The 72089-nt window shown below is 40.8% G+C and overlaps 2 protein-coding genes and 3 pseudogenes across 7 annotated transcripts; 3 read left to right on the forward strand and 2 right to left on the reverse strand.

Moving 5' to 3' along the window:
* Positions 1-8968: 8968 nt before the first annotated feature.
* On the reverse strand, positions 8969-10474 carry LOC148876205 (uncharacterized; annotated as a pseudogene).
* Positions 10475-11388: 914 nt separating this feature from the next.
* LOC148876206 (G-type lectin S-receptor-like serine/threonine-protein kinase LECRK3) lies at positions 11389-13035 on the forward strand (annotated as a pseudogene).
* Positions 13036-40436: 27401 nt separating this feature from the next.
* LOC148876207 (G-type lectin S-receptor-like serine/threonine-protein kinase LECRK2) lies at positions 40437-44693 on the forward strand (annotated as a pseudogene).
* Positions 44694-50992: 6299 nt separating this feature from the next.
* Positions 50993-54221, reverse strand: LOC148876208 (ATP-citrate synthase beta chain protein 1-like). Of its 6 annotated transcripts, XR_016106712.1 has the most exons (6): positions 53884-54218; positions 52230-52373; positions 51964-52044; positions 51705-51828; positions 51442-51545; positions 50993-51296 (listed from the first exon to the last, which is right to left on the reverse strand). XR_016106712.1 is itself a non-coding variant. In XM_088967928.1 (5 exons), exons 2-5 carry the CDS (start codon positions 52232-52234, stop codon positions 51255-51257), a joined length of 252 nt encoding a protein of 83 aa, XP_088824054.1. In that variant the 5' UTR covers positions 52235-52373; positions 53884-54218; the 3' UTR covers positions 51114-51254. The 6 variants fall into 6 exon arrangements, 1 of the variants encoding a protein (XP_088824054.1); XR_016106715.1 differs by lacking the exon at positions 51964-52044 and having other exon boundaries at positions 53884-54219; XM_088967928.1 differs by lacking the exon at positions 51442-51545 and having other exon boundaries at positions 51114-51296.
* An 11550-nt stretch (positions 54222-65771) lies between these two features.
* On the forward strand, positions 65772-68952 carry LOC148876209 (G-type lectin S-receptor-like serine/threonine-protein kinase LECRK1). The gene has a single exon (XM_088966329.1). The coding sequence runs from the start codon at positions 66297-66299 to the stop codon at positions 68679-68681; it is 2385 nt and encodes a 794-aa protein (XP_088822455.1). The 5' UTR covers positions 65772-66296; the 3' UTR covers positions 68682-68952.
* Positions 68953-72089: the final 3137 nt, after the last annotated feature.

Here is a 72089-nt window from a genome sequence, read left to right on the forward strand (position 1 = left end):
TCTCCCAACGAAGGTGTTCATGCCCAAGGAAGGATCCAAAGACTGCTCCCACTGAAGATGGCGCAGTGCAGGATGGAGCAGAATCAGCAGTGTTCTTCCCCAAGAACTCTGTCCTTCGCAAGAAACAGTAGGATGGAATGTGAGCACAGTTTCCTTTCAATCCTTTCTCAAAGAATTGATGTCAAGATCCAATCTTGACTTCTCCCACAGCTGGAGATCGAACTGGCAAACAGGGCGGCAAGAGCAGGGAGGCGGCAAGAGAGTATTCGCAGGGTGCAGAATTCTCTCTTCTTGATTTCAGCACTAAAGAGGATCTGATGTGTTTCTTGGTCTCTCTCAAGGCTGCCGCCCCCTCCTTCCTTTTGTTAACTTGAAAAGATCAGCTCCTAATCCCATTAGGAGGTGCTTATCCAAATCATATTTGGATCAGCCTTCTCTTCTAATGATAAGGATAAACCCTTATCTTATCTATAGATTAGATTAGCTTTATCCTAATCTTATTAGGAGGTTTCTAGATCTGAATCACATTCAGATCTGGACTCTCTGAGTGGATAGGACAAAGACCCTATCCTAACTGCTAATCCATCTCAGAATTCGCCCCTTTAATTAACTAAATTAATAGCCCAGTTCGAAATGGGCTTTAGGCCCATTAAGCTTATGTGCTCACTTAACCTTCCTAACTGCTGCCCAGTTGGGCTTTCTTGTATGGCGTGGGACCCAAGCATTGATCTACACATCAGCCACATGGGTTCGTCCCAGCCTTTGTTACAAGGCCTGGTCGAATACACTGTTAAAGACAGTGCACCCCCTGAAACCCATCAAATGGGCTCTATGGGCCCAACACTTACCCTAAGTGGTCCCTGGGCCAAGCCACCTTGTAACACCCAGGGACTGTGGGCAGATGCAAGATTAGCCCATCAGGTATTATCCTCAATGGTATTACACTTAACCTCTCAGCCCATAATGATCATACACTGCCCGACAAGAGAGGACCTCTCCCTCGGCTGCAAGGAACAGTGTTGCACTCTCCACTTATATGGATCCCGGGAATTAAAACCTTTTGCAAACATTTTAGAAACCATAATGTATATACTTTTATATCTCATATAAAATATACTTTGCAAAAACAAATTTCAACGGTTGAAATCGGCTGCCGACAGTCTTGGTTTCCAACAGTGAGAGTGCATCCCCGATCATTACCTTTGTTCGACAAAGGGGCTGATCCTGTCACTATGATCACCCACTCAGATGAATTCTCAGATTGTCCCAACATACCCAGGTTTTGACCCCCGCTAAGGATCTCACTGATTGGTACATCAAAGACAGCCCGATCCGACACCTAGTGCAATATCATAATCGAGTCTAGGGGTCGGGTGTAACTTTCCAGTTTTGCCCATCAATCTCCAAGGTCCAGGGCAATACTGGAAATCTGGTCCAGTTCAAAGATTCAATTAATCCCACACTGTATGTGCCTAAGGTCTCACCCCGGTAGCTGAGACAAGCCACCCCAACCGACTTGGTGGCACCACAGTGTCAGCCTTGTCAGGATAGGTCTCCCCAGACCGACCCACTGGCTGTGAACATTCTAAACTAACATGAGTCTCAATAAGTGTCCAGTTTAAGGGTATTACACAGAAACATACCAAGGGAACATGAATCAAATATGTACTTTTATTCATTTACAATAAACTCATAAAGTACATCAATTTTGATTGAAGTTAAGGGCATACAAAACTGTCTAACAATAGGCTTAATGGGATCCTATTAGATCAAAATATAATGACTCCTAGGTTATGGTTCCTAATATGTTAAGTCATTCAGCCACCCCCTATTTCTCCCCATCAGAAATAGAGAGTCAAGAAAACCTAAGGATGAAGGAAGGATTTAACTAAGGAAAACCACACTTGTCGATAGAGTCACTCATTCATTCCCAAGGTTTGACTACTGCGATGGATACAATTATTTATATCCAAACTTCCTTAATAACTACAACATGGTGTATCTTGGGTGCAACAAAATCTCTTGTTCTTTGTATGTTTTGTATTGATATATTCCAACAAGTGGTATCAGAGCAAAAATCATGTTGGGTTATTAGGATTATTTTCCTTTTCTGTCAAAAACAAAATTTATATTTAGATTGTATCTTGTTTGAGGTTGTACAATCGTTCGGCTGTGTGCATGCCGAACAGCCATGATGCAAGGCTGTTTTGACAAAAAAAAAGGGAAATGCAATAGCGACTCGATGCGTCTCCAGAACCAAAAAAAAAAAAAAAACTCATTGTAGCGACCCAATGCGACTTCAGAACCAAAAAAAAAAAGGGAAACACAATAGCGACTCGATGTGTCTCCAGAACCAATTTGGATCGTGATATACTTGTATGCGAGTGATTTACGTGCGGTAGTTTTGTATGGAAAATTGAATTGTTTTGGTTTTATCATGCATGCGATACTAAGTTTTTCTGCTTTTACTGGATGGATATAGTTTTTTTTTTTAAATTTAGTTGGTTGAAGCAACATGTTACCAAAGTAGCCTCTACTGTGTAAAATTAACTTGATTTGAAATATAAAGATTTTGTGTATTCATTATCTATGCGGACATTGATCGGCCCAAAGGAAGGTTGATGTTTGGCCAGGCAGTGAGCACACATGCGATGATAAATATTGATATTGTGAGGTTATTATCCATGTGAATAATAATCGGTCCAAAGAAAGGCTATTGTTTGACAGGATTTATTATCAATGTTTGATTGTTGCGTTGAGAGTACCATTTACAATTGATATTTCTGTTCAAACACTAAATGCCAAGTTGTGCCAGGTATCTTACTTTTGTAATTTGTATTATTGATTATATGTTGTTTTTGTTCTCTATTCAGTTTCAACAACTACAAATAATGTTTCTGCTCAAATCAGTGCCATTCCTATGCTGAATGGTACAAACTTTAAGGTCTGGAAAGAGAATGTAGAAATCGTTCTCGGCTGCATGGATTTAGACCTTGCGTTAAGGACGGAGCAACCCATTTCGGCTGAGGATAATTCCAATGAGGCCAAAGTTGAGAAATGGGATCACTATAATCGCATGAGTCGAATGATTATGAAACTTTCCATAACGGAAGTGTTTCAGGGCTCTATTTCTGAGAGCAATAATGCTAAGGAATCCCTTGTGGCAATACAACAGTATTTTGCCAAAAATGAGAAAGCGGAAACTAGCAACCTTTTGGCTACTCTAATTTTCATGAGGTACAAGGGAAAGGGAAATATAAGGGAGTACATACTAGAGATGTCAAACCTTGCTGGAAAGCTAAAGGCACTAAAGTTAGAGATAAATGATGATTTGCTCGTGCATTTAGCTCTCATTGCTCTTTCTGCACAATTCAGTCAATTTAAGGTGAGTTATAATACTCAGAAGGAAAAATTGACCCTTAATGAGCTCATTTCCCAATGTGCGCAAGAAGAATAAAGGATCCAGAGGGAAAAGACTGAAAGTGCTCACTTGACATCAACCTCTCAGAATAATAAAAAAAAGAGGGCTAAGGGTACTACCAATGGAACACCCTTATAGGAAAAGGTGAAAAAGCAAGGTGATAGACTCACTTGTTTTTTTGGCAAGAAGGTAGGACACATGAAAGAGAGTTCCAAATACGCTGCCTGGCGTGTAAAGAAGGGTACGTCTCTCACTTTAGTTTGTTATGAAGCTAATTTAGTTTTTGTACCTATAGACACTTGGTGGATAGATTCTGGTGCTACTACTCACATAAGTATGTCTATGCAGGGTTGCCTCTGGAGCCGACCGCCAACTGATGCTGAAAGATTCATCTATGTAGGCAATGGCAATGAAGTTCCTGTAGAAGTTGTAGGATACTTTAGATTACTTTTAAAAACTGGTTGTTATTTGAATTTAGTAGAGACTTTTGTAGCTCCGTCGTTTAAACGGAACTTAATTTCTATTTCCTATTTGGACAAATGTGGTTATTTTTGTGGTTTTGGAAATAATAAAGTTAGTATCTCTTTAAATTCAAATGTTATTGGTACCGATATTTTAATCGATCGTCTTTATATGTTGGAAACCATAGTTTTCCATGACGAAATCCTACATGCAAGTTCTAAAGGTGCAAATCGCAAATTAGCTAAGAATTCTGCTTCCTTATGGCATAAGTGTTTAGGTCACATCTCTAAACAGAGAATTCGGAGGCTTGTGTCGGATGAAATTCTTGATTCCCTCGATTTAACAGATTTCCAAGTCTGTATTGAGTGCATTAAGGGAAAGTTAAAGAACGTAAAGAAAACAGGTGCCAACAGGTGCACAAAAGTCTTAGAATTAATACATACGGATATCTGTGGGCCATTCCCTACACCAACGTGGAATGGTCAACAGTACTTCATTACGTTCATAGACGACTACTCAAGGTATGGGTACCTATATTTAATAAGTGAGAAGTCTCAATCCCTAGACATTTTCAAGTCTTATAAAGCCGAAGTCGAACTTCAACTTGGTAAGAAAATTAAAGCCGTCAAATCTGACCATGGCGGAGAATACTATGGCAGATACGATAGATCAGGAGAACAACGTCTAAGACTCTTTGCTAACTTCCTAAAGGAATGCGGTATCATCCCACAGTACACTATGCCAGGCACACCTAGCATGAATGGTGTTTTTGAAAGACGAAACAAGATGCTTAAGGACATGGTAAGAAGCATGATTAGTCATTCTTCTTTACCTGAATCACTTTCGGGAGTAGCATTAAAAACTATAGTGTATATCCTTAACAGAGTACTCAACAAAGCAGTAACTAAAACTTCATATGAATTGTGGACTGGAAAAAGGCCCAGTATAAGGCACCTACACATTTGGGGATGTCCAGGTGAAGCAAGGCCTTATAGGCCTAATAAAAGGAAATTGGACTCTAAGACAGTTAGCTGCTACTTTGTTGGATATGCAGAATGCTCTCGAGGATTTAAGTTTTTTGATCCCACTATTCGGTCATTCTTTGAGACAGGAAATGCCAGATTTATTGAGGATGTAGAGTTTGGGGGGGGGGGGAAGAATTGAGGAACGTCTTTTTTAACGAAACAGTTGTCTTGGAAGAAGAGAAATTCATTTCTCTTCCTGATATTATTATTGACAGTGATCAGACAATAATTCCTGACATTGTTCAAGAAGCAATCCCGGTTCAAGACAACAATGAAATTCTTCCCATAGAGCAAACTCAACAACCTAAAGAAGTGCCATTGAGGAGATCCAACAGACAAAGGAGAAGTGCGATTTCAAATGACTATATCGTGTTCCCCCTAAAACAAGAAGATTCGGTAGGCTTAATGGAAGATGATCCAATCACCCTTCACGAAGCCCTTCAAAGTTCTAATTCTCAATGTTGGATCAATGCCATGCAAGAAGAGATGAAATCCACGAAAGACAATGACATTTTGGATCTTGTCGAGTTGCCTAAAAGTTTGAAACCCATTGGTTGCAAATGGATATTTAAAACCAAAAGGGATTCAAAAGGTAATGTTGAAAGATATAAGGCTCATCTAGTCACCAAAGGATTCACTCAAAAGGAAGGCATTGATTACAAAGAGACATTTTCTCTGGTTTCTTCAAAGGACTCTTTTAGGACAATAATGGCACTTGTAGCTCATTTTGATTTAGAGCTACATCAGATGAATGTAAAGACAACGTTTCTCAATGGAGACATTGATGAAACGATTTATATGGTTCAGCCAGAAAATTTTGAATCCAAAGATTCAAAGTCTATGATCTATAAATTAAAGAAAACCATCTATGGTCTCAAAGAAGCTTTTCGTTAGTGGTATCACAAATTTCATCAAGTGATTACCTCATATGGTTTTGAGGTACATGTGGTTGATGATTGTGTATACCACGAGTTCAGTGGGAGCAAGTTTGTCTTCCTGGTGCTATATGTCGATGACATACTGCTGGCGAGTAACGATATAGGCTTGTTGCACGAAACCAAGAAATTTCTCACTAAGAATTTTGAGATGACAGATCTTGGGGACGCCTCTTTTGTGCTAGGCATACAAATATTACGAGATCGCCCTCGAGGTGTTATTGGATTGTCACTAAAAGGCTATATCGAAAAGGTGCCAATCAGATTTGGCATGAAATGTTATTCTCCGGGTGATATGCCTGTGGCTAAAGGAGACAAGTTCAGTCTCAGTCAGTGCCCCAAAACAAACCTTGAAATAAAGGAAATGCAAAATGTTCCCTATGCCTCGGCTGGAAGTCTGATGTATGTTCAAGTTTGTACCCGTCCCGATATAGCATTTATAGTGGGACTATTGGGCAGATATTTGAGTAACCCAGGACTGGATCATTGGAAAGCAACCAAACAGATCATGCGGTATTTATAGAGAAAAAATGACTTTATGTTAATCTATAGGAAAACAGACAATTTTGAGATCATTGGGTATTTTGATTCTGATTTTGTGGGATGCCAAGACAACAAATGATCCACTTCGGGCTATGTCTTCATGTTAGCTAGAGGAGCTATATCTTGGAAAAGTGCCAAACAGACGCTCATAGCTTCCTCAACCATGGCTGCAGAGTTCATAGCATGTTTTGAGGCATCCAATCATGGAATATGGGGGCGTAACTTTGTCACTGGGTTGCGTATAGTTAATGGCATTGAAAGGCCTTTGAAATTATTATGTGAAAATAAATCTGCAGTTTTGTATTCCAACAAACCAGAAGCTCTGTAAAGTCAAAACATATTGACATCAAGTTTCTATCTGTTAAGGAGAGAGTTCAAAGTGGTCAGATTTGTATAAAAGATATAGGGACAAACTCTATGATAGCAGATCCGTTGACCAAGGGATTGCCACATAAAGTCTTTCATGAGCACACTGCTCGTATGGGTATAGGCATGTTTTGTGATACCTTGATTTAGTGGGAGTTTTTCTTTTACTTTTGGATGTTCTATGGAGTAAGGCATGTTTTGCATGTCTACATTTATATATAATAAAGTTTTATGATTCTTTTCATCATCTACATCTCTGAATATATTTGTAAATTTGTGAATGATCTCTGTAAAAAATAAAGTAGAACCAATTGGAAATAGGCATGTTTTGAGATCACATTGCATGTAATTTCCATGCCACTCATCCATACTTGATCTATGTCTTTGAATGAATTGATATGGTGAGCATGAAAGGTTTAGTCACACATGTATGTGACAAAAGTCGTCATGATCTCATATCAATGCAGGAAATGGACCAGATTGAAATTAAGGAGAAGTCTAAAGAAAATAACATAAAAGGTGTACACATAAAGAATTTGTTCAATAAAATTCTTTCAGATTTCATCTGTAGCCCAAGTGGGAGATTGTTAAGTTTTAATCTCTATTATGCGGGCTTACATATTCAGTGAAACAATTGCATTGATGGCCTATTTTGAAGTGGGCTTAATTAAGTGATTCATTTATGCAAAGCCCATAGACTTTAATAAGAAGGTATGGGGTTTAATGAGTGGATACCACATTTTGACCCATATAGGCTTAATGGGATCCTATTAGGTCAAAATATAAAGACTCCTAGGTTATGGTTCCCAATATGTTAAATTGTTCAGCCACCCCCCATTTCTCCTCATCAGAAATAGAGAGTCAAGAAAACCTAATGAAGAAAGAGGGATTTAACTGAGGAAAACTACACCTGTTGACGCAGCGTGGAAGCAATGAGAAACCGGGCTGGCTATGCAAGCAACGGGCGATCGCTAGCTTCTAGCGAAGAACATCGAATTCTCTAGGAGAGAGAAAATGTGGCGAAAATAGGAAGAAGAGAACTTGAAGAAATTATGAAAATATGAAGTATGAATTGATTATGAAGTGTTTATTATTGAAAACAATAGCAATATTTATAATACATCTGAAAATTGTAAAGTAATTAGGAAAGAACAACTAAGATAGATATCAAGACATCTAATCTTGCTAGGATCGAACTCTTCTTGATCTTGATCTTTATCTTGATAGGATCGAACACTCTTGGGCTTGACCTCCACTGTTTGATCTCCCTGGGTGCATGAATTATCCTGCCTTCTTAGAATAACCTTGGATCTTGAACTTCCTTGAGTCTTGGATCTGGATGTATATTGAATTCTTGAGTTAACTTAGATTCTTGAATTCTTGATTTATCTTGAATTCTTGAATTCTTGATGGGTCTTGAATACTTGAATTATGGGATAATCTTGATTTCCTTGAATTATCCCTTCCCTTATCCTTATCCTCGGAGTTGTCGCCTATATGATGAGATGGGCCTCATTGATGAGATGGGCCTCCATCATTCTCCCCCACTTGGAAAATACTCGACCCCGAGTCGTGGCTAAGATATGCGAGGGTCGATTGTGGTAGGTAGCGATGAAGGTCAGCAAGTATTAAAGCATCGGGAAATTGTGTAGTAGCTTCCCTAAGAAATTGTTAACATAGATTGCAGACGCTCTCTTATCACATATACGGTAGGTTGACCAATATGGATGAAGTGTTTTGGCCGCTTGCTTAACATCAATTCCCTTCTTCGATTTTGTCATCCAATAAAGAGCTTGTTTCTGATATGGCCTTAGCTCACACATGAATGTTTTTGGCGTCGACCCCAAGTAATGATCTCGAATTTTCTGGAAGGTTCCTCTCCTTACAACATGGAGCTCAAACACTCCAATTGCATTCACCTTTCAGGAACTAACATATCCTGCACCAATGAAAGATCGATCCAAACAATCGCAACACTCATTCAGCACTTCATCGCTGGCTTCACTGCTCAACTCCCAGGAGATGACATAGTGTCAAGGGTCTGTGGACACATCCACATGGCTGGTGAAGTCAATCAGCTCAACCTTTGTCTTCTTCATTAACAGTTTCCCACCTACTTCAACTGCTAGCTGCAAATCTTTCTCTGTGTTCTTATCTATGTTGATGCTTAGTAGCAAATTCCTCCGGCATACAAATTGAAGCTCCAGGGTGGAGTTCTAGAATCCCATCACTTTAACCACATCCCCTAGCCTGTATTGGTATAGACCTACAAAGTTGGTGACGATGATCTCATACTCTTCCCCAATCTTCACTAGAGTCGGACCGATCGGTTTTGACTCAGCATAAGAGTAGGTAGCAGCGGTCTTATTCTGTTGCTGAATACACTGATGAATCTCATCATTTTTTGGACCTTTTGCATAGGTATATTTTGAGTGATAAGGTAGCTTTAGGATGAAAAGATCAATTGTCATTGCATTCAATAAGTGGCCACCTACATTTATTGTTGCCTTCCGCATCATTGCAACGATCATATGGGGGCTCTCCGGTATCCCATCCTCTAGGAACACATTCATCATGTGTGAATTATAGATGTTGATCCAGAATGCAAGCTTCTTCTAATGAGTAAGACCATCTGGGTTAATAGATGCAAGCTTCTCAAGAAGCAGCTTCAGTCTTTGGATTAGAAACAAAGAGTTTGTTCTTCGATTTGGATCAATTGAACTAGCTTCGATTACAAACAGGTGTTTGTATGGACCAATATCCTTCTTTTCGAATTTTGAACAAATACCATAAGGATCTCTGAACTCTGGTTCTTCATATGTTTCATTAGATGTTAAGGAAGACAACATATCGGGTTTCGTTCCCCTGTTCATCATCCTACTCATCCTCAGGAAAATGCTCGACAGGCACTTCAAAATTTCTTCTGAGATTTTGTTAGGACCGTTACTCTCTCCTTCTGGTGCTATTTCTTCAAGAACAACTGATGCGCTTTGTTCTTCTGTGTCTTGCTCTATTGCTCCACATTCTAGCTATAGTTTCAGAGGATCCAAACGCTTCTCTACTGATCCATTCTCAATGGGGGGCCTCTTCATTGGGGTTCTGATTTTTGTGTCTCTATCTTTTGGGGATTGCCTGTTGTTCTTTGACGAATTAGTGCAAGACCGATTCTCTTTTCCCTGTGCATCTTCTGAAAAAGCCGATGAAGGATGAGCTTTCTTCGAGGGTTGTTTCCCATTTGACGGCCGAATAGAATGATGCGCTGTTCGATCGGAAATGGGCTCAAAGGCCAACCGGGTCAAAGCCGATGAATTGCCAGGAATAGAAGGTAGAATCCTTGCGGTGGATGTCTGACGTAACCACGACTTGAACCTAAAAATCGATGTTGCACTATCAAGAGGAACGTGGTACAGACTATTACCGGGAATAACTGGAGCAATGCCGAGTTCTACTTCGTCGTCGCTATCATCATCAAGAACAGGATTCTGGGGTATAGGAGCGATGAGTGGTCTACTGTGGTTGTCTCCTCCGGTTGGGTATGGGTTATCCCGGTTTCTTGGAACATCCTTCCGTAACAAGGTTTGCAGTTGTCCAGCAATTTCTGCCAACTTTTGTTCGATGTTATGTGTGGCTGTGCACTGTTCTTCAATCGCTCTCCAAATAGCTTGTAACCTCTGATCTTCGTCATGGGGTGGGTTGCGACTACTACCGTCTTGGTTGGCCATTTGACTAGGTGAATTCCCTGCTCTGATACCACCTGACGTAGCATGGAAGTAATGAGAAACCAGGCTGGCTATGAAAGCACCGAGCGATCGCTAGCTTTTAGCGAAGAACACCGAATTCTCTAGGAGAGAGAAAAGGTGGCGAAAATGGGAAGAAGAGAACTTGGAGAAATTCTGAAAATGTGAAGTATGAATTGATTCTGAAGTGTTTATTACTGAAAACAATAACAACATTTATAATACATCTGGAAATTGTAAAGTAATTAGTAAAGAGCAACTAAGATAGATATCAAAACATCTAATCTTGCTAGGATCGAACTCTTCTTGATCTTGATCTTTATCTTGATGGGATCGAACACTCTGGGGCTTGATCTCCACCGTCTGATCTCCCTGGGTGCATGACTTATCCTGCCTTCTTGGAATTACCTTGGATCTTGAACTTCCTTGAGTCTTGGATCTGGATGTATCTTGAATTCTTGAATTAACTTGGATTCTTGAATTCTTGAATTCTTGATGGGTCTTGAATACTTGAATTATGGGATAATATTGATTTCCTTGAATTATCCCTTCCCTTATCCTTATCATAGGAGTTGTCGCCCATATGATGAGATGGGCCTCCATCACCTGTCCATAGAGTCACTCATTCATTCCCACGGTTCGACTGCTGCGATGGATACAGGTATTTATATCCAAACTTCCTTAATAACTACAGCATAATGTATCTTGGGTGCAACAAAATCTCTTGTTCTTTGTATGCTTTGTATTGATATATTCCAACATATCCGATTGGAGATGAAAGAGCGTCAACTTCATATTATGCTTCCGATACCTGCTGCCGTCAAGACAATGCAACGACGTTGAATTTTACCGATGATGGTAGCCTCTATTTGCAAAATATCACCACCGGTGCGAATATAATGACTCTGTACAGTGGTGGGTTTCGGTGTCACAACAACGGAATAGTTTCCTGCCGATGGACTATAGTTGTCGACGGGATCTTCCGGTTGTATGTTTTGAATCAGAGTGGCAATTGGTCGACACAGATGTGGCTACAGACTTTTAGCTGTCCTACAGACATGTGCGGTCTAAATGGGTATTGTGTCCTGAACGATCTTGATTATGCTTGCAAATTGTGTTCCTGGATTTGAGTTCATTGACCAGACCCAACCCATCTTGGGCCGTCAGAGAACTTTTAGCGCAGTAGATTGTAGAAACAGTAAACAACGGCTGGAATTCACAGTGAGTTCAATGGATAGCATCGATTGGGAAAACAACACATATAATAGCCCACGACAGAAGAAGATTGCGCAAATGCTTGCTTACATGACTGTTACTGCGAAGTTGTCCTGTTTAAAGATCAAATGTGCAGCAAGCAGAAGCTTCCCATGAGATATGGGAGAAAAAATGGAAACGGGAAAGACAGGAATCCGGCAAAAACTCTTGTCAAGGTGGTGGTTTCTGGGGGCCAAACGAGCGTAAATTCCACCGCAGACGCAGCAGGCAAGGAGCTCAAAAGGGATGCTTTATTTATCATTATTGGAGTTATTGGTTGTGCGTTTATGGTTATAGCATTCTTTGCAATTCTTATTCAAAGGAATCGCTTTTCGTCATACAAAAAGATGACAGATCAAAGAATTATCATAGAACTAAACGAGGACATCGCACTCCGGTCATTTACTTATGGTGAGCTCGAAGAAATCACGGAAGGTTTCAATCAAGAGTTGGGTAAAGGATCCTGCGGCACTGTGTTCAAAGGAGTTTTACCCAATGGTCAGGACGTTGCAGTCAAGAGATTGCATAAAGTGATAGATGAAGGAAAACGTGAGCTTCGAACTGAGATGAGAGTTATTGGTAGAACCCATCCGAGAAACCTAGTCCGATTGCTGTGTTACTGCAATGAAGGTCTTAATAGGCTTCTGGTTTACGATACATGAGCAATGGATCACTTGCAGACTTTCCGTTCAAATCTGAAACCCGACCAACTTGAGACGAAAGAGTGGGAATTGCTTTAAATACAGCCAAAGGGATCCTGTATCAACACGAAGAATGCGAGACTTAGATTATCCACTGCGACATAAAGCCACAAAGCATACTCATGGGCGACCATCAATGCCCTAAGATTGCTGACTTTGGATCGGCAAGACAGTTGAAACAAGATCAAACAGGCAGGGACATTCACAGGAATCAGGGGGACAAGGGGCTACGTGGCACCAGAGTGGCATCGAAATGTGCCTATAACAGCGAAGGTGGACGTCTACAACTTCGGGATTGTGCTGCTGGAGGTAGTCTGCTGCCGAAGGAGTGTTGACGTGAATCTTCCTGAGGATCAAGTTGTTCTTGTGGATTGGGTTTACGAGTCTTTCGTATCTGGAAAGGTAAGGAATCTGGTGGGTGACGAAGTGGTGGACACAGGAATGTTAGAGAGGATGGTTTGGGTGGGACTTTGGTGCATCCAATATGAGCCATCAGTTCGTCCGTCCATGAAGAAGGTGGTCATGATGTTGGAAGGGAATGCAGAGGTACCAATTCCCCCTGGTCCTTCTCTAAGTACTGCATATGAATAGATTAATTGTTACACAATTATGCCCTTAACTCCAATTAGATTGATATACTTATTAGCACTTACTGTAAATGAATAAAGTGCATAATTGATTTATGTTATTTTGGTGTGTTTCTGTGTAATACCCTTAAACTGGACACTTATGAGACTTGTGTTAGTTTAGATTTTTCACAGCCATTTGATGAATCTGGGTAGATTTATCCTGCCAAGGCTGACATTGATGTACCACAAAGTGGGTTGGGATGGTTTGTCTTAGCTGCCAGGGTGAGACATGAGGTACATGCAGTGTGGGTTTTCTTGAAACCCTGAACTAGACCAAATTTTAGTATTACCCTAGACCTTGGAGGCAAATGGGAAAAACTATAATGTTACACCTAACCCAGAGAGTCTATTATGGTATTGCACTAAGTGTCAGATTGGGTTGTCTTTGATATGCCAATCAGTGAGATCCTTAGAAGGGGTCAAAACCTGGGTATGTTGGGGTAGTTTGAAACTTCACCTGAGTGGGTGATCATAGTGATATGATCAACCCCTTTGTCGGACAAAGTGAATGATCGGGGAATGCACTCTCTTTGATGGAAACCTAAATTGCCGGTAGTTGATTTCAAATTGTCGAGATTTGTTTTTGCAAAATATATTTATATAGAGATATACATATATATTATGGTTTCACAAAATGTTTGCAAAAATGTTTTAATTCCCGAGATCCATGTGAGTAGAGAGTGCAACAATGTACCTTGCAGTTGAGGGAGAGATCCGCTCTTGTTGGACAGTGTTTGATCATTATGAGCTGAGAGGTTAAGTGTATAACCATTTAAGATAATACTTGATGGTCTAATTTTGCATCTACCCATAGTCCTTGGGCCTTCATAAGGTGGCTAGACCCAAGGACCATTTAGTGCAAATGTTGGGCCCATTAAAAAGACTATATTGATGGACTCAGGGGTTCACTGTGTTCAATAGTGAATTCGGCCAGGCCTTGTAACAAAGGCTAGGCTGAACCCATGTGGCTGATGTGTATATCAATGCTAGTGTCCCGTGCCATACAAAGAAAGCCAAGCTAGCCCGCATTTAAAGAGAAAGTGAGCTATTGGACTAAATGGGCCTAAAGCCCATTTTGAACTAGGCTTAAGCAAGTTAATTAAAAGGGGGCAAATTTTGGTTTATAATCTGGTTAGGATTAGCTGGAGGATAAGATAAGTCTTATCCATTTAAGAGTCCAGATCCAAATATCAGATTTGGATCAAGAAACTCTTTCCTAATTGGATTAGGAATCTGGTCCAAAGAAAGCAATAAATAGGGGGCGAATTCACCAGTTTATGCACTCAGCAATGTGCAGAATTGTTCTCTAGTTTTTGCCGCCCCTACCCAGTTCAATTTCTAGTCTTGGATCTGATCAAGATTAGTTTTTGATATTGTTTTTTGCTAGAGAAACAATCTAAAGTTGTGCTCATCAGCCCCTTGCAAAAAACAAATCTAAAGGTTTGGGTCACCTCTTTGGGTGTGAACACCTATGTTGGCAGTTATTGTTATTTCGTATCAGGTACATCCCTAATTGCTTCCTTTTGGTTTCAGATTTGATCCGGTTTGTTTCAAGAATGAATCTTAAAAATGTAGTTTTCTCCCATCTCTTTAGTGGTATCAGAGCCATGGTTTAATTCTTGAACCAAATTAGACCTGATTTGAACCAGCACAAATGGGCAGAATCGGTTCTACCCAATCTGCGCAGATTAATGTTTTTCTGAGAATTTGGTTCTTAGTAATGGGGTGTATGATCTGAAAGTTAATTTTTATTATTCTGATTTAATTATGGAATGGTTCTGTGATTATTTCGTGGATGTGTGGTTTGTATGTGTGATGGAGTTCAAAATCTTTAATGGCTCCAAGATTTGCACACCCTGCATTTTTCTATTCTATTATTTTGGTCTGTAAATAATTATTTTTTAGACAAAATGTATAGAATTTGATCTGATGTAATTAATAAAAAATTAGGGTTTTCTATTTCTTTTTACATTGGAAAAAGTGTTGGTTCACATGGAGGAGAAGAAGACATTTCGTAGAAACAAGATCTGCATTTTGCAGATATTGAATTTGCTATCTTTGTTTTGTAGGTTTGCAGATTATCCAAGAACATCACACTACAACCCTCTGATTTATTTTCTTGCTGATCTTAATGGTCTTTTTTGGCTTTAATTAGTTTTCAGATCATGTTCTTGAAATTACATATTGTTTTGGACACCAAACCCTAGGCCAAATTTGACCTAGGCTTGGTCCAATCTGATTGGACTGAACCCATGGTTCAATGGGGTTAGTTTTCTTACCCAAATTCAGTTATGGGCCAGGGGTTTGACGGTCCATCACAAGATGCAATTCGGCCCACCCCTATAAAACCTATTTTTAATGAATTAAAACTGCTTTAGCCCATTTTTAGCATAATTGCTATCCCATGTTCATTTGATAGTAGTTCTTTTGCACACCATGGCTGAATGCACATCATTGTCATGATGTCCTTAAGATCATTGGATGATATACCTTCTCGATGGGCCCCACATCAGCTTCCTCCTCAAGAAGAATCGTGCATAACCCTAGCCTGTTAAGGGACTATCTAAATCTGACTTTGAAAAGTCAGTGGGAGTCACTTTGGTTTGACTTAAATAATAACTAGGGTGTAATTACTTGTTCCCTCCAGAAAAATATAAGTGTATGTGATAGAGAGATTCGTATGTTGAACTCTCTAAATGCTTTCTATCATTAGCTTGAAGATGGGCTTATCAGTAACGAGGAGATGCACCATAAAATTGGGTTATCCATTTGCTGGTGAGTCTGTTGAATTGTTCCATAAGATGATAGGGGCATCATAGACCGATGGGGGGGGGTCTATCCTAAAATGGAAAACTCTCTCACGGTACCTTATCATTCATAAATATGAAGGTAAATGCTTAATAGACATAAATGATTAACATAAAATGGCAATAAACCTTGTTTGACTGAGGCCAAAGGGAAAGCTCATAAGATGAGTGTATATGATACTTCACAGAAGGTGGTGGAGTTATGCAGCTGAAATAGTTAGTCCCATGCACCATATGTGATTTCCCACATTTCTAGAGACATAACTGTAGTCTCCGTCACTGAGATGGGAGGGAAATCTCAGAGATGAATAAATGGAAATGGAACATAGATTAAAAGTTATTTCTATATAGTTAACATGAATCAATTTAGGTTGTTGACTAATAATCTGCTTTGCCTTTATCGGAAATGACAAATGGATAGTTCACCAAATTGTTGGACGACAACAAGCTTAAGAGCCCAAATTATGCTGAATGGTTCCGTAAGTTTACGCTGGTATTAACGTTCGAGAAATTGGACAAGGTTGCTAAAAACTCTGCTTCGGATCGTCCGGGTGATAGGACTTCTGAGGCATGTAGGAGAGTGTTAAGAATGGGAAGAAAAAAAATCTCTTGCCCGGTGTTATATCATAGCCTCTTTAGACAATCCGATATAGAGAATTCTATCACGTCAAAGTGTCCAAGGATATCTTGGATAGTTTGAGGACCATGTATGAAGAGCAGAATCATTTTACTTGATAGAAGGTCTTAAAATTGTTTATGACCGTAAAAATGACTTAGAGCCAACAGGTTCATGACCATTGTCTAATGATGATGGGTTATATTAATGAAATTGAGGCTCTCAGTTCAAGGCTTGATCATGACGCTAAAATTGATGCCATCTTAAATTCCCTACCTCCCTCATTCAATTAGTTCATCATGAACTACAACATAAATAAGCTAAATGTTAGCCTTCAGGAACTCAGCAATATGTTGTAGAGGGCTGAAGAACTGATAAAGAATGATAAGTCGATAGCCATGCTTGTTGAACCGGAACTACCTACATCCTTTTGGAGGTACGCATTAGAGACGGTGATATACGTGTTGAGCCGGGTTCCAACCAAATCCGTTCCTAAGACTCCAAATGAGCTATGGACCAATAAGAAACCAAGCGTAAAACACTAGAAGATTTGGGGTTGTCCAACACATGTTAAAAGAACAAGTGCTGACAAATTATAATCCAAGACCAGCCATTTCCCATTTGTAGGCTACCCAAAAAGGCTCTATAGGATATTTATTCTATGACCTAAAAGAGCAAAAAGTGTTTTGTAGTCAAAATGCTCATTTCTTTGAAGAAGATTACATCCTAAACAATCATCATCAGGAAGTTGTTCTTGATGATGAAAGCTCAGGGGTAGTGGGAGATGTCCCACAAGCTCCAAATAATAACCAACCTAGAAGGTCTACCCTGGTATACAGGCCTCTAGTACATTATGGTTGTGACTAAGAAAGTTATTTGATGGAAGCCATGACCAGTGAGGAAGATCCCGTGGCTTATACGGAAGCTATATTGGACATAGATTCCTTGAAGTGGGTAGACGCCATGAAAGCCGAGATGGACTCGATGGAGACCAACATGGTCTAGACTCTTGTAGACCCGTCCCTTGGGGTGAAAGCAATTGGCTGCAAGTGGATTTACAAGAGAAAGAAGGACCCAGATGGAAATGTTGAGACCTATAAAGCTCGTCTTGTGGCGAAAGTAATTGGCTGCAAGTGGCCATGCTTAAGTTTATTAGGATCCTGCTAGCTGTAGTAGTATACCATGATTATGAGATTTAGCAAATGGATATCAAAATCGTGTTCCTGAATGGACATCTTATTGAAGATATCTATTTGCAGCAACTACAAGGTTTTATAGCTGTAGGTCAAGAATACATGGTGTGTAAACTTAATCGATCCATATATGGACTTAAGCAAGTTTCTAGGAGCTGGAATATCCAGTTTGACTATACTATCAAACAGTTTGACTTTGAACATAATCCATATAAGCCCTGTGTTTACAAGAAGACAGTGGGAGATAAGGTTACGTTCCTGGTTTTGTATGTAGATGACATCCTACTCATTGGGAATGATGTAGGGATGCTAACTATGGTGAAAGTGTGGTTTTCACAACAATTCTCCATGAAAGATTTTAGAGAATCCTCCTACATCTTGGGTTTTTGACTCTATAGAGATAGACCAAAGAGGATAATAGGATTATCCCAGTTTACTTACATTGACAAGATTGTCAAAAGATACAATATGGGGAACTCTACGAAATGAAATGTTTCTTTTAGGCACAAAGTTACTCTCTCCAAGGGTATATCTCCCAAGACTCCCGAAGAGATTGAGGGCATGTGAGAGGTTCCCTATGCCTTAGCTGTAGGGAGAATCATGTATGTCATGCTGTGCACTCGACCTGACATTGCTCAGGCAGTGAGTGTGGTAAATAAATTTCAATCTAACCCTGGTCAGGAGCACTGGACAACTGTGAAAAACATACTCAAGTACATTCGAATGACAAAAGAGTTTTGTCTGGTATTCGATGGTAGTTCACTACAGATCTAGGGGTATACTGATTCCGATTTCTAGTCAAACTCAGATGATAGAAATTCCTCATTTGGTTACATCTTTATGATGGGGTCCTATACAGTTAGTTGGAAGAGTAGCAAACAGGGGTCCACTACAGATTCCACAACCGAGGCTGAATACCTTGCCGCAAGTGAAGCGGTCAAGGAAGCCATTTGGCTGAAGAAGTTCATTCAAGAATTATGAGTAGTTCCATCCAGCACATCACCCATTCCACTGTTGTGTGACAACACTAGAGCCACTGCTTAGGCTAAGAAGCCACGAGCCCACTCGAAGTCAAAGCACATCGAGAGGAAGTACCATGTACTGCGGGAGATTATTGGTAGAGGGGACGTCCAGATTCATTAGGTAGCGTCAACAGAGAATGTAGCAAACCCGTTAACTAAGCCACTAACACAGAAAGTGTTTGAGAAACACGTGGAAAGTATTTGACTTCGGCTTGTACCCGATTAGACGTAAGTGCAAGTGGGAGCTGTTAGATAGTTATCCCCTTAGCTCTAATCAGATTGATGTACTTATTAACATTTATTGTAAATGAATAAAGTACATAATTGGTTCATGTTATTTTGGTGTATTTCTTTGTAATACCCTTAAACTGGACACTTATGAGACTCGTGTTAGTTTAGAATCTTTACAGCTGTTGGATGGATCTGGGGAGATTTATCTTGCCAAGGCTGACACTGATGTACTACCAAGTGGGTTGGGGTGGCTTGTCTTAGTTGCTAGGATAAGACATGAGGTACATGTAGTGTGAGTTTTCTTAAAACCCTAAACTGGACCAAATTTTAGTATTGCCCTAGACCTTGGAGACAGATGGGAAAAACTAGAATGTTACACCTAACCCATAGACTCTATTATGGTACTGCACTAGGTGTTAGATTGGGTTGTCTTTGATATGTCAATCAGTGGGATCCTTAGAAGGGGTCAAAACTTTGGTATGTTAGGGTAGTTTGATAATTCACTTGAGTGGGTGATCATAGTGATATGATCAACCCCTTTGTCATACAAAGTCAATGATCGGGGAATGCACTCTCTCTGATGGAAACCTAAACTGCCGGCAATTGATTTTAAATTGTCGAGATTTATTTTTGCAAAATATATTTATATAGAGATATACATATATATTATGGTTTCACAAAATGTTTGCAAAAATGTTTTAATTCCCGGGATCCATGTGAGTAGATAGTGCAACAATGTACCTTGTAGATGAGGGAGAGATCATCTCTTGTTGGACAGTGTTTGATCATTATGGGCTGAGAGGTTAAGTGTATGACCATTGAGGATAATACCTGATGGTCTAATCTTGCATCTACCCATAGTCTTTGGGCCTTCATAAGGTGGCTGGACCCAAGGACCATTTAGTGTAAATGTTGGGCCCATAAAGAGCCTATATTGATGGACTCGGGGTTCACTGTGTTTAACAGTGAATTTGGCCAGGCCTTGTAATAGAGGCTAGGCTGAATCCATGTGGCTGATGTGTATATCAATGCTAGGGTCCCGTGCCATACAAAGAGAGCCAAGCTAGCCCGCGTTTAAAGGGAAAGTGAGCTATGTGACTAAATGGGCCTAAGGCCCATTTCAAATAGGGACAAATGTTTGCACAGTTGGGCTCCATTGATGAGTAACAAAATAATCGGTTTCCTAGAATGCTCTTGCACGTCCACCAGCACTTTCTCCATACTAGGCGATGTCCTTAGAGGTGCAACTTGGGCAGGCCCACCCCGAGCCCGAACTGGCCCAGCCTGATTTTACATGGGTTGGGCTTGCATTTTCAATCCTTGGGTTGGGATCAGGCCCAAGAAGTCGGGCTTTTTTATTTTTTGGGCCAAACTCGGGCCTAACCCTTAAGTATTCTGAACCCACCCAAGATCAGTCTAACTATGTATATATAGATGTGTGTGTGCGTGTGTGTATGTAAATGTTGCATACATATTTACATATATATATATATATATACATATATGCAACTAATGTTCACAGCATCGTTGATATTTGAGCGTGGCCAATCTAGAAGCTTACCTTTCCTAGTTGATTAACATAATACTACAAATGTTATTGTCTATGCTGATGTGTCAGTGTGACGAGCAAATTCTGTAGCTACATACACTACAAGAAAGTTTTAGTGGCGTTTATTCGATTGGTAAATGCCACTAAAGGCTATTGCGGCGTTTTTAAATTATGTCACCGATACCTGAGTCGGTAAAAGTTTTAGTGGCATTTATTCGGCGTTTATCCAAATTTTAGTGGTACTTATATAAACGCCCATAAAAGCTAATTTTAGTGGCGTTTTATTCATCCTTAGTGGCAGTTTCAAATACCATTTTTTAAATTTAATAATGGCATTTATTGGCACATCTAGTGGCAATTCTTAGTGCCACTAAATAGCAACCACTATAGTGGAAATTATAAATGCAGCTAAAAAGTCTTAATCATGCGCCACTAAATGTCTAAACATATTCATACATCCATCCTAAAAAATAATAAAATGAAGCAACAAAAAAGATGTTGCTTATTATATAATGATAAATGGACCTGTATCAATAAATATTAATTTCATCATACCCTTTAAATAAAATGCATATTATATATTTAATTAAAAAATCAAATAATTATGAAATTTAGCCAAATAAACCATCTTCATATAAAACAATTTTATCATAAAATGTTTATATATACAATTGTCACTTTCAGGTCATAGATCCATAATAGATAGTCCAAAAACCAACAAAAAATATTACAAAAAAATCATTTTGCTCGATGGTGTCCTAAAGTCTTCATCAAAATCCAATGTATACATGTTCAATACCCTCCATGTTAACAATTATTTCCCGAAAAATCAAATACATCTTGTTAATAAAAACTAGATATAATATTATATCTTTGGATCTAATAATAAATGGCTGAGATAGATAAATAGAGAGAGATCTTACAAAACAGATATTATATCTTTGTTACAAATGGACTATTTTCTGTGCTTTCACTATTTGTTTTTTCTAGGACAGCATACAAGTTTATGGTTGTATCTTTAACAGCTCTCACCTGCTTTAGAGAGTAGGGGTGTCAATTGGACTGGATTTGGTCCAATCTGATCCAGTCCACCATTGATCCATTTAAAAATGGATTGGACCAAATTCGGTCCAAACCCCATACAAACTGGATCCAATCCGATCCAACTGAAGTGCAAATAGACTGGACTTGACCTAATCCGGTCCAAATTAAATGAAACTTTAAAATTTACACAAAAGCCCAAAAAATATATAAAATTCAGAAATATATTATATTCAGAAGCACTACAAACAGCTACGAATTGGAAAAAAACACTGTTCCAATCTGGTTTGGCTAACTAGATAGCTCTTTCTTTTCTTCCAAGTTCCAACTATCCCCCCAAAGGAAGCTCTTTATTTCTCTCTTAGCTTCCATACCTTCTTGTTCAACGCACCTGCACTTGCTCTTTCTAATAAATTCTGTTTCTGCTCTACCCATCTTCTTTTCAAAATCTCATTCACATTCAATAGAAAACTTTAGTGCAAACATGATGCTTACTCTTTCTAAATTCTATTTCTGCTCTACCCATTTTCTTTTCAAAAAACCATTTACATTTAACAGAAAACTTTAGGCAGAGGGTGTGGACCTAGGCCTAGGATACCTTTCCATAGGTACTAATGTAGTATTAGCTAGTTTGTTCAACAACCATTCAAACTGTTATGGTTCTTTCCTATATCTAATGTAGTATTAGCTGGATTTAATAAAGATGATACTTTGTTAAATAACGATGTTTGTTTTTTATTTTATATCTTATTTGGGTACACATATGTAAAATAATTCTGCTTTGATGTCATTTGACCGACAATTTTTGGGTACAACCTGCTGAAGTTTGTTTTAGTTTTTTCCCATGTTCTTTTTTATTCTACTGAAGCATTACTAGTTTTTCATGGGTTTGGATGGAGTTCCATAGGAAAAGCAGCAGATTTCTAGATTGTTAGCTTTCTTGATTTCTGTGATTAAATCATCTCAGTTTGGGATACTGATAAATGGATATGGTGCCATATGCTTACTTAATTGGAATGCTGATTATTGTCCTAGGTTTTAACTCTTTTTTTTTTTTTTGTTGAATTTCCAATGGATATTAATAGCATCCCACACTAGTAAAATCAGAATTTTGTTAAAGCTATCCCCTGATGTCTTGTGTTATATGGCAACACACACTAGTAAAAGCAGAGCCCATGCAGCAATAACAGTAGGAAGTAAAGCCGGGAGATGGGAATTCATAATTGTTTTAAATATAAATAAATACATATACTTCTTCTCAAAATAAACTTTTCAGAAAAGAACTACTCCACTAGAATTTGCAACCCATTATATAAACCAGCTATGAGAGTTGATTTAAGCATTGGATTTATATAGGACCCAAAGGTTAGATCCATATCCAATCTACATCTATAAGACCCCAGTATAGTAACTTCCAACCATGCATTTGCTATAACAGAGGTATTTACTACTATTAAAGTAGTAATGGGGCTGCTACTTAATCAACACCAATGGGACCAATAGATATTTACTTCTTTTGGGCTTTCTAGAAAAAAAAAAAGGTAGTGCAGATCTCTTGTGAAAGAAGGCACAAACTTGTTACAGAGAGAGAAAAACTTTTCTCTTGGGGAAGGGTACAAACTAACAGAGGTATTTTCCTGTACATACATAGCTATGGTATCTTCTGTGAGATGACTGCATGCATGATGTTGTAGATTATTGACATTTTAACACAACCTGTGTTACTGGTTATGAATATAAACAGGTTTTGCCCATGATTAACACATTTGGCTTTATTCTCATCTAAGTTTACTTTAATATTTTCTTTCCTATTTATATTACAAACATTAAATTGTGGGCCATATAAGTAAGCTACATTTCTGCCTTGCAAGCTCCCTAGACTAACTTGCATGCTGATGGAGCGCAATCCGGCCGGTCTTAGCTGTCAACGAACTCGCCTCTGAGCTGGAGCGTCGGGGAGGCTGAAACGGGAAAGAAGAGAGCTCCGGGGGGAACCCAGTGTGATAACTCTGAAGCTCAAGTCAGTAATCTCTCAAAGGCAGAGTGTAGACCAGATAGCGCAAAGTTCACATACCTTGTTTGTTGGGGGCAGGGGGTTCTTATAATCACTTCATGCACTCGCTCCGAGGCCCTTGTTAGGTCGGGTATGATTACTCTTGCGTCCATCAATTCGGCTGTCATCCTTTCTGCTGGGACAGAACCGCCACTGCCTAACCGTCTCTCTAATTGGAGATGGCGGTGTCAGATGGCAGTGGCAGGTGGCCGTTTTAGAGTGCGGCCGTCAAGCATCAGATCCCAAGTCAGTCGGGTGCGGCGCCCTCGGGTACGGACCTCCTCAGTGTCAGGCACAGTACGACTTGTTTGGTTTTGGTGCCCAGAAGGTGATGTGGAGTGGTGAACAAGGCTAAGTCTTGAGTTCGGAGGTATGTATAGGGTGGGCCAGTTCGGCGAGGTGTATCCCAAACTGCTGCAAGGTCGGTCAGTTCGGAGAGGTATGTCCCGAACTGATAAGGTAGGCCATTTCAGCGTGTATCCCAAACTGTTTACAAGGCTGGCCAGTTCGGCGAGGTGTATCCCGAATTGTTACAAGGTGGGCTAGTTCAGCGAGGTGTATCCCGAACTGTTACAAGGTTGGCTAGTTCGGTGAGGTGTATTCCGAATTGTTACAAGATCGGCCAGTTTGGTGAGGTGTATCCCGAACTGTTACAAGGTAGGCTAGCACGGATTACTTTCTGGTTTGGGGCCAAGGGTGAGTTCAGGCCCCCAGTAGAGAGTTCGGTCCACTGGTGTCCCCTTTGTGTTTGCACTTTAGGCTTGCTTTTGTGCCGAGTTGTTGTCTTTGCCACGTGTCGCATAACTGTGAGGTCGGGTCAAATCTTCTTTCATCAATTGCCCCCCACTCCTCATGCCAAGGGTCTTGCCCTGGTGCGGGGAGTTTTGCGAGGTGGTAGGTGGATTTGTCCCATCCCTTGAATCTTGACTGCACGAGTTGCTTTTGCGAGGGTTCTTTGGTTTCCGAGAAGGCGGGAAACTGACGGCGCGTTTTGAATTTCAAAAATTCGCACCGCTGGGACGTGACAACGGGTCAGAAAAAGGCATGCCACTACTGGACATGCACTGGCATTTGTCAAGGGGACGTGCGGCGCGGTCAGTTTCAAAAAGACGTGCATCTGCGCGGCGTCGGTTTCAAAAAGACGTGCGCTGACGTTTCGCTTTTTTCAGAAAGACGTGCGCCAATCACGTCTCGACCTCAGGGGACGTGCGGTCAGCGTAAATGTGGGCCATCGGATCGCCTTTGATCTGCATGGTCGGTTCTTGGTTACTATAGCTATAAATAGTGGGGGACCCCAGTCGATTTGTCACTTCTACGGTTTGCCTATTGAGCTCACGTCCAAGTTTTTTCAGCTCGCGTCTAGGCTGGTTACATAGCCTCCAAGGTTTTTTGGCTTGTTCCCGTCTCCGGAGCCTTCAAAGCTTTCTTCCAGTGAGTACTTTCCTAAATCCACCTCCTTTCCTCAATGTCTAGCTTTGATAGCTCAGACGACTCTTCAAGTAGGACTGACGTAGGTTCTACAAACCGAGTCGTATCCCCCGACTGCCTCAGTGACCTTGAGGTGGAACCCAAGGACTATGAACCAGTAGGCCGAGTCGCTTCGGGCAGTTTGGCGTCTACCTCTCACCGAGGTCGGATGCTAGACAGGTTTGGTCCCTCGTCCATGACGCCTGAGGGGCTTCAATCTATACTTGTGTCTTACAATCTGCCTGGGGGGTATACATATTTTATTCCTTCGGGTAGCTTTCCTTGGGAACACAGTCCTGATGAGATCATGATTTTTCGAGAGCAGCTTGCTGCGGGGTTGCGACTTCCTTTCCACCCCCTTCTCGTCGAAGTCATAAACCACTTCGGTGTCACCATTTGTCAACTTCATCCGAACTCTATTTGGAACCTGGTGGGGACAGTCTCCCTTTTTTGCGAGCAGAATTTCCCTTTAGACTTAGAGATATTCTCCTCCATCTTGATGCTCAAGAAATAGGTGGGTTCTCTTCCTGGGGCAAGACGGGCGTATTACCTTTCTCCTCGCCCGGGCTTTAAGCTTCTGCACGATCTTCCTAATAAAGTCCTGGAGTGGAAGCGGAACTACTTCGGTGTGTGAAATGCACAAGGATGGCCCTTTCAGACCGGGTGGGGTGAGGTCGCTCCTGATTCAGGTGTTACTCTCGACAAAGAGACGGTGAAGGGCCTCCGGCAATGGGCACGGCTAGGTTTGAAGTGCCATTACTACTTAACGGAAGCCAAGCTTATTGTGGCCGGCCTGAGTTCGGGTAGGTTTCTAGTTCTGCGGTTTCTTGTTGCTTTGTTCCTTTATTTTTTCTGATGTCGAACTCGTTTCTGCAGGTGTGATGGACGCGGAGAGAACTCGTGGGGGGCATCTGTTCCAAGGTATGAAGAGGAGGAAGCGGGTCACCATGTGAACTCGTACCAAGCTGCCCCCGGAAGAGGAGCCTCAAGTTCCAGACAACACACCAGAGGATCTGCCCAGGGAGCCCGAGGTGACTCCACCGATGCATGAAGCTGCCAGGGTGCCTTACGCTGAGACCACTTATACGGGTGCTCCTGCATACTCAAGTGCTCCTGCTCACTCTGGGTCCGCTCATACGCGGGCTGGGCCCTCGGGTTTAGGGAGCTCAAGGGGAGTTCAAGAGTGTGTTGACACTGAATTATGCTCTTCTGAAGAGTAGGGAGGCTACTTTCCCTGAGGAGATCGCGGTGTGGACCGATCTTCCTTTGAACCAGGTCGCCTGCCACGCCGTAACTCATGCTATGGTGGTAAGTCAGGTTTTGTCTGCCTTTTTCATTTTCTATCGCTTTTGCTGTCATTGCTCACTTATTTCTTTTCGTAGGTGAATTCTTCAATTCATGCCTTAGCAGCCCAAGTGGAGAGGAGCTCGCGACAGGTGCGAGCTGCTGAGGCTGTCGCTCATGCTGCTGAAGAGGCTTTCTGTGCTGCAGAGGCGAATACCCGAGCTGCTGAGGGGGCCGCTTATGCTGCCGAGGAGGCTATGGCCAGGCATGCGAGGTCTCAGCGTGATGCTGAGGCCATGGGGGTCGTTGTCAAGCACATGGCAGACTTGAAGTTGGATTTGCAGCATCAAGTCGAATATCTTCAAGAGGAAATCAGGGAGAAAAAGCATATTTTTTCTCAAGGCATTGAGGACGCCAAGAAGAAGGCCGTTGAAGACTACATTGCCTCTCCGCGTTTTGACGATCTAATGGTGGATTCTTACAGGAGGGGGTTCAAACTGAGCCGGTGGATGATCCGAAACATGTACCCCGACCTTGATGTTAGTGCCATATCCACTTCGTGTATAACTCAGGAGATGGCCAATGTTGCCGATGGCGAGCCGGACTCTGAAGGAGAGGCAGGGGCTTCGGGTGTTGTTGAAGTGCCTTCTGATGGCGAAGAAGTAGCTTCGGGCATGTAACAATTTTTTTTTTTGTAAGTGCCTTCTGATGGCCAATGTACTGTTTCTTGCAACAGAATAGATAATCTTTTTGCCCACGTGTTCCTTTTTCCCGAACTGTTTCTTTGTCGAGCTGATAATATTCCCTTTTCTTTGCTTGTTTACGCTGATGTTCCTCTTGGCTCTGCATCGTGGCCCATAGGACCTGATTTCGTCCACTTCGTTTAGCGGTTTATAGGTAGTATCGCCTTAAGTTCACGATGTTCCACACTTGAGGTACTTGTTTGCCTTCCAAGGTTTCGAGCTCGTATGCACCCCCGAGCGCTCTCTTTACTTTATAGGGCCCTTCCCAGTTTGGTCCAAGTTTGCCCACGCCGGGTTCGGGCACCATAATCTTATGTAGGACCGGGTCGTCGACTCGGAAGCTTCGTTGCTTTACTCTGGCATTGTAGTAGCAAGCTACCTGCTACTGGTAGGTCACTATCCGGATATGTGCAAGGTCCCTTACCTCGTCCAGTAGGTCAAGGTTGGTACATAACTCATCTCCGTTTGTCCGATCGTCGTACGTTTCTAGTCGCAATGTTGGTACTTCGATTTCTGCCTGGATCACTGCTTCAGTGTCATAGGTGAGGTTGAAGGGAGATTCTCCCTTGGCGATTTTTCTGTAGTTCGGTGAGCCCACAAGACACTTGGTAGCTCTTCGGCCCACAGTCCCTTGGCTCGATCCAAACGTGCTTTCAGTCTGCGTAGGATGGCTCTGTTCATTACTTCCGTCTGACCATTTGCTTGCGGGTGCGCGACTGATGTGAAGTTTTGCCGAATCCCCATATTCTGGCACCACTCTTGGAACTTGATATCCTCGAACTGTTTGTCGTTGTCGGAAATTAGTACCCAAGGTAAACCAAAACGACATACTATGTTCTTCCAAAAGAAGTTCTGTATGTTCTGGGCCATAACAGTTGCCAGAGGTTCAACTTCTATCCATTTCGTGAAGTAATCTACTGCAACAACTAAGAATTTTCTTCCGCCTGTTGCTGGCAGGAATGGTCCCAGGAGGTCGATGCCCCATTGTGCAAAGGGCCACGGGCTGGCGAGGTATTTTAGGTCGGAAGCAGGCCGATGGTGGATATTGGCGTGTTTCTGACACTTGTCACATTTTCTGACGAGCTCGATGGCTTCTGCCTTCATCGTTGGCCAGTAGTATCCTTGTCGAAGTGCTTTTTGGGCGAGTGCTCTAGCCCCCAAGTGTCCGCCGCACAGGCCTTCGTGAGTGTCACGGAGTACAAACTCGGCTTCGGCAGGTCGCAGGCAATGCAAATAGGGGAGCGTGTAGGATCGTCGGTATAACCGTTCATCTATTATGACATATTTGGCTGCCTGGTGCTGCACCCTCTTGGCCGCATTGCGTTCTACAGGGAGGGTTTCGTCTATCAGGAAGCTCGCGAGTGGGTCGATCCAGCTCGGCTCTGCTTTGATGATGGGAGCGACCTCCTCTGCCCCCCCCCCCCCCGAGAATACTAGGCCGAGGTAAATCCTCTATGTACACGGTTCTCACGTTGTTGTGACTTGTGCTGGCTAACCAGGACAGAGCATCGGCCTTAGTGTTCTCTGACCTCGGGATTTTCCTGATGAAGTGTGGCTGGAAGTTGAGCATGGCCTCTTTTACTTTCGCCAAATATGCGATCATGGAGAGCTCGCGTGCTTCATACTCGCCCGTAACTTGGTTGACTACGAGCTGGGAATCGTTGTTGATGACCAAGTGCTTTGTCTTTACCTTTCACGCTAAGTTCAACCCGGCTATCAGTGCTTCGTACTTTTCCTCGTTGTTAGATGCCGCGAACTCAAAGCGTAGTGCGTATTCTAATTTTGTGTCGCCCGGGCCGCATAAGACTATTCTAGCCCCGCTGCATTGCTGGTTCGAGGAACCATTCACGTGAAGGATCCAGGGCTCCTCATCCCAGTTCGCGTTTCGCCTGACCAGGAGAGATGCCACTCTGGCTGCTACTTTACGGGGTTCAGACTCTATTTGCTCAAGAGCTCTGGGTTCGCCCGAATTGGGGACCTCGGGCTCAACCTGTAGGGCTTCGTTGCTGAAAGTGCCCTCAGCGATAAAATCTGCCAGAGCTTGGGCCTTAATTGCGGTTCGAGGTTTGTATTGGAGATCGTACTTGCTGAGTTCGATGGCCCATTTCGTCAGCCTATCAGAGACCTCGGGCTTCAGCAAAACTTGTTTTAGGGGTTTGTCGGTTAAGACAACGACGGTGTGAGCTTGGAAGTACGGGCGGAGTTTCCGAGTTGACATCACCAGTGCGTAGGCAATTTTTTCCATCTACGGGTACCTTGTTTCTACTCCCTCCTCGGGTCTGGCTAAGGTTGGTACGATGGCGAGGTAAGTCTTTAGCTCATCGAACGCGAGCTGGCAATCTCGGGTCCATTTGAACCCTTTGCCTTTGATTGCCTTGAAGAAAGGCAGGCAGCGGTCTGCTGACTTGGACATGAAGCGGCTCAGAGCGGATATGCGGCCGTTTAGCCTTTGAACTTCTTTTACTTTCCGAGGTGGTCTCATATCAAGGATGGCCTTTATTTTGTTCGGGTTGGCCTCAATGCCGCGCCGGTTGACAATGTACCCTAGGAACTTACCCAAGGTGACACCGAATACACACTTGTTTGGGTTTAGTCTCATGTTATACTGACACAGAATTTGGAAGACAGAATCCAAGTCTCTTATTAATTCTCGCGAAAACTGTGTTTTGACGACCATGTCGTCTACATAACATTCGATTTTCGCGCCAATTAAAGGCCGAAAAAGTTTATTTACAAGTCTTTGAAAGGTCGCGCCAGAATTCTTTAGTCCGAAGGGCATGACCTTGTAACAGTACAGGTCGAACTCGGTAATGAAGCTGGTTTTTTCTTGGTTGGACTGGTCCTTCTTGATCTAGTTGTAGCCTGAGTAGGCATCCAGGAAGCTTATCAGCTCGTGTCCCGAGGTCACGTCCATGAGGCAGTCAATTTGAGGTAGGGGGAAGCAGTCTTTTGGGCAAGCTTGGTTCAGATCGGTGTAGTCGACGCACATGCGCCACTTGCCGTTGGCTTTTTTCACCAGCACTGGGTTGGCTACCCAGCTCGGGTAATGAACTTCCCTTATGAAGTCCGCTGCGAGGAGCTTTTCGACTTCGTCGTCGACTGCCCTCCAGCGCTTTGGGGCTAAGTTGCGTTTCTTCTGTCTAATGGGTCTGACTACAGGGTCAGTGTTAAGCTTTTGAGTTATGAGGCCATGGTCAATACCGGGCATATCTGCCGCGGACCATGCAAAAATATCTAAATTTTGGAGTAAGAAACTCACCAGTTCAGTTCGCAAAGGCTCCTTGATGGAGGCGCCGATCTATAGAGTTTGCATTGAATCTGTAGCCGAGGTCGGGACTGCGACTGTTTCCTCAGTGGGCGAAGCTCATTCCTCACCCTACTCCGTGGGTCACTCTAGTTCGAGGTCATCGGCTGCCTTGTTTTTTCCCTTTAGGGCGGCAACATAGCATTTGCGGGACTCGAGTTGGTCACCCCATGCTACCCCCACACCGAAGTCCGTGGGGAACTTCATTGCCAGATAATAGGTGGAGACCACTGCACGCAGAATATACATAATTGGTCGCCCTATTATGGCGTTGTATGGGGAGGGGGTTGCGACTACCAGGAAATCGTGGTTGAGTCTTACCGCGCACGGCCATGTGCCGACTTCCACAGGTACTGTTATTTTTCCCAAGGGCTGACTTCCTCTCTGCTGAAGCCTACCAGAGGAGTGTGAGTGGGTTTCAAATCGCTTTCCTGCAACTGCAATTGGTCGAATGCCGATTTGAATAGTATGTCCGCTGAACTGCCTGAGTCGACCAGCATGCGCTAGACTTCGAAGTCGCTGATCCTTAGCCTTATGACGAGCGCGTCGCCGTGGGGGTAGTGAACACCTCGCGCATCGTCTTCTGTAAAAAAGATCGGTTCTTCCTTCTTCGGCCTCTTGGGAGGGTTCTGCTCCTCTCGGACTGCTTCGCGAACTGACGTCCTTGCTGCCGCCGAAGTGCATCCTACCACCACCAAACCGCCCACTATCACGTGGATGGTTCCCCGGACTAGTCTTTCTTCTAGGGGAGGTCGCTGCAAGACTTTGGCCGGTCTGTTGCTTGGCTCGGGGACATCCTTCCCGTGCTCCCCTTGCCGACCTGCTTTATTACTATTGTCGTAGTGTACAAAATTTCTTAAGTACCCGCGACGGATGAGTCCTTCTATCTCTTCGCAGAGATTATTACATTGCTCGGTGCTATGACTGTGATCTTTATGGAAACTACAATATAAATTTTTATTCCTCTCGTTGGGGTTGCTCTTCAGGCGAGGTGGCCACTTTATGTAAGGCGCGTCCTTGATCGTCATCAGAATCTCGGTCCGCCTTGCGTTCAATGGCGTGTAATCCATTCGAACTGCTAAGGGAGCTCGGGGCAGCTGGCTCGGCTTCGCCTCTCGGTTATGGCCTCTTCTGTCGCCGGGGTTGGAGGGCTGCTCGCCCTCTCTTTTTCTTTTTTCCACCCCGCCTTTGATTCTCTAGTTGATATCTTCCTCTGTTCTCATAAACTTGTCCGTGAGCTTGAGAAAATCGGCCATAATTGCTGGCTGGCTGGCCACCATGTGCCATTTGAACTCTTTGTGCGTCACCCCTCTTTTGGCTGCGGCGAGCTGTACCGCGGGGTCTAACCGAGGGATCTACAAACATGCATCATTGAACCATTTGATGTAGCTCCGGATGGGTTCTCCCTCTCTTTGGATTACTCCGAAGATACTTTCCTCAGTTTTGGGACACCTTTTACTGGTGACAAAGTGCGCAGTGAAGATCTGCACGAACTGGGGCCAGCTTTTTATTGACCTAGAAGCTAGGTTTCGGTACCAGGTGCGGACCACCCCTCTGAAGGTGGTGGTGAAGGCCACGCACATGCACGACTCGCTTGCCCTAGTGAGGTGCATTTGTGACTGAAACGCGTCGACATGGTCGTTGGGGTCGAAGGACCCATCATACTTGTCCAGAGAAGGGAGTTTGAAATCTCTAGGAAAGGGGATTGTCAAAAGTTCTGCTAAAAGGGGGGAAGGAACTGAGAGAATGGGGACGGTTTTTACCTCGCCCGAGCTCGCATTTCTTCCTTGCCTCTGAGCTCAGGTACCACGCGAGTAGCAGTTCGGTGACTTCGTCGGCGCCTTCTTTGAGTGGGCCTGGTGCTGGCGCTACTTGCCTCCGTGTTGCCAAGCTCGATGGGCCCGAGTTGCTGGCCTACTGCTAAGGCACTAAAGTGGTTCTCCGTGAGTGGGAACTTGGGCTTGGAGCACCAAGGTGACTTTGTTGGCGAGGTTCTTGTCCCACCCACGGGCTGCGAGGCGGGGGTTGTCTTTCTTTGCTTTCGGCCCGGGGATGAGGCCTGACTGTTAGGGGGTTTTTGCAGTCGGGAAGCATCTCCTTGGTGAGGTCGTCCACCTTGGGGGGAGGCCTTGACCGGCTTTGAAACAGGGTGTCGGGGGGGGAGCGGCTGGTTCAAGGGTAGCTGAGGGAACTGTTGTTGATAATGATGTTGGGAGAGGTGGTGCAACACTTGGTGTTGCTAGAGTTGGTGCTGCTAGAACTGCTGCATTTGGGTCTGCATTGCCCGCATGGATTGCATCAGATCATCTATCTGGTTTTGGCGGGTTGCCAGTGGGACAACATTTGGTTCCGTGAAGTTCGTTCTGATGGGTAGTGGGAGAGGTGCCACCGCGTGTGGCACATTCAAGCTTGGAATCCCATCCACTGAAAGGGGGATGGTGAACTGCCCAATTTACACCGCCGGGGCATGAAGTTGCTCTCCGGTAGTGGCTGTTTCGGTTCCACATCTGGCACTGCTGGAGGAGGCCATTTTAGTGTTGGAGTGGGTGTTAGAGTTTTTGAAAGGGGGTAGGTAGAAGAGATTTAGAGGGAGGCTTTTAGAAGCAATTTCCCACAGACGGTGCCAATTGATGGAGCGCAATCCGGCCGGTCTTAGCTGTCAACAAACTTGCCTTTGAGCTGGAGCGTCGGGGAGCCTGAAACGGGAAAGAAGAGAGCTCCGGGGGGAACCCGGTGTGATAACTCCGAAGCTCAAGTCAGTAATCTCTCAAAGGCAAAGTGTAGACTAGATAGCGCAAAGTTCACATACCTTGTTTGTTGGGGGCAGGGGGTTCTTATAATCACTTCGCGCACTCGCTCCGAGGCCCTTGTCAGGTCGGGTATGATTACTCTTGCGTCCGTCAATTCGGCCATCATCCTTTTTGCTGGGACAGAACCGCCACTGCCTAACCGTCTCTCTAACTGGAGATGACAGTGTCAGGTGGCCGTGGCAGGTGGTCGTTTTAGAGTGTGGTCGTCAAGCGTCAGATCCCAAGTCAATCGGGTGCGGCACCCTCGGGTACGGACTTCCTCAGTGTCAAGCACGATACGACTTGTTTGGTTTTGGTGCCCAGAAGGTGATGTGGAGTGGTGAACGAGGTGAAGTGTTGAGTTCGGAGGTATGTATAGGGCGGGTTAGTTCGGCGAGGTGTATCCCGAACTGCTACAAGGTCGGTCAGTTCGGAGAGGTATGTCCCGAACTGATAAGGTAGGCCATTTCGGCGTGTATCCCGAACTATTTACAAGGCTGGCCAGTTCGGCGAGGTGTATCCCGAACTGTTACAAGATTGGCTAGTTCGGCGAGGTGTATTCCGAACTGTTACAAGATCGGCCAGTTTGGCGAGGTGTATCCCGAACTGTTACAAGGTAGGCCAGCACGGATTACTTTATGGTTTGGGGCCAAGGGTGAATTCGGACCCCTAGTAGGGAGTTCAGTCCGCTGGTGTTCCCTTGGTGTTCGCGCTTTAGGCTTGCTTTTATGCCGAGTTGTTGTCTTTGCCACGTGTCACATAACTGTGAGGTCGGGTCAAATCTTCCTTCATCACATACAAATGCTAGTTATGGGGGTAGATTGTCATTTGGCCCATGAGGGCAGTATCATACTAAGCTTTTCAGGGTTGGGAAATCTTGTTTAGATTGGAAATGCCCAGGACCGGCTGCTAGGCTGCTAGTTTGCTTTGTTGTATTTTACTAAAAAATAAAGATGTGGATATATTTCATTCAAATAATTAGGTTCAATTAGTTACAACCCAGTCTTACCTGGGTTGGGCATATTCAAGATAGATGTGACTAAAGCTAAAACCGTTTCTAGAACCATTCTGAAAAGCTTTAAGTTCATGAACACCTCTTTGCAGTAACCACTGTCAAGTTTCCTTCTTCTATCTCCATAGTAAATAACTAAATACCCCCTTCATTGTTTTAAGATGAAAAAATTACAAGTCTTGGAAAGTTATGTGATGAATAGGATTTTAAGCCTCTTTGTTCTGAAAACACAATCCTGCCCTGTTCAGAGAGAGAGAGAGAACTGTAGACTAGCAGTACCAAGAATAAAAAAAGAAAAACTAAAACCCATTACTATAAAACATAAACCTATTTTCATCTGGGTCAAACAGCTACAGCCAATTCTACATGAACCAAATTGATAATTGATTTAATGGTTGGTTAATTAATTATCAAGTATTGGGACGTTGATTGGGATGAACTAGGAGGTCATGGACAACAATATGTGTGAGCATCTAAGCATTCTATCAGATAGTTACATAGCTTTAAAGGGACAGCATACAAAATAACCATATATGAGAACAACTCAGGAACAGGTCTCAAAGAGAATATAAAATGAAACACGGAAGAAGCTATGGCCCATAATCTTAAGTCCACATGCTAGAGAAATATTTTGAGTGGAAGAAGCATTCAATCATAACCCATTGAACATTCCTTATACGGTTATACTGACTCCAAAGAGTCCCCCCCCCCCCCCCCCCAAAAAAAAAAAAATGAAATAAAATAAATATGCTGAATAAAAAGGAGGATTTTTTCACAATCTCCGTTGAAAGGGAATCGACTCTCTCGCTTATAATTTTCTTCCACAGACTCTATATCCATGTCTTTCATTTCAAGTGTATATCCTCCTCTCATGGCTGTAAGGGAAACTTAATAGGTTCTTCATCTATCAACGGCATTGACTTTCTCCTTTTATCAATCTTTTCCAAATACCCTTAAGAACTTAACCGGAAGGTTTTGCCCTTGTATAGGAAAAATCCATGCCGCCAGAAAGACATAATACTTGGACCAATCAAAACCCTCTCATGAATTTTGATAATGAAAATCTAGCTGTTTGTATAAGATTGTGTGAGAGAAGGGAAGTGTTCTCCAAAACATATATAATACGGATAGAAGACTGTTTGTATCTTCTTGTGTCTTCTTATCCTTTTCCCTCAAATAAAGAAAAAAAAAAAAAAACTGACCATGCTCAAGATTCCAAGCTAGGATGCCTATGCCGTCAACAGTTTCCTCCATGTGACACATCCGCACAGCCAATAATCATCTAGTTTATTCAATGATATGGATTAAGGGTTACTTAGATGTGTCACCTGGCTTCAGACAATCCGGAGGCTGTGACCGGACAGCTCACCCAGCACTAACAAATCCTGATAAAAAAATGTGAACATGCCATGGAAGATAAAACAAAACTTCAAATCGACTAGTAATTTAATACACTGATGAGTTAGATTACCTGGCTCTGGGAAATCGCATCTGACCATAATAGGAAATCTTTTCATCTTTGTATTAAAGAAATGCACGAGGATTCCTGCAATTCTCACGTGTCGTGCAAAATAAGTTTAGAATCCAAATCCACACCATCGGACAATTTAAGATAACATCATCTTCTATTTGATTTCTGCTGTTCAAATACGTGTGTACATACAACTCTCATCGTAATTCTCGATCCTGTTTAAATTATGTTCATTTGAAAAGCAACGTCAGGGTCCAATTAAATAGACTTATAGCAAAATTAACTTTACCTAAAAATAAGTAATTAAACTAGAAAGTGGGTAAATATGGTTCACTAATTCAAAATAATGCCTAATAATTAGGAAGTAAATCACCCACTAAGTTTGAAGCACTATTCAACACTCTCCCTTGCTACAAAACTTGTTACTCCCATCTGGAATCTTGAAGTACTCGTGCTTGGCACGCGGCAGTGACGTGGTAAGAACATCAGCTACTTGCTCATTGGTCCCACAATGCTTCATTGCTATTGTTCCTTCTGCAACCAAATTTCGAATGAAATGATAGCGGATGTCAATGTGCTTTCTTTTGCTGTGGAAAGTTGGATTTTTCGCTATAACGATTGTTGCCTTGTTGTCACAAAACACTTGAGTTACACCTTGAACTTGGCAAAAATCAACTAGCAATCTCCTTAGCCAAACTGCTTGACAAACTGATGTCGTTGTAGCGACATATTCCACTTCTGATGATGACAAAGTCACGATCTCTTGCTTCTTTGAACTCCATGAAATATCACCCGAACCAAGGGAAAAAACATAGTCGGAAGTGCTTTTTCTATCATCCAAACAACCTACCCAGTCACTGTCAGTAAAACCCAAAAGTTTGAAATCTAATACTTTTGAGTACCAAATTCCAAAATCAACAGTTCCAGCAACATAACGAAGGATCTTCTTTGCTAACTCGAGTGATGCATTGTTGGGCTATGCATAAATCTAGAAACAACGTTGACAGGGAATGCTATATTGGGCCTTGTGTGAGACAAGTAGTTCAAACCGCTAACCATACTTCTAAAATACCTCGCATTCGCCATTCCAGTGCCATCATTAGTTACGAGTGTCTCATTCACATTCATGGGAGTTGGAGCTGTTTTACAATTTAACATATTGAACATTTTCAACAAATCAATAACATACTTTTTTTGAGAAATAAAAATCCCATTTGCACTTTGGTTCACCTCCAAATCAAGAAAATAATGCAACAAACCCAAATCTGACATCTCAAATTTTTTCATCATGCAAGACTTAAATTCCTCAATAGGAGACTCACAAGACCCCATATAAATTATGTCATCAACGTAAAGACACACCACCAAAAATTCAGAGTTACCTCACTTCTTCACAAAAAGCGTTGGCTCATTTTTACTCCTTTCAAATCCATTCTCCTGAAAGTAGGAGTCGATCTTACTATACCACGCTCGCAGGGCTTGCTTTAGGCCATATAAAGCCTTCTTTAACCTGTAAATTTTGTTGTCATTGCCACTAACAAAACCTTTAGGCTGAGAAACATACACCTCTTCTTCTAGTTCTCCATTCAAAAAGGCGGATTTAACATCAAATTGGTACACAACCCAATTTAATTGTGCAGCCAAGACTAGAAAGGTTCTCACCGTTTCAAAGCGAGCAACCGGAGAAAGAGTTTTTCAAAGTCAACACCTTGTTGTTGAGAATGCCCTTACGCCACAAACCGAGCTTTGTATTTCTATATAATACCATCAGTATGATACTTTGTTCTGTACACCCACTTGAGCCCAATAACATTCTTGCCTTCTGGTAGATTGATCAACTCCCAAGTTTCATTTCTTTCAATAGCTGACATCTCTTCTTTCATTGCATCCTACCAAACTTAACCTTCTACAGCTTCATCATAACAAGTGGGGTCAGAAACATACAAAGCAAAGCTACATGAAGCATAAATATCCCTCAATGATCAGAATTTTTTTGGAGGTGTTTCACTAGAAGAACTTGAAGATGAGGACTGCAAGCTTGCTGGAGTAGATGCGCTACTATTGCTGGAGGGAGATGAATGAATGGTTGAGATGCTACTACCAACATATGGACTAGATGGTTCTAGAGGTTCTATCACAGAGGTTATACTAGCATCTTCTGTAACTTGAGGTGTTGTAGGTGTTGCGTTGTCGTTGTTCCAGGCCCAAGTTTCTTCTTCATTGAATTTAACATCCCTGCTTATAATTACTTTGCCACTCATAGGGTTATACAACCTATATGCTTTGGATTGAGGGCTATAGCCAACAAAAATGCATTTTTTTTATTTTTCATCATGTTTGTTGCGGGTTGGAGAAGTAACTAAGGCATAGGCTATACAACCAAATATTTTTAAGTGGCTTACCCACGGCATCCTACCCTTTCAAGTTTCATATGGGGTCTGGTTCATGACAGCCTTTGATTTTTCATCATGCTTCTTGCCATTTCAACCACCGTTTGATTCTTCCGCTCAGACACACCATTTTGCTCCAGTGTGTACGGTGCTGTCAACTCCCTGTGAATGCCATTTTCCTCACAAAAAATATTAAATTCATTAGAAGTAAATTCACCACCCCTATCGGAACAAAACGCCTTTATACAATGCCCACTTTGCTTCTCCACTAATGCTTTGAATTTCTTGAAAGTTTCAAAAGTTTCTGAATTGAGTTTCAAGAAATACACCCAACTCATGCGGTTGTAATCATTAGTAAATAACAAAAAATATCTGCTTCCACCAAATGATTCAATACTCATTGGACCACACACATCAGCATGTACCAATTCAAGATAATTAGAAGCCCTCCATGACTTGTCTACAAGAAATGAATTTCTACTTTGTTTCCCATAGACACAGCCTTCACAAAAATCAAGACCATCAATTTTCGGCAACCCAACAACCATATGTTTTTTAGCCAACAATTTCAGCCATTTCACATTTAAATGATACTTCTAACGAAAACATTTTATTTTGTGCCATAGGAATGCTAACTATTATATGGCCTGTTTTCTTATCTTGGACAGAACAACAACCATCATTAAACAAAATAGAGTATCCACCATCCATCAAATGCCCAACACTCAACAAATTATGAACTAAATTAGGAACATATTGCACATCATGGAGGAGTTTTTCATTACCTTGTGAGGTTTTGGTGGCAATTGTACCTTTCCCTTAAACTTGCATCTGCTTGTTTCCGAGTCGAACTTCGCTTTTTTGTGACTCGTCAAGTTCTTTAAAAAGAGACTTTGTTCCAGACATATGGTCGGAGCATCCACTATCCAAAAACCACACTCCATTGGAAGCATTATCAATAGGAGAATGAGCCATGAATAGCTTGCTCTCATCTTCAACTTTCTCTGTAAAATTGGCTTGTTTATGCTCATCTCTCTGCTTGGTCCAACAATTTACTTCTTTGTGACTCAATTTCTTGCAATATCAGCATTGGATAGTGCTTTTGTATTGGCGTTGATCACCAAATTGGCCTCTTCCTCTACTGGCACCACGACCTCGACCACAAAAACCACCTCTGCCCTATCCCTGGCCTCCTGAATTTTCTGACTTTCCCTTGTAAGAAACTCCCCCTTAATATGAAAAGCCTTCTCCCCAACCTTTTCATAGGATCTACTCAGCCTAACTTCATGGGCTAATAGAGAACTCATTAATTAATCAAAAGTATAAGTAGACAAGTCCTTAGACTCTTCAATTGCAGCAACTACATGATTGAATTTTGAGGTTAAGCTCCTCAAAACCTTGCAACAGTTCCATTACTAACACTTTCACCATATGACTTCATATGATTAACAATCCCAAACACCTTAGATAAAAATACTTGCACATATTCTTTTTCTTTCATGGCCAATGTTTCAAAATTACAATGAAGGGTCTGTAATTTTACAGTAATTACCTTGTCACCCAAAAATTCTTGCTTTAGAATCTCCCATGCTTGAGTGAAGGTGCTAGTTGCTGCAATTCTTGGAAAATTTTCTTCATCAAGGGCCTGTTGAATGAGGAACAGAACCTTTGCATCCTTTTTACGGGTTTCTCGCAACCATTGATTAGGCTCGGCCAGATTTGTGTCTTCAAATCCCTTCTCCACCAAGTCTCATAGCTCTTGAGACTTGAACATGGTCTTCATTTTGAGGCTCCATAAGTGATAATTTTTTCCCAAAAGACTGGAATTAGGGGCAGAGCTGATGAAGTGGTTCCATTGCTTGCCATGGCGGAATTTTTCTCTTCTTAGTTTTATGTTTGTCTCACTATGTTTCAGTCAATTGGGATTCTCTCACTCTTTTTCTCTTACTTTACCCTTTGCTCAGATAAAGACCCAACTTGGCTCTGATACCAAAAAAATTGTTGGGAAGTTGAAATTTTTTGTGTTGAAAACAAAGCCACTACCATTTCTATTCATTTGAAAAGCAATGCCAGGGGTCCAAATAAATAGACTTAGAGCAAAACTAACATTAGCTAAAAATAAGCAATTAAACTAGAAAGTGGATAAACATGGTCCACTAACTCAAAATAATGCCTAACAATTGGGAAGTAAATCACTCACTAAGTACCCATTAAGTTCCAAGCACTATTCAAGAAGTGATGCTTCCACTGAGTACAAGTTGCAATATACAAACAAGTATTGATACAATGTGCATGTTGGGTGCAACTCATCTGATAGACTGCCTTGCGTGGCTGGGGCGTCAAATTGAAGATGGGTCATTATAAACACAAGAGTTGGAGCCTTGATCTTCACTAGCAGGTGCTCAACAAAGATCATCTCACAACATAAGTTTGGGCTCCTCCCTCTCCCCCACCAATACCTCATCGTGGCTCTCACCTTCTGGCCGATTTGCTTTTGGATTTTACTCATACGGCAATGGCTTTGCTGTTGGAATTTGGTTTGCTGAAATCCGCCAGAAGACTGTCGTTTGGACAGCGAACAGACAAGACCCGCCGGTGCCAGGAAATACTACGTTACGCTTGACAACTGATGGTGCGCTCATCTTGCAATCCGCCCAAGGCCAAACCATCAAATCCATCACTAATAGTAACCAATCTGTCTCTTACGCTTCTCTGCTCGACTCTGGCAACTTTGTTCTCTGTAATTCAAGAGGAGAGGTTATATGGCAAAGCTTCAACTATCCGACGGACGCTCTTTTGCCTGGTCAGCGTCTGCCGGCCGGAGCAGATATTATCTCTAGCGTCTCATAAACCGATCACTCCAATGGAAGTTTTCGTCTCCTCATGCAGCTGGATGGATACCTGGTGCAGTACCCCGTAGACGCTCCATTCACGGAGCCTTACGCTTACTGGGCTTCGGGTCCTGAATCTGCCCAACAGCACGTTAGTTTGAATTTTGACAGTGATGGCCACCTCTGCTTGCTCAGCAGCACCGGTGTCAACATAAAAAATGTAACAAACGGTGGATTTGCTACCGGGAAGACGATGGTTTACCACATGACGATCGATGCCGACGGGATCTTACGGCTCTATACGACTAGTTTGGATAGAAATAGCAGTGATTGGTCAATTGTATGGAATTCAACGAACGATTACTGTGTTCCCAAAGGGCTGTGCGGCATAAATGCATATTGTATTCTCGTGGATTCAAAAGCTGATTGCCAATGTCTACGTTACGATTTCATTAACAAAAATCAACAGACTTGGGGCTGCGCGAGGAATTTTAGTGCAGAGAGTTGTGGAACCCAGAACCAAAACATCGAGTACAACATGCTTCCTTTGGACCATACCACATGGGTAGATGAACCGTATACTACATTATGGTCCATTACCACTGAAGATTGCAGAAACACCTGTTTGAAGGACCGCAGCTGTGAAGCTGTAACTTTTAATCACCAATGCAAAAAACAGATGCTTCCGTTGAGATATGGGAGAAGCAGTGTTAATGGTGATCAGTCGACCATGGTTTATGTTAAGGCAGGAAGCAGAAGCAAAATAAATGGCACCAGCACCAGAAACAAGGACATTCTAATAATAATCGGAGTGGTACCATTGGCATTCATTGTGCTAGTGTTTTCTGTTGTTTTTAGTTATAGGAACCGCGTTAGGGCGTATAAGAGGATCCTAGAACAAAGAAATATAGAATTAACCGAGGAGATCGCTTTAAGATCGTTTACATTCGCTGAGATCCAAAAAATTACACAAGGTTTCAAGGAAGAGGTGGGCAAGGAGGTTTTGGAACAGTTTTCAAAGGAACTTTACCAGATGGCGACAACCAGAAGATGGTCGCTGTCAAGAGACTGCATAACATGTTGGACGGAGAGGAGTAGTTTCGGACTGAGATGCTGGTGATTGCCAAAACCCATCATAGAAACTGAGTTCGATTGGTTGGTTACTGCTACGATGGCTCTAATATGCTTCTGGTGTACGAGTACATGAGCAATGGATCACTTGCAAATTTACTCTTTACGGAGGAAAGACAACTACATTGGCATGACAGGGTGGGAATTGCTTTAAGCAATGCTAGAGGCCTTCGATATTTGCATGATGAATGCGAGAGCCAAATCATCCGCTGCGATATAAAGCCTGAAAACAAACTCATGGACGAGTTGGACTGTCCAAAGATCGCTGATTTTGGAGTGTCGAAGCTGTTGAAGCCAGACCAAATTCATACCTTTACTGGACTTAGAGGGACAACGGGATATCTGGCGCCGGAATGGTTAGGGAACAATCCCATAACAGTTAAGGCAGATGTCTTCAGCTTTGGGGTCGTGTTGTTAGAACTAGTATGTCGTTGTCACAGAGTGGATCATAATGTTCCCGAGGATAAGATTGATCTTAAGTATTGGGTCAACGACTATTAGACAGTTTTGTATGTCCTTAGCTTTAATCTGATTTGATGTACTTTTGACATTTAGTGTAAATAAATAAAGTGCATGTTTGATTTATGTTGTATAGTATGATTCTATGTAAAACCCTAAAATTGGAGACTTAACGAGACTCGTGTTAGTTTTAAATGTTCACAGTCATTGGATAAGTTTGGGAAGATTTATCCTGCCAAGGCTGATACTGATGTGCTACCAACTGTTGGGGTGGCTTGTCTCAGCCGTCAGGGTAAGACCCAAGGCACATGCATTGTAGGATTACTTGAACCCTTTGATCGAATCGGATTTCTAGTATTACCCTACACCTTGGAGATAGATGGGCAAAACTGGAAAGTTACACCCGACCTCTAGACTCAATTATGATACTTCACTAGGTGTTGGATTTGGCTGCCTTTGATATGTCAATCAGTGAGATCCTTAGCGGGGATCAAAACCTAAGTATGATAAGTCAGTCTAAGAATTCATTTGAGTGGGTGATCATAGTGACAGGATCAGCCCCTTTGTCGGACAAAGGCAATGATCGGGAACGCACTCTCTCTGATGGAAACCAAACTGCCGACAATTGATTTCAATCGTTGAAATTTTGTTTTGCAAAATTTATATATATATGGTATATAGATAATTTCGGTTTCAAATTATTTGCAAATGGTTTTGATTCCCGGGATCCATGTGAGTAGAGAGTGCAGTACTGTTCCTTGTAGTCGAGGGAGAGGTCCTCTCTTGTCGGGCAATGCTTGATCATTATGGGTTGAGAGGTTAAGTGTAAGGCCATTTAGGATAATACCTGATGAGCTAATCTTGCACCTACCCACAGTCATTGGGTTTTTATAAGATGGCTTGGGTTAGGGACCACTTAGTGTAAGTGTTGGGCCCATAGGGTCCATATGATGGGCTCACGGATTCACTGGGCTTTCCAGTGAATTCGGCTAGGCCTTGTAATAAAGGCTGGGCCGAACCCATGTGGCTGGTGTGTAGATCAATGCTTGGGTCACACGCCATACAAAGAAGCTCAACTAGGCAGTAATTTGGAAACTTATTGAGCACTTATTACTTAATGGGCCTAGAGCCCATTTCGAACTGGGTTGATATGATCACCCACTTATGGGGTGCATCTGAGATTAGGGTTAGCAAAAGGATTACGCTTTTAACATAATCCACTCTTGGAGACCAAATTCAAATCAGATTTGAATTTGGTAATCTACTGATAAGATCAGAAGTAAGCTAACATAATCTGCAGATAAGATTAAGAAGAGTCCTGATCCAAATACTAATTTGGATAAGGGCAACTCCTGATATGATTAGGAGGCTTTCTTAATCATTAATCTAGAGGAGGAAAACCCTAATTTGAATTACCTAAATTCAAACCCTGGGAGCTTTTCAAGAGAACTCTTTGCATTCTGGAAAAAGTATCTTAGAAACCCTAGAGAAGAAATAATAGCTTGCCACTTTCTTCTCTAGCACTCTCCTCCAATAGTAGCCGCCAACCCTTTTGTCAGTTCGAGAGGATCAAGAATCCTTCTTGGTTGTTCGTCTACTGCTCATTGTTTTCCAAAGGGTCCTTGTGAAGGATTCAGTGTGAGGAACGCACCCTGCTGGTCCCGTTCCACAATTGTTGTGTCATTTTCAGCAGGAGTGGATCTTGGTGTCTTATTTGGGCGTGAACACTAACTTTGGGAGATATTGTTTCTCTGGATCATGTATAATTCCTCCATTGTCTTTTGGTTCAGATCTGATTCGATTACAGTTCAAGTAGGATCATTAAATATTGTATTCTAAATTTAGGGAATATGATTCACAGTTGGAAGAAATGTAGAAAATTTTTAAAATTCGCCCACCCATTCTACAACCTTTTTGGCGTCCATACGATAAATCCTACCATTCTTTCAACGACTGTTTCAAGGGTGATGAGTTGCAGAAACTGGTTGGTAATCAACTGGTAGATGAGGAAAGATTGAAAAGGATGGTCAGAGTGGGCCTCTTGTGCCTCCATGACGAGCCAGTACTTCGGCCACCCATGACAAAAGTGATATCGATGTTGGAAGGGACTGCTGATATACCAGATGCTCCTAGTCCCTCTGCTTCTTTTCTAAGTGATATCCATCTAAACCATGCCGGATTGGAGAGCAACCAGGACTCAAACACGGAGGAAATAAAACGAAGGTAATTAAGGATCCTGTTTGATTGTACCCTGTTTGTAATTTGATCCAGTTTTTGCAATTTCACTTTTATATCCCAAGGTCTGTTTGTAATCAACGAAATGATTAGGGAGAAGTCATCTCCCTCTAGTTTTCTCCCAAAGGGTTTGTTAGACTGAAAACCCATTAAGACATTACAAGATAGATCTTCTTGTAATACGGCTGCCCATCTTTTGGCGTCCAGAGGTTTATATATTGAGTTGTTTGGATGGCAACCTTTGTAGGTTGGAGCTGAGGAAGGGAAGGTGGATTGCTTCTGCTTTGGAGAAATATAAGTTAGGTTTAGGTATAGTGTGTTGGAGTCTTTGTTTTGTTTTGTTGTTAGTTCGTTGGTCCGATATCAATAATTATAGTTTTCTCTACAGGAAGTTAAAGTTTTTGAAAAGGATATTCCAAAATATTAGAGCTGTTGTTACTTGATGCCACGGAGGGTTTTAGTTTTAAATCTTGATGTAGCTGGCTACAATTTTTTGTTCTGATACCAAAAAAAAATTGTTGGGGAATAGAAATGTGATGGGCAAAATCAATGAAAAAACAAGTATTGAGAAGCAAACATTCGCGCGGTTGTGGGTTTTACTTCAAATATTCAGGTTACAAGATGGAAAAGGATTTATTTTTATAAAGCTATCTAAAACATTCACCTCAAGACCCATGGTAGATGAATAAAACAACAGGATTAAAAGACTAAAGAAAATTATAAATTATCCAAATTTTTAAATTTTCAAGAATTGCTTTGGACCATCCAATATATTTTAGGGATGAATCCTAACTGTATGATTGATGCTAAATTCATGGATAAGATGCGTTTTATGGGGGGCTATAATTCAAAATTCTGCAATGAGCTTTTTTTTCTTATATATATAACTTAAAAGAAAAAGGTTCTAGGGCCTATTACTGGCATTTACGAAATGAAATCTTTCTTTTATATAACCTAATGTATCTATATACATATAGATAACCTATATATATATATATATATATCTTTAACCATTGGACGACAGGTCTTTGTCTTTAACCATGTGAGGTGTAAAAACCCATCAACTAATCCCATCAACTAACCGATGGTTTTTTTGCTTTAATTTAAACAGGTCTTTAACCATTGGATTCCCAACTTTAACCATGGACGAAGGGTCCTTAACAACCATGTGAGGTGTAAAAACCCATCAACTAGTCCCATCCACCAATGGTTTTTTGCTGTAATTTTTGTGCACATATTTTGCTTTAACTTAAAATATTTAAGTTTATTAACTTAAATGCGCATAGCCCCAATTGGAACGATTCGCACTTATATTTTATATTTTTATTTCATTTATATGTATGGAATTTTTTTTTTTACTCTAACTGCGGTAGATGTGTAGTATGTTATGATTTAAGTCATTTTCTTCTCTTCCATCAATTATGTCAATATAATTTAAATCTTAAATTGTAGAAAGTTAATTATATTAATTAATTTCACTTAACTTTATCATAAGTGGTGGTTACAAAAAACTATAGCATAAGCCGTAACAAAAAAAAAATATTCAACACAAGTCATTTCAACAAAGAAGAAGATGTGATTCTATTAATTTAACAATTTTATTATTTTGTTCTTATACTTTTTTTATTATTCCCTGTATTTTTAATGTTATATTAACATCCTTAAAATATTTTTTATGATTTTTATTATTTTTTAATGTGATCAATAGAAGATGCGATTTTTTCATTTTTCTATTTTTATCTTTGTTAAAATATTTTTAATTTAATAAAAGTGGACTTAAATCAATTAATTAATTTATATTTTTTAATATTCTTTCTATTATTACAAATAGCTTGACTTTGATATCTTTTCATTATTTTCTATTTTTTATCTTTGTTAAAATATATTTAATTTAATCAAGTTTACTTGGATCAATTAACTAATTTATATTACACATGGATCAAAATGGAGAGGGGATATAAAGAGACAAAGAGAAAGAGAGAGGGGGGGTATGTGGGACACAATGAACCGATGGAGCCTGGTGTCAAGAGAGAGAAAGGTGTCATGTGGGAATTGATGGGGCTTGGTGTTAGGGGAGAGAGTAAGGGGGTTGTGTAGGACTTGATGGGGCCTGATGTTAAAGAGAGAGGGGTTGTGTGGAACCTGATGGGGCCCGGTGTTAGAGAGAGGGGTTCTGTGGAACCCAAGGTTCAATATTTTTATTTATTTTTAGTTTTTTAATATGTTTCAGAGGATCTGATTTAAGGTCCATCCACCCTCTGAACAGGTTGGGACCTCGAAACACACCCTATAGGAGTATCGGAAAGCTCCCGATGTTAGACAGTATATGTCCTTAGCTTCAATCAGCATGATGTACATTATGACATTTATTGTAAATGAATAAAGTACATATTTGATTTATGTTATTATAGTGTGTTTCTATGTAATACCTTTAAACTGGACACATATGAGACTCGTGTTAGTTTAGAATCTTTATAGCCGTTGGATAGATCTAGGGAGATTTATCCTGCCAAGGCTAACATTGGTGTACTGCCCAAGTTAATTGGGGTGGCTTGTTTCAGCTGCCAAAGTGAGACCTGAGGTACATGCAGTGTAGATTTTCTTGAAACCCTAAACCGGACCAAAATTCCAGTATTGTCCTGGACCTTGGAGATAGATGGGCAAAACTGAAATGTTACACCTGACCCCTAGACTCAATTATGATATTGCACTACGTATCAGATTGGGTTGTCATTGATATGCCAATCAATGAGATCCTTAGAGGGGTCAAAACCTAGGTATGTTGGGATAGTCCAAGAATTCATTTGGGTGAGTGATCATAGTGACAAAGATCAGCCTCTTTGTTGAACAAAGTGAATGATCGATGATACATTCTCTCTGATGAAAACCTAAACTATCAGTAATTGATTTCAATTGTTGAAATTTGTTTTGCAAAAGTGAATGATCAGCCCCTTTGTTTTGCAAACTGAAATATATATGGTTTCAAAATGTTTGCAAAAGGTTTAATTCCCGGAATCCATGTAAGTAGAGAGTTAAGCACTGTATTTTACAACCGAGGGAGATGTCCACTCTTGTTAGGCAATGTTTGATCATTATGGGCTGAGATGTTAAGTGTAAGACCATTGAGGGTTATACCTAATGAATTAATCTTGCATCTGCCCACAGTCCTTGGGCATTCATAAAATGGCTGAACCTAATGACCATTTAGTGTAAATGTTGAGCCCATTAAGAGCCCACAGTGATGGACTTAGGGGTTCACTGTATTCAGTAGTGAATTCGGCCAAGCCTTATAACAGATGCTAGGCTAAACCCATGTGACTGATGTGTAGATCAATAATAAGGTCTCACGCTATACAAAGAGAGCCAAGCTAACCAGCATTAAAGTGGAAGTGAGCCTGAAAGCTTAATGGGCATAAAAGCCCATTTCGAACTGGGTTAATTAGATTAATTAAATAGAGGCGGATCTGGGATTTGGATCAACAGATAAGATAAAGGATTCTCCTTGTCCATTTAAAAAAATCCATATCTAAATAAATATTTGAATAAAAGGAAATCCTAATTTGATTAGGAATGCTGATCTTTATCTGTAGATAAGATAAGAGATTATCCTTATCACTTAAGAGTCCAGATCCAAATAAAATATTTGGATTAGGAAATTCCTAATAGGATTAGAAATTTCTCTTTTAAGGCTATAAATAAGAGAGTAGGGCGAACCTCCAAAGACACATTCACTGAATAAGGAGAGAAGACAACACAATTAGATTGATCTTGCCTTCTGCTCTTTTTCTTCTTGGTTTTGCTGCCCCACCCTGTTTGATCTCTAGTTCTTGGATTCGATCAAGTTTGGATCTTGATATTGTTTCTTGTGAGAAGAAACAATTTAGAAGTTGTGCTCACTATCCCATTTGATTCTTACTAAAAAATCACTAGTTCTTGATGAAGAATTACCTGTTGATCCTTTCTCACCCTAAGTTGTGTTATCTTCAGTGGATGAAGGAATTGGTATTCTCTTTGGGCGCAAACACCTACGTTAGGAGGAGCATTCTTGCGTGGATTCCATATTATGTATATCCCCCTCTCATTTTGGTTTCAGATTTGGTCTGGTTTGATTACAAGAACGAACCTTGAAAATGCAATTTTCTAAATTAGGAATAAAATTCCCAAATGGGAGTAAAAAAATTTTGAAATTTCGCCTAATCTTTCTATAGGGTTCAGCCATCCATATGATGGATCTCCCATCCCTTCATTCGATATGATACATATCGGGTGATATTTTGAAACTTGGTGGAACCTAATAGTGTATGATGTTAGAGAGGGAGAAGTTGTGTGAGACCTGATGAGACCCATTGTTATGGAGAGAGAAAGAGAGATAGAGAAAGAAAAGGTTATGTGGAACCCAATGTTAGAGAGAAAGAGGCATTGTGTGGAACCTGATGGTGCTCTATATATGTCAGCGAGAAAGAGGGGTTGTGTGAAACTTAATGGGGTCTGATGTTAGAGAGAGGGTTTTGTGGGACCTGGTGAGGCCCAATGTCATTAGAGAGAGAAAGAAGGGGGTTATGTGGGACTCAATGTCATAATGGGAAAGAGAGAGAGAGAGTGAATGTGTGAGTGATTAAAATTGACAAATAAGAACTAGCGAGATACAATGACCAATTGACACTACCCAATATTTTTCAAAAGACCCACACAGGATATTGAGATAAGAGATGGGTCTTATGTGAATCATTAACTCACCTAAAAGGATAGTTTTCTCGATCTACCTCTATCCGTGTCAAATTTCTTCTTGTTTGTCTTATAGAGTAGTACACTATACAAGCCTAACAAGAATCGTTTTTGTTGAAGCTATTGAATCGATGGGCTTTAATTTCAAATAGTTGAAAGACACGATACAACTCTCCTAATAAACTACAAGAAAAATGGACTAAGCTAATGGTCACAAAACCGTTGATTTAAACCTAAAAACCGCTGGCTTAGGTCGGAAAAACTGCCGCCTTTGCTTGCCGGCCCAAGGCAGCACGAAGTTCTCTAAAGCGGTGTTTCTTTTTGGACTGCCAAATTTGCATAATTAAGGTGGCGGTAATGACCGCCGCCTTAGGTCCTATTTGACCACCACGTCAGTGATTGCAAAACATCTCAAACTTATTCCAGTGGCCGCTTTTGGTTTTATCAACAACAACGCTCGCAGACATTGACCACTGCCTCACCGAGTTTCATCCTATTTATAGCAGCCAACGAATAATGACGGACAGTAACAACCTTTTTCTTTTAAAAAAAATTATATGCATACTTAATTTCAGCATTTTTGGTACTTGATTTTTTCTAATGATTCAATATTTTAATACCTACTTAATACAAATCCTACGACAATTGATACATGAAAATATAAATAAAAAATGTCATTTAAAACATCTAGTAATTTACAAATTAATTATATTAAAAAGTTCAAAATAACTTATTCAAATACAATATCCAATTGACATATTAACAATACAAGAGCATAAAAATTTTTCAAATTCTCCAATAATATCCAATTGACATATTAACAACGATTTTCTTTCAATAGATGTTTTAAAATCATAATTTCTTTCGCTATAGATCAAACAAATACCTTGATGGCCTCTTGGATGAAAAGAACAACTATATATTAACATGATAAAAAGCCCCCCTCATGCCAAGCGATCTCCTATGCTTGATTGATATATTAATTTCTGAGAAGAAATGGATTGAGGAACATCCATCCCAAGCTTTTCCTTTTAAACTCATTTCTTCTCCTAGTTCACTGTCAGAAGCTTGTGGATGAAATTTTGGAGGTATATCTAGAAGGATTCAACACGGGTTCCTTGAAAAAGTTGTTTTTTGTGAGATATGGTTATCCTTTGGATCATCAAACTGCCAAAATCTAGTAGTCTTATTATAGAACATGTCAGGATTCAAAGATCATAATGTAAGATGATGCAAATGAAGATAATGGTGATAGAAGCAAAGCTTAACCACAAATGCCCACCGTTGCATGTCTCTCTCTCTCTCTCTCTCTCTCTCTCTCTCAAATAATCATAGGATATAAGTTGAACTTGGTAAACATAAAATGAAATTTCTTAATCTGTTGTTGTATTCTAATATAAATAGAACATACATATCAACAATATAATCCAAATATTCATTTGGCCTAGAATATTATATTCAAAATCAAACCTGAATTTGACCACCATGATGTCATAATAAAGAAGAAAAGTATTTCAATATCAACCAAAAATTTGACCCAGATGCAGCCCTATTGACACCTTCAAATTCAGGATGGACCGCTGTCCAATGCACTAATAATGATGCAATATCAACAATTGTATGGATGAAAGAATTCACTTTTACACAAAATAGATAAGGTAAAAAAAAAAAAAAAACTGTAGTTCAGATTTCTCATCTTGCTGTAGAAAACATAGATAAGGTAAAAAAATTCAATCCAACCTTGGTAGAATCTCAATTTTGGGGAGATCTCTTAAAGTAAACAAATTGTCTTTTTCTTGCAGCCAAGCAGTACATTAGAACGCAAGTTTTAGCTGGATTCTTGGAAGCACGTGTTCAATTGAAACCATTCCTGCAACAAGAAGATATTCAACCACTTACAGTTAGCTATGTTTCTTATACCTTTTCATCCATTTTTTGATGTACAACAGATGCGAAATTAGATTTGTGTTTCCATCACCATTAAGGTAGAAACAACAATAGAACCAGATACAAACCTTGATCATCCTTGTTTTATTTGGTGTATAGTTCTCTAGGATGGGAACAACCAATTCATGGTTCCCAGATCTCTGATCCAAGTGAACAATCAATCCATGTCTGCCTATAAATTTAAAGCAACAAGAACATCGTGCCAACTTATTGTGTCATTCATTGAAGCATATAGCATTCAATTATTTTGTATCCAAGTAATGGAATTTCATTATGTGATGCAAGAGACATTTAAATGAACCTAAAGTTTTCTATAATGATCTCTTTTCACCTTATTATTCAACCATGCATATGTAATCAGCTGCTTAATATCTGATTCTGGAACACCTTCAGCTATGATGGCCACAACTCTAATGGTTGGTTGTTTCAAAGAAGACATTATGGAAGCAACAACACTGTAGAAAGAAAAATAGTTATAGGAAGACTATTCTAATTTATCAATATTGTGTTTAGTGGTTGAAATTTATTCATTTTCCTTCAATAAAGTAAAAACAAGCAATGAAGTTCAAATATACTGAAACTTTGCTTACAAATTGAAGGAAAACTTCACACTTGGGAATGGTGCAATTCTTTGAAGGCAAGAAGTATGGATTTTTTCCTCACAAAGAAAACTTGATTTGACAAATAAAAATGTAAGAACAAGGTATAATAAACATTTTGACATTTTATTTTATAATATAGTTTAATTGATTTAACAGAAAAAAGAGGTAGGGCTTCTAGAGTTTAAAGCCTCCTGCAATAAATCAATATTACTTAGATGAAAAGAGTACTGAAACCCCAACAAAGAATAACGTACCTCATGCTCAATGATTGGGTAACCACAGGAATGACAGCAAAAGGACTCTAGGTTCCAAAAAGCATGTATGCATCCTAAGTTTTGCCACAACCCATTTCATGGTTGCAACCACTGCGGTATTTGAGAGGAATATGCGTATATGAACTGCCATAACCAATCAAGACAAATGTCAAGAAATTTATCTCTGGGAAATCCCATAAGTTGTTTATAAGATTGTGAGTTATTGCCTAGTTGAATCAAGTCCATAACTTGATAAGCCATGAACTATGTTGACTATTCATCTCCAAGGTTGTCATCTGGAGTCTGTGTCAATGTGGCTCAATGCTTGGACGGTAAATGGCAAGAACAGGAGAGGCAAATTTGTTGGACTACGGTTCCTTTGGCAGTAATTTAGGCTGTTGGATTAGAGAGAAACAATAGGGTGTTTCAATCAAAGGGTCATCCTGTTGGATATGCTATTAACACCTCTTTTGATTTTAATAGGACTTGGCTGCAATGTGTCTTTCTATTAGTAATTCTAGCCACATGTTCTTGGTAGTGGATTTTTCTTCTTTTTTTTTTTGGAATGATTAACTACCCTGTGGCTTCTGTTCAAAATCTCATAATGCAAAGGGCTGTAACGTGTACCAAGTAGACCAATTCATAAGTTTATCACAAAGTTACTATTCTTTTTTATTGGTCCTACCCAAGGCCCCTGGCATATTGACTTAGTTTTCCATCTAGAATTCCAGAGAAGCAGTAATTAATTTGAACCATGAGTTTGACTCCAACTTCTTGAAATACAGTGAGAGAGTGAGGGACCAAAAGAAATAAAGTTTTAACGAAATTGACCTATATCCCCTGGGGGGAAATTGTGGAGGAGCATATGGAGGATATGAAGGCATGTTCAAGCTATCTTGGAGTGCTCTTGCTAGGTCTTAATCATTGTTTGTGTGTCTTCTTTATCTTGAAGAATTCCCAAATATTGAATAGGGTGGGGGAGTGTTTGTAGGGGTCAAATACTAAATTTACAATACGCCTTTTCAAGTCATCAGCGAGAGAAAGTGCAACTGCATGGTCCAACTCTTCATGCTCAGGTCTGGAATGATTTGGAAGTTTATAGGTGTAGCACCTTCAAGAGAAAGGAATAAGACTAGTACTGGATGAGTTAATTGAGTAAATTTGTTCTCTTTGAATCGACCACCAATCTATTCTATACATATAATGAATTTCAGGGGTTTCCAGTTAAGGGTGGGGAGGTTGGCACTAACAGCAACTAATGATTATAAGGGAAAGACATTTTGTCCTCAATCCAACCATGCCAAAGGATACAATAGCTTCACAAATCCTTATAACGAATACTGAGATCAACCCTAAGGAAGATGATAGAAACGAAAACATAGAGGGAAGGAAATAAAAGTTAACTTAGTCAAATAAGTTTTGCATACCTTAATGAACAAGCCGTAGATCAGTTTGGAACATGAAATAGAAACGAATTACTAGAGCACTAAATTTTATAGCTTCAATAGGGCATGTGTATATAGATGTGATTCAAGATTTCAAAGGATAGGGAGAAAACCCTATTACCGACTATTCTCATAATACAATTATTATCCCCAAAATACAACTATCAGATTAGGAAAAACGATCAATTGGAAGAGGGTTGGAGAATTACCTTCTCTTGGTTGAACTATTAGATAAGGAAAAGGATTGATGTTGTAGCTTTATCAAACGATCGATTCACAAAAATATTGGAACCTTCTCAAGCTCGCAATGCCGATTTTTCACTCGTTCTCGGGCATTTTCTCAATCAATCATTCTCATCCGATTGATGATCATATAGAGCCATCACAAACAAGAGAAGTAGCAAACGTCTTTTTCCCTTTGATCGATCTCTTGAATTCCCTCTCTCAAAGTATTATGCCAAAAGCTATATTCGCTCTTGGATTCCTCTCTTTGGACTCGAACACGGGAACAAATAGTAAGGTGAGAAGGAGAAGACGGGATTCCCTCTATTTGGAATTTTGCTTTTGGTTGATATGTTGATTCGAATGCACTACGTTTGGACCGGTTTAAATCTGGTTTAAAGTTATAAATGAATGGGTTTGGACCAGTTCAAATGTGATTCAAAGTTATAAACGATGGAAAGACTGTCTGCTGTCCAGCACGAGTTTTGATTTTGGAGGTGGGGGTCTTTCCAAACCTTCTACCTTGGCGTTTTTTTTCTATGGCATCAGTCTTAGACTGCCGGTTCTAAATTGCCGGCTTAGAAGGTTTTTCTTATAGTGCAACCACTTGATATAACCAATTGCCTGTTTAGCAAGTCCACTTAAAAGATAGGGTGAGTTTTTACAAATAAATTTTGAAAAACTAAAGACTATTTGGTTAAAAAATTTTATATAGATCTCACAAATGACCAGAAGACCATAGGGTAACTAAAATGTATTGTGTGTGAGTCGAGTCTTTCATTTAATACCCGAGCATGTATGTAGGGTCCACACATTTTACAAGATGAGAACATTCTATTGGTGGATATGCATGTGGGGTCCATATATCGATATATATGTGGGGTCTACGTACATTTTACAAGGTGGATCCGATATACCATTGGTGACTATGCATGTGGAGTCCATGTATGGACATGTATGTGGGGCCTACATGCATTTTTTAAGATGGGCCCCACATGCTATTGATGGACATGCATGTGGGTCCATGTGTGGACATGTATGGGGCCTAAATACATTTTTGAAGATGGCCCCACATACAATTGGTGGATATGCATGTAAGGTGCATGTGAGGTCCACATACATTTTGTAAGGTGGGCCCCACATATCATTGGTGGACATGCATGTAGGGTTCATGTGTAGACATGTATGTGGGACCCACATACATTGTACAAGGTGGGCCCCACATTCCATTGGTGGATATGCATGTGAGTCCATGTGTGGAGCCCACATACACTTTACAATGTGAGTCCCACATAATACCTAATGTAGGCCCCACATACCATTGATAGGTCCCTCTTACACATTCAAATAGGTCTTGTGGAAAGATTAACCCATTTTCTCCCAAGCGTGTGGTCGTGTGCATCATACCACACGTTTGAAGAAGAAAAGGTGCTAAAATACTATAAAAGTTTCATTTGAAGCTTCTTGAAAAAGTCCAAATTCGAGCTTCTGGCATCTTTTATGGTTTGGAGCTTTTCCCTAATAGATCTTTCTATTGCCAAACGGAAAAAGCCCAGAATTCAAGCTTCCAAGCTTCTAAACAACCTAAAATCCGCACAGAAAGACTTGCCAAACATCGCCTAAGTTTTTAATATAGTTAATTTGATTACTTATGATTTAAAAATATTTTTAAAAATATAATTATTAAGTCTAAAATTAATTAACAAAATATTTAAAAAATTCATTAAATGAATTTAAGTTATTTGACATAATTCAATTATCTAAATTAATTTAATTTATTTGACATAATTCAATCACATAAAATTAATTACTTTATTTATTTAATTTTAGGTTGGAGTTCCATGTATTTTATGACTAGAGTGGAGCATTATTATTAGTTACATAGTCTACTAAATAGCTATTGTGTTCAACTAAGACTATCATTGTTTTGGTTGGACAATATGTGATCAAAATGGTGAAAGAGAAGGTTGTTTTGGGCAGGGAGGGATTATGTGGGACTCGATAGGGCCTAGTGTTATCAAAGAGAGGTTGTATATATTTTATTTTGTAAGAATTTAAAATTTTTTATTTTAATGAAAACTACTTTTTTTTTATTTAAAAGGACAATTTATTTTTCTTTTTAATGACTTTCAATCTTACAAATCTTGAATAAAACGATTTAGTTGAAAACTATTTATCATTTTTTTATCAGCATTGAAGGGATGCCTTAAGCAAAGTCTTTAGTTCAATGATTTTCAATTTTGAAAACCTCGATCCACTGGGTCTGCCAATTCACAAAGAGACCTTAACTTTATGCAACTTCCCCTAAAAGAAATTCCGAAACTAATTAAGAGATACATATATTATTTCCCTATGATCTGTACCTTTTTTTTTTTTTTTTTTTGACTGTTGAAGTCAGACCGTGAGACAAGGTGTGGGCAACACCCATGTGATTAGTTGGGTTTTATTGGAACTTGGAAGGATCCCCCGATACAACGTCTAGACTGGGCATTGAAAGAACGTGCAGCAATTATTGAGTCTCTGCCTCAATTATGGTCAATAATTGTCTCAGTCGTCTAAGATTGAACCTCGGTTGAATAAAGAAAATTTTCCAATACAAGAAAAGAGACTCCATCAATTTTAAATGGGTGGTTATGCATGGGTTCACAGTGAAGTGTAGGGATGGCAAACAGGGAGGGTTTGGGGATCGTTACTGGGGAGTCAGGAATTGGTTGGAGGGGTCAAGTTAAAAAAAAAAAAAGAAATAGGGAGTAAAAGAGGTAATGTTTGGAGAAAAATGGCTTGAGAAGTTTGAATCTACTATTAATTTTTAAAAAATGTATATATTAATTTTAGGAGTTGGAGAAGCATTAGAGAGGGATCCTTTACATTTTAACTACTCAAGTTTTGGAGGGGCAAAGGACCCCACCAATATATTTGCCTCCACCCCTGTTTTCCACCTTCTTAACCCTCCCAACCCATATCCTCTTCAAAACTCATTGTGGATTGGATTTTAAGAATTCAAGCACTCTTCCGCATTTGAAAATGTAAAATCCTTTCCAATCATACCCTTTCTGCATTTGAGGGTGAGGTGGACTGGATTGATGGGGTTGGGTCTAGAACCTTGCATCTAATTCTAATTATTTTCTGTTATATATAAACAATAAATAAGTAAAATAATATAAACAATAAAATTCTCAATTATTTGATTAAAACATGCAAAAACATATAAACTATCAATTATTATTCATATAAAATTCAAAATATTATTAAATATAAAACATAGTACATAAGTTCATATTCCTTCCAACAATATGCAGGGGAGGGTTTGATTTAGCCTATGACTTCAAAATCTAGTTTTCAAGCAGAAACAAACCTAACTAGGAATTGCAATGGGGTGGGGAACCCCATCCCCATCCCCTGCCCCATGGCTAAAATCCCCTAACCTGTTCCCACCCCGTCTCCGATATCGAGGTAAAGATTCGACCCCCATCCCAGCCCTGTCGGGTATGGAGAATCCCCAACATGTCCTCGCCCCGCAACCATTGAACTTGGGGATGGGTAATCCTCGATATATGCCCACCCCAATGACTATATTACTCCAAAAGCACATGCTGCCATGCAAGAACAAGGCAATTTCTTTTATGTTGAAAGAACACGGAACATCCCTCCAAAAGAAATGTATCTCTTCTTTTATGCTGTCAATTTCTCACTAAACTTTTCTACAATCAATCCTATAACTTATCCAATCTTGAGTTGGATCCAAGATGAGCCTAATATGTATGAACTGTTCAAGCTCCAATTCCTCAGCATTGATCACAGGCAGCCTACTCTTTTCTGCATTGTTACTATAATGAGTTAACGTTTGTTAAATAGGCATATTACTACTTTTTTGTGAGACTCAAAGTATATTCTATTACCAAGTAAAAAAAAAAAAAAATACAAGTGAACAAGATTCCTTAAGACTAATTCTGATTTCTTTTCCTATATAAAAAGAATACATAACACATCGAACTTCATAACCAACATTCACGCATAAAGCTATGGATAAGTCAAGAGTACCAGGAAGAAGCATAAACATTACTTTGCATGAGATAATTCATTATGTACATTCTAACTTCAACTGGAAACAACAAGGATGACTGTATTACTCCAAAAGATTGACTATATTACTCCAAAAGGAATCTTTAGCTGGAAACATCAAGCAACATTTAAGAGATTCTTCTGAAATAGGCCCATTTGGAGAGAATGATTGTATTACTCTAAGTTTTCTTTCTCAATGTCTATATCCACACTGAATAGATGACATCTATTTGTACTTTCTGTCTGCAGACTGATACGATTCTTGCAATCCCATTGCCTAACCGAGAGGGTCTGACCTTCTTCAAGAAAGGGGACTTCTGTAAAACTTAATAAATCCAATAGACACTATGAATTGGCATTTCCTTTGATAGAAACCACTGAAATGTTGTAGACATCTTGACCCTACAAAAGAGGTAATCATAGAAAAGCTTCAAGATGTATTCATCTTCGATTCCCTCTCACTTATCCAAACAGGGGATTTGAGGGATTACTCTGCTAGTATCAAACTATAAGATAATGAGTAATGAGATACAACTTGACCAACTAAAATGCAACAACTGATGCCAGACTTCTATCTTCTTACTCTCATCCATCAAACTGTAAGTTTGCAAGCGATGCCAGAAATTACAAACACTATTATAGGGAGAAACACAATTACAAAGGGAGAAACTCAATGGATGAACGGAGAGAGGAAAAATGATAGATATGGTGGTTCCTCTGTATCTGGTCACTATTGCTACGACAATGGTGGCGGTTCCCGGCGGTCGACAGATGAATGGAGAGAGGAAGAATGATAGATACAGGCATACAATGGTTCCTCTATAACTAGTAACTACTGCTACGACAACGGTAGCGCTCGGTGGTCAGTAGATGAACAGAGAGAGGAAGAATGATATATGACAGTTCCTCTATAACTGGTCACTACTGCTACAGTAGTCGATGGTTCCTCTTGCAGTCGGCAGTTCCTCTTCTTTGGTAGTCAGCAGGCAAAGTCTTGAATTGTAATTTGCGAAGGAAGAGAAGAGTCAATGATTGAAGAGAAACAAAACCAAAAGTCCATACTCCAAAACCTAACTTACCTATTACCTATATATAAAAGGGTATTTTTGTAATTCACAACTAGGGTCTGGCGGGTTTGGGGATTTACATGTAGACTGCAGCATCCTTGCCCTATCCCCGATTAGGACAAAAGAAAAATTCCCGAACCCAACCTGTCCCCATTTATCATCAGGGAAAATCAGCCTTGTTCGGGGTGGGTCGAATCGGGGACCGGTATTGTGGGTAAAATTTCCATCCCTAGACCCAACTGGAAGGGTACGGATGGACATATCCATTAAATAGGATAGAAATTATCATCCCAATACTCATTTTATATGACCAATCCAAACCTTATCAATAATTCTTCTTTTTTATTCAATAAAAAACTCAATCATAAATGCACAATTTTTCCTTGAAGTTTGGTTTGAGAAGAGTGCAAATACAGATATGAATAAAAACATTATTGATAAATACAATGATGAAACAAATAAAAAAGATATTAACAAATTTCTTAAACTACCCCTATTGTTTAATTAATTGACAAACTCTATTCTTACATTTTACAAATTGTCTTGGAGCAGTCCTACTATTTTTAACAATTGTCTAAAAACTCCCTTACTGTTAACTCTCCATCATAAACCATTTATATGTGACATGAGGTGATAGATTTATTTTTCAAAATCTCCTAAAATACCCTTTTATTGGTCTAAAATGCCCTTTTTAGTTTGCACAAGGGTAGGTTGGGTTGGGTTGTCTGTTAAGGGGACATGCTGGTTCTGATGTTGAACTAACTCATTGGCGTCAACAGACTCACTCGAGCATTATATAAGTGTGGGTTTTTCCTCTTCATTCTCATCTATTTTTTTTATTTGTATTTTCCCAACCCATTCTATATATGTAAAATTTGAATCCCATCACCCATGGAGGAATTGAATCCCCAACCTCTCTCATATTCATCAATCACTCTTTTTCTTCTCCTCCGAGGAGGAACATTTAGTTTTCAATTGCCATTCTAGACGGGGACAAGAAGCTAAAGACATCAAACTATCTCCGGCATATTGAATCCTTGGTGGTTATACCATCCGGCATTGGGAAGATCTTGCATTCAGATGCTATAATCGGGGAAGCAATTATCTCTATGCCAACTCTTTGCTAGCAAGTGAGAATGCTATCTACTATCTAGTGAGTGCCGACGGTAGTTGTTGAAACGGAGATGAGGAAGAAATTTTAACAAATAAACAAAGTGAGGAACCCAACTCTAGTTCCACTACCAATGAAGGTGAATGTCTATTGATCTATGTGAATATGAGTATTGGATCATTGGAAATTGGCAAAAAGTTTTTTATGCAATAAAAAAATAGATAAGAATTGATGAGGGCAGATTTGGCCCTCCAATGAAATTGTGACACGTGGCATCTCGTGACAACTAGGTAAACACCCAGCCAACAAACTTGTGAAGTTGGTGACCCACCCGGGCACAAGTCTGGCCGGCCTGGTGTGACCTGCGTGCAGCTTGCGCGAACTGCGCGCGGCCTACGTGAACTGTGCGCGGCCTGGTGCACGGCCTGTGTGAACTGCACGCGACCTGTGCGAACTGCGCGCGGCCTGGCACGCGGCTTGCGCGACCTGGTCGACCTGAACCAGCCTAGCACATGATCCGGCCAAGCCGCCCATAAGGCGCCCACCGACAAACCTGGCCTAGACACTGACCCGCCGACTGACACAGGCGCCAACCTAACGACCTGGCCTAGACACTGACCCGCCGACTAACACAGACGCCAACCTGACGACTTGGCCTAGACACTGACCCGCCGACTGACACAGGCACCAACCTGACGACCTGGCCCAGACACCGGCCCCCCGACTGACGTGGGCGCCCCCTGACAACCCGGCCCAAGCGCCGACCTGGCAGCGCCAACCTGACAACCTCGAGGAGTTCACCACCATACCCCGGTTCTGACAGGATGCGACGAGTCTTACCGTTTGGAGGCTTTTCACCCACCTAACCCGTGAGGACTCCGGCATATAAAGACCTCACCCCCCAAAGGGGAGGAGGATGAAAAAAGGGAAGTAACCCCTACTCTCTAGCTCTCTCATATTATCTTCAAATCTCTCTACAATAACAGTGCTAACTTAAGCGTCGGAGAGCCCCCACTGGGAAAATACCCCCGGGACCTCTGATTCAGTTCTTGCGGGTCCCTCAGCTCCCACCACCTACAAAGAGGAAAAGATGGAGTTCTCGCAGGTCCCTCAGCTCCCGCCACCTACAAAGAGGAGGAAAAGATGGAGTTCTCGCAGGTCCCCCAACTCCCACTACCTACAAAGGAAAGAAGACCACCTCATGCTGAGGGCAGTCGGATTGCGCCGCACCAGGGAGCTCCATCGTTCTCTAAGTCACCGGTCGCCTAGTAGGGAGTTCGCCACCAGGTAGCTCTCCACCAGGCAGTTCGCCACCGAGCATCTCGCCACCAGGCAGTTCACCACCAGGCAGTTCGCCCCGAGCAGTTCGCCACCGGGCAGTTCGCCACCAGGCAGTTCACCACCAGGCAGTTCGCCACCGAGCAGTTTGCCACCGAGCAGCTCACCACCAGGCAGTTCACCACCGGGCAGTTCACCACCAAGCAGTTCGCCATCGGGCAGTTCGCCACCGGGCAGTTTGACACTGGGCAGTTCGCCACCGGGCAGCTCGCCACCAGGCAGTTCACCACCAAGTAGCTCATCACTAAGGCACGCCACCACCGGGTCAAATGACAAGGTACTTAGCCAAAAAATTTTACATCACAAAACATTGGTACGTGGCCGAAAACGGTACATCAAGAATGAAGAGGAAAAAACCACACTTGTATATTGGTTGGGTGGTCGCTGGTGATCTTCCTTCCCTTCTGTGTTTTGTATTGAAAAAAAAAAGTTAAAAAATAAAGTCTTCTTCTACGATCCCATCACTATGACTATGAACTCCAACGACATGGATATAGGAAATGGATTGTTCCTATCATTCACTCATGGCACTAAGAACACCACTAAGCTAACAACTTTGATCTTGAATTCCAATGGAGGTCTGGATATTGAATCCCTTAATTCGCTCAAGTTAGATCTGAAGAGGAAGAACATGTTACCTTTAGAGATTCAGATGGACATGAAGGTGAAGGTGAAGATTGGGAGTCTCAAGACTAAAAAGGTCGGGATTAGAGTTTTATGCGACTGGCGGTGGGATTGATGTCCCTATTCCCGAAGGCAAGACTATGTCCTCCATGTCTCTGTTGTCTAATCTGAAATGTAAGGCCAATCTTCTGTTCAACATCTAGAAATGAAGTCTCTAAGTATTAGACACGTAACATCTAGCTGATGCATCCATCCAGCGCATGATAACCCAGCTCATGCCTATCCTTATCTATTCAATACTGAAGTGTTTTGTTAGGACTCAACTACTTATATCTATATATGTAACTCAAACAATTCAATAAAGTTGTCCATTATTTCTTTTCTTGCTTTATCTTTTATGGTATCAGAGCTATAGGTCATCATGGCTAGTAACACCATCTCTGTTTTGACCTCCCCTATTTTAATCCTTCAAACCCAAACTAGGCAATTCTAGATCGGAAGCATGTCCACTACAAATCTTGGTTAGCTTGTTACTGTGAAGCTAGATTGATATAACTATATGTTTTGGAGATCACAAGTTTTGCCATCATTAGATGGTTCAGATCTGATTGGATATGCAGATGGATCACTACCACGTCCACCTCAAAATATTGAATTGGATGGGCAAAAGGTTCCCAACCCAGAATACACCTAGTGGAGAAAACAAGACTAACCGTTACTCAGTTAGATGCTATCCACACTCATTGAGAGTGTCCTCGGCCAAGTCATTGGCTGCACTATAACCAAAGCCGTTTGGAGCACTCTGGAAAGATTGTTTGCCTCCTAGTCTAGGGTTAGAGCTATGCAACTTCATGCAGAGTTAATGAACCTGAGGAAAGGCACCATGCCAATGAACAAATATCTATAAAAGGCCAAGAATATTTTGAATACTCTCAATGGCTGGATAATCCATCACTAATCAAGACTTGGTGATTAAAACCTTAACTGGTCTTGGATCATATTATGAAGCATTCATCACATCTGTGAGTACTCTATCTGGTTCACTTACTCTTGATGACATTCAAAGCATGCTTTATAATCATGAACTCAAAATGCAAGCCCTGAGGAATATCAATATAATTGACCTAGTGTACAGTACTCAACGTGGACATTAGCAAGGAAGGTCTAGATTCAATAACAACAAAAACAAAGGTCAATATAATTGACCTAGACAAAATCAACAGAACACGAGTGAAAATAAAAAGATGAATACTAATCTTGGACTATGTCAGGTCTTTTAAAAGAAAAACTACACTACGAAGAATTGTTATTTTAGGTACACAAAGATGGTGATTCAAATCAAGCTGCAAACTCAATAGCAAACTCAATCAATTTTGTTTCCATAGATAATGATGGGAGTTGGTATCCAGACTTTGGAGCCACAAACAATCTAACTATAAATCTTGGTAACTTGAAAAGTCACAGTGGGACATATTAGATTCAAACCACAAATGGAGCAGATTTGAAAATTAAGAATATCGGTCTTCTTGTATAAAGTCTTCTTCACAACCTCTCATTCTTAGAAATGTGTTGCATGTTCCAAAAATTTCCAAAAATCTATTATTAGTTGCTCAATTTTCTAAAAACGATGATGTGTTTTTTGAGTTTCATCATCATTTCTTTGTTGTAAAGGATCAACAAACGAAGAAGATCCTATTGGAAGGGCCAATTAGCAATGGTCTCTATAAACTATAGAATGATCAAGGCAGAACATCTTGCTCTCGTAGAAGAAAGAACCTCAATAGATCTTTGGCATCAACATTTTGGACATCTAGCACCCATCATTGTTTGATAAGTAGTACACAAGAATAAATTGCCAGTTAGTTCTAGCAAATCATTAAGTTTTTGTTCCTCTTGTCCCATGGGTAGGAGTCACAAGTTACCATTTTAAGCTAGTTCATCCATTGTCATTGCACCATTACAATTGATATTTGTAGACATTTGGGGACCTACACCAGTTACATCTCATGGTGGTTTTAAATACTATATAAGCTTTGTTGATGCTTTTAGTAAGTACTTCTAAATTTTTCCTTTTAAACTGAAGTCTGAAGCCTTAAATGCTTTCATCAAGTTTAAGGCTAATGTTGAAAATATACTTGGATATTCTATTAAAGCATTACAAGCTGATGGTGGGAAGGAATTCTCTTCTTTTCGTCCCATTTTTGAGCAGTGTGGTATCTCACATCGGCTAAGCTGCTCTCACACATTTGAACAAAATGGTTTTGTTGAAAGATGACACAAACGTATAACTAAGATTGGTTTAACTCTGCTAACACAGGCATCCGTACCCATGTGTTTCTAGTGGAAATCTTTTTATACTACTGCTTATTTATATAATAGAATGCCCAACAAAGTCATTGGATATGTCTCACCATGGGAAGAACTCTTTCACACCAAACTAAACTATACTTTCCTTAAGGTATTTGGTTGTGAATGTTTTCCCTACTTGAGACCCTACAATCAACATAAGATGGATTTCAGATCCACCCCCTGCATTTTCATGGGTTACATCCCAGAAAATCATGGCTATAGGTGTCTTCAACTTGCAACTGGATGCTAGTACATGTCTCGCCATGTATTATTTAATGAGACACATTTTCCTTTCAAGGAACTATCGTCTTCCCCTGCATCAATGCAACAACCATCTCAACTTGCTCCACTACCCATCACCTCCATCATTTTATCTTAACCATGTCCCACCGCAAATACACCATCGGCTATCTCCGATAGCTCTCTTCTCTCATCCAATACTGAACCTTCCCCTTCCTCTTCACCTTTACCATCTCCTAATGATGACCATGCCAAATCATCTTCTCCACCTAACCTACCTATATCAGCACCACCCAACACTTCTCTTATTCATCAACCTCCACACCCTCCAACACACACCCCATGACCACTAGTGCTAAGAGTGGCATTTTCAAACCAAAGACCTTTCTTGAAACAAAGCATCCTCCTCTCTCACCTAAATCTCAACCTTCCTTTATAACCCAGGCCCTATCTACCCCTCATTGGCGCTCCACCATGCAAGAGGAATTCGATGCCCTTCAATGCAATCAAACCTAGGATTTTGTACCCAAGTCAAGGGCCAAAACATTATCACTTGCAAGTGGGTGTTTTGTATTAAATGAGGTCCTGATAGGCATATGTTTCATGCAAGAGGAATTTGATGCCGTTCAACGCAATCAAACCTAGGATTTTGTATCCAAACCAAGGGCCAAAACATTATCACTTGTAAGTAGGTGTTTTGTATTAAACGATATCTTGATGGGCATGTATCTCATTACAAGGCTCACCTAGTAGCCCGTGACTTCTCTCAACAACAAGGGGTTGATTTTCATGATACATTCAGTCCGGTGATTAAACTAACAACTGTTTGACTTCTACTCTCTATGTTGTTTCTGAGGGTTGATATATTCATCAAATTGATGTACGAAATGCATTTTTGCACAAAATCTTATTGCAGCAGTGACCGTTAGAATCAAGTAATAGAGTGCTCGAATCACAACGGGTGTGGGTTCTCTTTCCTCAAAACGGTTCCCTTTTGCTCAAATGCCGGCAATACTAAACGGAAGGGTAGAAGGACATTTCAACAGAATCGTTACGATTATGTCAGAAACAGTACGGGTGCTGTAAGACAATTCATATGTAATATCTCAATTAGCTAAATAGTTGCGGTATTTTAAGAGATTTGACAAAAGGTATTGACGAAACAAATTAATGAAAATATACAATTCATTTTGAAACCTAACGAATAAAAGCACCATTATACAGCCTCTATTGTAATCGGGGCCACCTAATTGACACGCAATCCATATTATGGTGGTTTACAAGGAAAAAGAAATGGTATAGTGTGAAGTTTTTAATTTTTTAGGGGTTTTAATATGAGCAACTGCTCGTTGCACCTTATAAAATATTTAAAAAAAACTGCTCTTTGTCCAAACGGTTCAACACTCGAGGGAATCTCGGTGGAAGTCTTACCAATTTCTCCATGCTCTTTCGTTCCAAATACGCCCAACAACTGGATTCCAACACTTCAACACACAAGGGAAACTCGGTGGAAAGTCTACCAATTTCCAGAAGTTCTACGTATATCTCAGTTCCCAGCCCTTTAATTTCAAATACGCACAAAAACTGGATGCACTTCTAGCCTTCTATCATGGCTTCTGCTATATCTCTGCTTTTCCTATTTCTTATCTTTTTCACACTAACAGCTGCTCAGAAAACATCATTAACAGCTGCTCAGCAAACATCATCCAAAATCAGCTTAGGTTCCTCTCTCTCCCCCACTACCAACTCTTCATGGCTATCCCCGTCCGGCCAGTTTGCATTTGGGTTTTATCAATACGCCAATGGCTACGCAGTTGGTATTTGGTTTGCCAAAATCCCTACAAAAACAGTGATTTGGACAGCAAACCGAGACGACCCACCACTGCAACAGGACTCTAGACTGGTCTTGACCAGAGACGGAAGGCTCATCCTGCAAACCACGGCATCCCAATCCATATCGATTGCTGAAGCCGCTCAATCCGCTTCTTGGGCTTCTATGCTCGACACCGGCAACTTCGTTCTCTGTAATTCTAGTGGAAACATCATATGGCAGAGTTTTGATTTCCCAACAGACACCATTTTACCAGGTCAGCCTCTGCTGGTGGAAGGAAAACTGGTTTCTAGCACTTCAGAGACCAATCACTCGTCCGGATGGTTTTACATTATAATGCAGTCAGACGGAAACCTTGTGCAGTATCCAATGCAAAATGCTAAGGCAGAGACTTCTTATTATGCTTCCGATACATGTTGCCGACGAGACAACGTGACATTAAATTTTACCGATGATGGTGCTCTCAACTTGTATAATACCACCGGCATCAATATTAAAAATCTGTACAACGGTGGAGTCCAGTGTCGCACCAATGGATTTATATCTTGCCGATGGACTATGGATGTGGATGGAATCTTCAGGCTGTATGTTTTGGGTCAGAGCGGCAATTGGTCGACGTCGGTACATCTAAACCCCCGTAGCTGTCCTACAGGGATGTGCGGTCTAAATGGGTATTGTGTCGTCATGGATCAACAATATACTTGCAGATGTATTCCTGGTTTGGATTTCATTGATCAGAGCCAACAGATCTTGGGCTGTCAGAGAATTAATGGCACAGACAGTTGCAGAAACAGTAAAAAACATCCCCAATTCACCATGTCCACACTGAATAATGTCCAGTGGGAAGACAACGGATATGAACTTCTACCGTCCAAGACAGAAGAAGATTGCATTCAGGCTTGCTGGCCAGACTGTAACTGCGGAGTTGCTCTATTTAAGGACCAACGGTGCAGCAAGCAGAAGCTTCCGTTGAGGTATGGGAGAAGAAACGACAATGACCAGACCAAAACTTTCATCAAGATGGTTATTGGTTCTGGTCCTTCTGGAACCCAAATGAACACAAATTCCATGGAAGCAGGAAGCAAGCCCAAGGAGTTCAGGAAGGATATCTTATTTATTATAATTGCAATTACTGGTTGTGCCCTTTTAGTTGTCGCACTTTTTGCCATTTTTGTTCAGAGGAATCACTTTAGGTCATACAGAAAGATGATGACGGATCGAGGAATTAGAAACTTCAATGATGAGGACATGACACTCCGATCGTTTACTTATGCTGAGCTCGAACGAGTCACAGCAGGTTTCAATCAAGAATTGGGTAAAGGAGCTTGCGGCACCGTGTTCAAAGGAGTTTTACCAAATGGTCAGGATGCTGCAGTCAAGAGATTGCATAAAGTAATAGATGAAGGAGAACAAGAATTTCGAACTGAGATGAGAGTTATTGGTAGAACCCATCACAGAAACCTAGTCCGATTGCTCGGTTATTGCAATGAAGGCCTTAATAGGCTTCTAGTGTACGAGTACATGAGCAATGGATCACTTGCAGACTTTCTCTTCAAATCTGAAACCCAACCAACTTGGGATGAAAGAGTGGGAATTGCGTTGAATATAGCCAAAGGTATCCTGTATCTACACGAAGAATGCGAGACTCAGATTATCCACTGCGACATAAAGCCACAGAACATACTCATGGGCGACCATCAATGTCCAAAGATTGCTGACTTTGGATTGGCAAGGCTGTTGAAGCAAGACCAAACAGGGATATTGACAGGGATAAAGGGCACAAGGGGCTATGTGGCACCAGAGTGGCATCGAAACGTGCCTATAACAGCGAAGGTGGACGTGTATAGCTTCGGGGTTGTGTTGCTGGAGATAATCTGCTGCCGAAGGAGTGTCGACGTGAATCTTCCCGAGGATCAAGCTGTTCTTGTGGATTGGGTTTACGACTGTTTCGAAGCTGGTGAGGTAGGGAAGCTGGTGGGTGATGAAGTGATCGATAAGAAGAAGTTAGAGAGGATGATTTGGCTGGGACTTTGGTGCATCCAATATGAGCCATCTCTTCGTCCCTCCATGAAGAAGGTGGTCACGATGTTGGAAGGGAATGCAGAGGTAGCAGTTCCCCCTGGTTCTTCTCTAAGTAACATCTATGAATACGGTAATAAGTAATAGTTATTAAATAGTTAATAAAGTGATTAACGATTGGTGAAGTTTTTCGTCTTGTTCCTAATAGCTTAATTTAATTTCTTGGTCATCTTTTTCTTTCCTTTCCCTTTTTTCCCCTTTTGTCATCTCCATCATTGGTGTCCTAGTTTCCTAGAAAGACATTTTTTTTTCGATTATTATTAAAAGTTCGATTATAAGGGATCAATTCATCGTGTTTGGAATACAAATTGTGTATGGAGTTAACAGTGCAAAGATAGAGGTTGTGTTTGTTATCCTTGCGCAGTTCTTGAACTTTGTTTTTGTTGAGCTCACATCATCCACTTTGTATAAAGTTTTCTGCATTGGTCTGCATCGGCCAATTAGAATTCAGTACATCACTTGTATAATTTTAAGACTAACAGACACTAACGAGTTAAAAGTTAATGGGCGTCAGGACTCTGAATGATTTTAATATTTGTCAAAAATTAAAATTCGCACACAGCTATTAGGTGCTCACTCGTGGTGCTTACCTTACGTGCCTATTACATACATCCTAACCCATTTTGTCCGGACTCAGAGACTTTTCTTCCTCCTCTCTCTCGTTCTATGCCCGCCTACACTCTCTGTCACGACTTGACGGTTGCTTTGTCGTTACTCTCTCCCTCGACCTGTACTTTCTATCTTTTTCTCTCTTTGATCGCTCTCCCTCTTTCCTGTTATTCTTCTGCACGGGGACATTAGCAGTGATATGGGTGATCCGAAACTTGCCAGGTCTTCACGCGTGGTGTACCTTGGTCTTGGACTGCACTGCGTGGTCTACCTTCGTCCTCACGCGTGAATCCACAGTAGATGTTACAGATCTTTAAACTTCCTTGAAGTTTCACACCAGAAGAAAATTCATTTGGTGATTGAATACTAATAATATATAAGCCGACTCATAGCTTAAATGTGAGAGTTGTGGCTAATTTCCTAAAACGAGAAAAAGAAAAAGAAAACGCATAACTACAAGATTAACTTAGTAGTCATCATCGCTATCGTGACAGATCTAACTGTTTCCTTCATTCTTTCTATTAACACAATTTGTTAATAACTTCTCTACTTCTTTTTTTCTCACTTATTTTCTATTAAACCCAACACAGCCATAAGTTCCATTAAGTAACTAGCTTTCTTGTGGTCCGCTTTATTGGGCCAAGTGATTCCTTTTTGATTTAAAGAAGAAAACTCCTTTTATCAGGCTAGGTTTACCTGAGTCGAGTCTATTGTCAGATTTAAAATTCAAGATGACAAACCCAGCCTAAGTTCTTAACTTCTTATCAGGCTAGTAAGATTCGGTGGTGGTTCCATGCGAATTGGTCCCATGGGCGTCGGAAGTTGTATGTTTCTGATTAGAAACTGAAAATCCTACTGACCGGTGGTTGCAGAGGCGTCAGAGGTTGCAGTGAAGACGTCGGTCAGAGTGTTGGGTTGCCGATTTGGAGCAAGAAAGAAGAAGAAACAGGAAAGAGGGAGAGGGAGGGGAGAGAAAAGGAGAGACAGAGAGTACTGGCGACGCAACCATCACCGGTGAACAGTGGTAGCTCTTGACGGGAGAGAGGAGGCAGGGAAAGAAGGGGGGAAATACAGAAGAGGCCTTTCGAGTGCAAACAAAATAGGAGATCGGGAGGGTTTTAATTTTGGGTATATTACAGGGACCCCCTGTATTATGGGCCTGTTTTTTTGCGACAAACACCTCTTGTACTTAGGCTATTAGACAAAGAACCCTTCCGTTAGCGTTCCGTTAATTGACTTCGAAAAAAATTCTCTTTTGACCGTATAAAGTTTTCTAAATGTTCAAGTTACCCTTTTTTTTTTTTTTTAATTTTTATTTTATCAGAGTTTTATTCAAGCACCAGATGCTCTATAGTGTATAGTCTGAATCATGGCAGCATTTTGCGGTACTATGGACTTGTCCGCAAGTTCGCCGGAGACGAGAAACACATCACCGTACTTGATCGGCTCTACCAGCTCTTGCTTACTGTGACGTCCCTGTTATTGAGATTGCAAATCTTGCTCGCCTCGATTCTTTTGTGACTGTTTCTTGGTCTCCGTGGGGTCTCTGTTCCTGACTCATATTTGGTTAGAATCTTGATTTCCTAACTTTACCCCTACACTCATTGAGGGAGCACATGGGCCTTCCCTGTAAATATGCAAGAAATGTGAGAATTGGAAGTTGCACCTTCCAATGGCATTCTTTGTGGATATCTCTGATATATATCAATCCCACCGACCACCGTGCCTTAAAAATTTACGGTTGAAAAATAGGTTGGATGGGTGGCGGTGGTATATCTGTAGACTGTAGGGATTTTTTTGACTATTTTTACATCAGTGTTTTTCAACATCACATGATCAGAAAAGTACAAAAATAGAAAAGTACAAAAATATACGATGCAGAATTCTGAATTCCAGCCACCCCCTACGACTAGCCCTGTCCCTCTGCCCGTGCCCGTGATGATGACAATGAATGATGGTGCTGTTAACTATTTTATATAGAGATTAGTTTACGCCAAAGGGTCCTATAATGACGAAGCCGTCGGTCAATTAGTTTTCAATTTACACGGTTTGATTTGAAGGAAGAGAAATATAAGGAAACCTGATTTTTATATCATTTTTTTTTCTTTTTCCTACTTCTTCGTTCAAAGTAAACACAGTATAAAGACTTTTGGGTTCGCTGTGGCCTATTTAATTTTTGAAAAAACCCATTTTACCCTTCTCTACCCTGTTAGTAATCAGTAATGCCAATAAATTGATTTGGGTTAGAAAATAGAGGTACCCACCACCTGTTAGACAAATTGTATGAGTGGACTAAGTCCATAAAAATCATTTTCAACACACAACTCCCCATATGCTTTGATGCATAGCTTGGCCCAACATCCCTTGCGCCTAGCGTCTCTCGGGCACAACCAGCCTTAAGGTAGTAGTTGTTGGGAAATAAAACAAATAAAAAAATTTTGGATAATCATCGAAAGTGGTTTTTAATCTTTTCGAGGGTGAGGTGAGGATATTCGGACAAGTGTCGAACAAATTTTCTGGTTACAACGATGTGCCTAATCTGATAAATTTCAAGCATTATTCACATCATATGTCGTACGAAAAATAAAATAAAATAAAATAAAAGTTTGAATTTATTTTTTTAAACTAAAATAACAAAAAAAAGTTGAAAACAAGAGAAGTGATGTCTTACTGGTCGGATGGAAAAAGAGAAAGCAATTAATTGGTTGACGAGAGAGAGAAGAAGAAGAAGAAAATATCTCTTTCTTTCTCAACCACAACCACCCTTCTCACTAATACATGCCAGAATTGACTCAACCATTTGATTAGACAGATAAATTGCTAACCTGGAAACTAGTGGCTGAAGCAGTTCTCATTTCTAGATTGGTTTTTAAAAAATTGCCC

This window comes from Nelumbo lutea, chromosome 1, assembly GCF_056320005.1.
Source record: "Nelumbo lutea isolate HS-2025 chromosome 1, American lotus-T2T, whole genome shotgun sequence".
Taxonomy (NCBI): Eukaryota; Viridiplantae; Streptophyta; class Magnoliopsida; order Proteales; family Nelumbonaceae; genus Nelumbo; species Nelumbo lutea.

Excerpts from the sequence above, each read along its gene's own strand:
- LOC148876208 (XM_088967928.1), bottom strand. Across the intron at positions 51,829-51,963 it reads GTGAAGTTTTCCTTCAATTT|TGTTGTTGCTTCCATAATGT; the intron begins GTAAGCAAAGTT and ends TTCTTTCTACAG. Across the intron at positions 51,297-51,704 it reads ATGCATGGTTGAATAATAAG|GAATGGTTTCAATTGAACAC; the intron begins GTGAAAAGAGAT and ends TTCTTGTTGCAG.
- LOC148876209 (XM_088966329.1), top strand. The coding sequence starts at position 66,297 with ATGGCTTCTGCTATATCTCTGCTTTTCCTATTTCTTATCTTTTTCACA.